Raw genomic sequence first — 66227 nt, 5'->3', positions numbered from 1 at the left:
AGCCAAATCTGAGGTCCGCTTAGTAAATGTTCTCCGGGGGTGCCTTTAGCAGTTTTTCGAGCCGATTCTTCCAAAAACGTTTATTTTCCAAAAATATCTACAAACACACAAAATACCAAAATAAGTACAAAATCGAGTACCAACATAGAGAAAATTGAGGACAATTTAGACACAAAAATGTGTTTATCACCTTGGACGGCTAAGATATGCATCTTAGATGGAAAGGTGGTCGTTGATCGTCGCAAGCCTTCGCTTTGGAAGCTGTAAAGGGAAGGCCGGCATGGTATGGTTTAGGCGTGGAAAGGTGGATGGCATGCCATTGGCACATGTGGCATGGCCGGGATGCCTTGGCGCGGCTTAGGCGTGGCCAAAACTAAAGTTTTGGCGTTGGGCCAAAGGTTACCATGTGTTGGTTGGTGACCTTGGACGGCTAAGATTTGCATCTTAGATGGAAAGATGGCCGTTGATCGTCGCAAGCCTTTGTTTTGGCAGCCGCAAAGGGAAGGCCGACATGGTATGGTTTAGGCGCGGCAAGGTGGATGGCATGCCATTGGCACATGTGGCATGGCCGGCATGCCTTGGCGCGGCTTAGGCGTGGCCAAAACTAGAGTTTTGGCGTTGGGCCAAAGATTACCATGTGTTGGTTGGTGACCTTGGACGACTAAGATTTGCATCTTAGATGGAAAGATGGTCGTTGATCTTCGTTAGCCTTTGTTTTGGCAGCCGCAAAGGGAAGACCGGCATGGTATGGCGCGACAAGGTGGATGGCATGCCATCGGCACATGTGGCATGGCCGGCATGCCTTGGCGCGGTTTAGGCGTGGCCAAACTTAGGGTTTTGGCGTTGGGCCAAAGGTTACCATATGTACGTTGGTGACCTTGGACGGCTAAGATTTGCATCTTAGATGGAAAGATGGTCGTTGATCGTCGCAAGCCTTTGTTTTGGCAGCCGCAAAGGGAATGCCGACATGGTATGGCGCGACAAGGTGGCTGGCATGCCGTTGGCACATTTGGCGTGGCCGGCATGCCTTGGCGCGGTTCAGGCGTGGCCAAAATTAGGGTTTTGGCGTTGAGCCAAAGGTTACCATGCGTTGGTTGGTGACCTTGGACGGCTAAGATTTGCATCTAAGATGGAAGGGTGGTCGTTAATTGTCGCACGCCTTTTAGCAGCCGTGAAGGGAAGGCTGGCATGGCATGGCTTAGGCGCGGCAAGGTGGCTGGCGCGGCATTCCATTGGCACATGTGGCATGGTATACATGCCTTAGCGCGGTTTAGGCGCCACCAAACTAGGGTTTTGGGCCAAAGGTTGCCATGCGTTGGTTGGTGACCTTGGACGGATAAGATTTGCATCCAAGATGGAAGGGTGGCCGTTGATTGTCGCACGCCTTCATTTTAGCAGCCGTGAAGGGAAGGCCGGCATGGCATGGCTTAGGCACGGCAAGGTGGCTGGCGCGGCATGCCATTGGCACATGTGCCATGGTAGTCATGCCTTGGCGCGGTTTAGGCGCGGCCAAACTAGGGTTTTGGGCGAAAGGTTACCATGCGTTGGTTGGTGACTTTGGACGACTAAGATTTGCATCTAAGATGGAAGGGTGGTCGTTGATTGGAGCACGCCTTTGGTTTAGAAGCCGTGAAGGGAAGGCCGACATGGCATGGCTTAGGCGCGACAAGGTGGCTGGCGCGGTATGCCATTGGCACAGTGGTGCGGATGGCATGGTTGGCATGCCTTGGCGCGAAGACGTGTCTGGCATGGCATGCCATTGGCACAGTGGTGCGGCTGGCATGGTTGGCATTCCTTGGCGCGGAGACATGGCTGGCATGGTTTGCCATTGGCACAACGGTGCGGCTGGCATGGTTCGCATGCCTTGGCGCGGTAGCATGAGAATTTGGGTTTGGCATAAATGATGTCAATCAATGTTAAGGGTTCTGCCGTGGAACATGACCCATTTAAAAAAAAAAAGGTACCCCGGTAATTCTTACGTAGGCATGCTGATTGATTCAATAAATGTGCTAATGGTCATAGTGCCGTCATGCCAGATGTACAATTTTACGATTTTAACCCTAAGCTAAGAACCACCATCAACATTAAGTCCCCTTCTTAGCTCGAAACAGGAGCATTGTTGCGAGGTAAGCATAAGATGGTGACAGGCAAGGACAAAAATCTAAAAGACAAGTTGTGAAAAGATGGTTAGGAAGGTCCGACTAACCTTTTTCGAGAGGTAAGGAGATTTCATGATCCTCGTGTTTGGAGGCCTTGCATAGATACTATTTGTGGTGTAGACCGTGAAGTGGTGAGATGAAGATTGTCGGCTTAGTCTGGCCATGCATCACCTTGGTTGGGTTAGGGAACATCGAGATGCTGGCCTAGCGAGTTGTTGGTGTTGGTGCGGTTTGGAAGGTGCAAGCATGGCGCGGACGGCTTGGCACGATGGTGGCTTGTCTTCGTGGCACGGTTGCCTCTTTTCCTTACTTGACTCAGATAAGAAGTCCTTTTCCTTATTCAAAACTCCGAAAGTGTTATGCCCGTAGAAAGGGGGCGTTATTCCTTTTCTTCATGTCACCTTGTCGTTTTTTTTAAGTCTCGGTGTTGGCGGCAGAGAAGTAACAACGCGGGCAAGCGTGTCTTAAACATGTACTTTCACGTTTTCTCATCAAACCCTAATTTATCTCACGTGGCCAGGTATTTCCTTATATTTTCTAGTAGAAAACGGTTCCATTATAATCTGATGTTACGCCTCAATCCGCGCCTAGTAGGAGGCTTTCCTTTTCGGGATCTCATCGCTCTGGTGGATATAAGAGATGATCTTGAATCCTTTATTCGCACAGGTTGTCCTGAAATCGTGCATATCCTCTATATTTTCTCTTGTTTTGTAGCGCATAATGGGATCTTCCAGTGATAGACGTGCCTCCAACTCATTGGGGAGAAACTTTGGAATCGGCGAAAACCAGTTTTCTTCTCATGTGGAGGCATTGAATAGAATTGAATCTCTGTTCCGTGAAGCTGGCGAAATTATTTGGGACATACCTTTGGAGGAAGAACGGGAAGGCGGCGAAGCATCCCAGTGCATTGAGAGGCTTTGGTGCAATAAAACCTCTTCACGGCCCACTGTTAGGGCGGGACAGTTTGCTTCTCAGTTGAAACGGAAGGACACCGAGTTTGTGAAATTTTTAGGGGAAAATCAACGTAGCTCCCCTGTCCAGGACGGTGTCATAACCCTTGGTTCTAATGTAAATGAGTCGGGAAATTCTCCTCGAAGGGTCGCTGAGAAGACTTCCAAGGAAGATGATGATGTTGCGGTTGATGAAACTGAAACAACTTTCGGAGTATACGACGAAACTGTTGTCGGTGACATTGGGGAATCCGTGGTGGCATATGCTGGGTCGGTTGTTGAGGCAGATGTCGGTAAAGAGGCGGATGTTGTTGTTGTTGAGACGACTTACGGGTGGGTTGTTGAGGATGCCATTGCTGATGTGGCTTCCAGATAGAATCTTTGCTGCCCGAAAGATTGTTGGGGAAAGTGTTTGAAAGAGCTCTGACCGAGGCGTTGGAAATTCATGCATTAGCTTCCAATGACTAGCTTCTCCTTTTTCATCGTTTTTATTCGTCGCTTAGTTGTCCTGATGCTTTGCAGCCTTATTTTTTTACCTTCCTTGTATTCGTGGCAGAGTTACGGTTTCTCCAATTAGCATCCGCTTGCGGTTTATATTTTTTGAATAAAACTTCTCATTTTGAAAGACCCAAGTCTCCTATTAGAATGGGTTGGTGTTTCTGGTTGTGATCTAATGGTTAATGGTTTCTCAATGATTTGAGATTTATGTGGTATATGTTTTTTTTTTTTTCTGAGATTCGGAAAGCTCATTCAGAAAGAAAGGTATGCTTTTAAATAAATAAAAAAAACGAAACCCTAATAAAGAATGCAAGCGGTGCATTCATCTCGGGGGATACAAATATCAAGTGGAAGGAGAAATTGCTGAAGAAACACTAAAGGGAGAGTTCTGGAAGAGAAAGTAGTACAACGTTTTAGGGACTGAAAGGCTTGAGACATCGCGAGTGAACTATCACACCTCCCAGCTTGTCTGTGTTGATGAGCTTGCATTAACCCCCCAGAAGGACGTCTGCCACCAAATATGGCTCGTCTTCTTTTTCCTTGGGTGAATCGGTCTGAACAGCTATCTCCACCATCATCTTGAAACGAGTTCGCTTTGACCACTATTTCTCTGATTTGAAACGAGTTCGGGTGTTTGTGTGACCGCTTGAATCTTGGTCTCGTCGGTTTCGATTGCAACTTCTAAATTATTTGCAAAGCGTTTGAATGGCCCAGCGCCCCACTCACATCTCTTGACAGCGCGCGCGCCGGTAATCCCGTTGAGTCCCCATGACGGAATAGGAGAAGAAATGACTGGTTGTAGAGAAGATCGTTCGGCCAAACTTACTTGTGTTTGGAATCTATGAGTTAGCTCCAACGAGTCTTCTCCAGGTGACCGAGTTCCATCGGTAACTCGTCGATACGGCAGCAGGTGGGTCAGTTTGTTGGAGATTCTTTCGGGCGTTGACATCGGTAGAGGGGATGTTCCAAATTTCTCCTTGTTGTCGAGTACCCACAAGTGCCCCAATATCATGTCGTAACCTAGTTCTTTGACAATGTGAAATTTTTTATGCATTATAGTGTCTCCCATCCTGATCTCGAGGTTAATGTAGACGTACACGTTCAAGGCTTCCCCTTCCGGGTACTCAATTACGAATGGGGAATGGGTAGACTCTTGTTTCGTAAATCCCGTAGCTTTCAGAGTCTTGAAGGTAACAATGTTGAAGTAAGAGGCCGCGTAGATTAGCGTGTTGACGAATTCAATACCTCTTAAATAGGACGTGGTCAGCATTCCCCGGTTGTCCTTTTCGATTCCGCTTCCTGAGAGAGCTTGGGCTCTTGGCGTGGCTTCCGTAGTGGGAAAAAGTTGTTTACCCGACACGACACGATTGAGAGCCGTGAAGATATCTTGGCACTGCACCTTGGAAAGGTAGAGAATTTTGCATACGTGCTGCATCATGGATAGTACAATCTCGTGCACGGAGTCCCCAGAGACTCCAGAATTCCTCACCGGAAGTGGGTCTCGATGTACTCCCTCGTTTCCTAGCTGAAGTTCCCCTGCTTCTATCTTTTCTTTGAAGATATGTTTTAGTCTATTGCAATCACTGGTTGGGTGATGAACAAATCTGTGGTAGTGGTAGTATTTGGGGTTTGCCATCTCGGCCTCAATCGTTGGTCCTCTGGGAGATGGTAGTCTGATAACATCATCTTGAATCCATGCTTCTAAGAGATCGGGAACCTCCTCAATGGGAAACGGGAAATCCAGGGCATTTCCTTCAGCTTCGTGATGACGCGTGGGAGCTTTAGCGGCGACCTTTGGTGGCGGAGTTGCTCGTCGTGCTGGTGCTTCGCGTTTAGGCTACTGGTCTGTAGCTGGGGCCTTCCTTTTTCCTCCCTCGTTTACTACGCTCACAGAGGAGGGACCAGCATTGTACTGCTTGTTTATGAGACGTCTATTGCCGCGAGTTTCGCGCACGTCTTCGGCTCTGGTTGGTCTAGCTCTTTCTAATAATCCTGGTGTTGTCATTACTGATCGCCTGGCAGCTTCATGGAGCTCAGAGAATGTCTGGAAACGCAGGTTCTCTAGCAAGGCGCGGTAAATGAGAGCATATCGTTGATGCATGAATTCACCAGTTGTTACTCGGTCACGTTTGGGTCATGACAGTCTAGTGCTTGAACCCTGAATCTCTTGACAAAATTATTTGGATGTTCGTTGTCCCGTTGGTACATCCTTCCTAAGTCCGAGAAGGTAACTTGTTCAGACACAAAGAAGTACTTCTTGTAAAATGCGGTAACCATGCCACCCCAGTTGGGGATGATGTTTGGACCGATGTTTTTGTACCATGTGTATGCTCTTCCGATAAGCGATTTCGAAAACTCCTTCATACGAAGAACGTGATTGTATTCATGTTCGCCTAGGGACTCCAAGAATCGAGAGACATGCTCACGTGCATTTTCGGCGCCATCATACAGGGTGAATTGAGGAGAGGAGTATCCTCTTGGAAGAGGAATTATTTGTATTTCAGGTGGGTAAGGAGGTTGATGCTGATGCATGTCTATTTCATCATTCTTGATTCGATTCCGGAGAAGTTGCTCCAGATCCTCTCGTGTGACAAAATTGGACGGATGATTTCTTTTCAATAGGGCTCTGGCACGAATCTCCTCGTCCTCGGAGATGCGTTCCGCCGAGGTGCTGGCGCCGGGGGTGTTGGAGGCGTTTCTCATCGGCTCTGGAGGGCGTGACTCCTGCGGCAAACACTCAGTCAGAGCTTTGAGAAAGACGAGTACTTCTTTCTGTGTCGAGACCATGTCCGTCTGGGCTATAGCGAGAACCTCCTGTCGTTCCATCAAATCAGCGATGGTGATATAGGGTCGGCTTCCTCTGGTTCCTCCGGTTTCTCGTCCCGTTGGTGGGGTAATTGGAGTCTTAGTGGCGGTTGGAGGCGCCATGCTTGACGAAGCGTTAGGAGCGGTAGCGGCAGCTCTGGCCCTGGTGATAGGCGGCGTAATGCCTGAAGGAGCGCTTTCAGTATTGTATGGATTAGCAAGTTGCGCATGAACATTAGAGGCGGCAGAGGCTATGGCCCTGGTGATTGGTGGTGTTACACCTGAATGAGTGCTTTCGGTGCTGCTGGGGTCAGTAGGCGGCGCAGTGATGCCGTTGGAAGTAGCGTTAACACCAGGGACAAATTATGCATTGATGTTTTCGGCATCTGATCCGGATCTGAGTTGTACCATGTTGGAGTTGGAAGCGAAAGGTGATATCGGAAATTTGGAAATTGATATTGCAACCGAGAGATTGATCTCCCACTGTGGTCGCCGATTGTTTGAGGGTGAAAACGGTTACTGCTGATTTTGGTAATTTCGGGTGTGTGGGTGAGAAACGAGTTTAAACCCTAAACAATGTACTGCAAGGGAGTACTTTAGATTCGAGAGATCAATCTGTACAAATCCGGCCAAAACCAAGAAATGTCCGTTCCAGACTTGCTTCGGTCACAAAGTGAAGGAGAAGGGTTGGTTTTGGGGAGGGAAGCGAAGAGAGTGTTGAGACCAGAATGGTTGATTCTGGAAGAGTAGTTGTTTCACGACTTGTATCAGAAAGTGGGAAGCTAACATATGGAAAGCTAGCAAATATTTTCTGAGTGTTGTGTGATCCTGACCTGAACTTGTTGTTCGGTGGAAATAGGTAAGACCTACTTATACAAGTCGAAGTGAAACGTACTCTGGTCTCATAAGGAATGGAAACGGATGAGTAAATGGGAGGAGGTGGTAACTGGTAACGCCTGGAATTGATGTTCCATAATGAAGGAAAGCGTTTCACCATTACTCCCTGTATTTACTAACCGCCTCATCCTTATGACACTGTCCTGTAACGGGCGTAGTGTACGCCGCACGCCGCCAAATCAATACCCAATGAGCATCCCCCAGTTTGTGACATGTGTTGATGTCTCGAATGTTTTCGTGGAAAACATATAACATGTTGTTGTTGTTTGGAAAGTTGAGTTTGGGAGACTTGCCGGCTCGGTGGTGACCTTCGACGGTCGAGATTTTGCATCTTGAGAGGAAAGGTACCCGTCGATTATTGCAACCCTACGTTTGGTAGCCAGTGGCATGAAAGCATTGCCGGCATGGCTTTAATATGGCATAGTTTAGGCGCGGCCAAAGTTAGGGTTTTTGGCATTGTTTGGGTGCGAGAAAAACTATGGCTTGGTGTTGGGCCAAAAGTTGCCATGCGTTGGTTAGTAACCTTGGACGGCTAAGATATGCATCTTAGGTGGAAAGGTGGCCGTTGATTGTCGCAAGCCTTCGTTTTGGCAACTGTAAAGGGAAGGCCGGCATGGTATGGTTAAGGCGCGACAAGGTGGCTGCCATGTCATTGGCACATGTGGCATGGCCCGCATGCCTTGGCGCGGCTTAGGCGTGGCCAAAACTAGAGTTTTGGCGTTGGGCCAAAGGTTACCAAGTGTTGGTTGGTGACCTAGGACGGCTAAGATTTGCATCTTAGATGGAAAGATGGTCGTTGATCGTCGCAAGCCTTTGTTTTGGCAGCCGCAAAGGGAAGGCCGACATGGTATGATTTAGGCGCGACAAGGTGGGTGGCATGCCATTGGCATATGAAGCATGGCCGACATGCCTTGGCGCGGCTTAGGCGTGGCCAAAACGAGAGTTTTGGCGTTGGGCCAAAGGTTACAATATGTTGGTTGGTGACCTTGGACGGCTAAGATTTGCATCTTAGATGGAAAGATGGTCGTTGATCGTCGCAAGCCTTTGTTTTGGCAGCCGCAAAGGGAAGGCCGGTATGGTATGGCGCGACAAGGTGGCTGGAAATGCCATTGACACATGTGGCATGGCCGGCATGCCTTGGCGCGGTTTAGGCGTGGCCAAAATTAGGGTTTTGGCGTTGGGACAAAGGTTACCATGTGTTACTTGGTGACCTTGGACGGCTAAGATTTGCATCTTAGATGGAAAGATGGTCGTTGATCGCCGCAAGCCTTTGTTTTAGCAGCCGCAAAGGGAAGGCCGGCATGGTATGGCGCGACAAGGTGGCTGGTATGCCATTGGCACATGTGGCGTGGCCGGCATGCCTTGGCGCGGTTCAGGCGTGGCCAAAATTAGGGTTTTGGCGTTGGGCCAAAGGTTACCATGCATTGGTTGGTGACCTTGGACGGCTAAGTTTTGCATCTAAGATGGAAGGGTGGCCGTTGATTGTCGCACGCCTTCGTTTTAGCAGCCGTGAAGGGAAGGCTGACATGGCATGGCTTAGGCACGACAAGGTGGCTGGCGCGGCATGCCATTGACACATGTGGCATGGTCGGCATGCCTTGGCGCGGTTTAGGCGCGGCCAAACTAGGGTTTTTGGCCAAAGGTTTCCATGCTTTGGTTGGTGACCTTGGACGTCTAAGATTTGCATCTAAGATGGAAGGGTGGTCGTTGATTGTCGCACGCCTTCGTTTTAGCATCCGTGAAGGGAAGGCCGACATGGCATGGCTTAGGCGCGGCAAGGTGGATGGTGCGGCATGCCATTGGCACATGTGGCATGGGCGGCATGCCTTGGCGCGGTTTAGGCGCGGGCAAACTAGGTTTTTGAGCCAAAGGTTACCATGCGTTGGTTGGTGACCTTGGACGGATAAGATTTGCATCTAAGATGGAAGGGTGGCCGTTGATTGTTGCAGCCTTCGTTTTAGCAGCCGTGAAGGGAAGGACGGCATGGCATGGCTTAGGCGCGGCAAGGTGGCTGGCGCGGTATGCCATTGGCACATGTGGCTTGGTCGGCATGCCTTTGGCACAGTGGTACGGATGGCATGGTTGGCATGCCTTGGCGAAGAGACGTGGATGGCATGGCATGCCATTGACACAGTGGTGCGGATGGCATGGTTGGCATGCCTTGGCACGGAGACGTGGCTGGCATGGTTTGCCATTGGCACAGTGGTGCGGCTGGAATGGTTGGCATGGCTTGGCGCGGAGACGTGGCTGGCATGGTTTGTCGTTGGCATAGTGGTGCGGCTGGCATGGTTGGCATGCCTTGGCGCGGAGACGTGTCTGGCATGGTTTGTCATTGGCACAGTGGTGGGGCTGGCATGCCTTGGCGCGGAGACGTGGCTGACATAGTTTTCCATTGGCACAGTGGTGTGGCTGGCATGGTTGGCATTCCTTGGCGTGGAGACGTGGATGGCATGGTTTTCCATTGGCACAGCGGAGCGGCTGGCATGGTTGGCATGCCTTGGCACGGTAGCATGAGAATTAGGGTTTGGCATAGATGATGTCAATCAATGTTAAGGGTTCTGCCGTGGAACATGACCCATGTAAAAAAAAGTACCCCTGTAATTCCTACGTAGGCATGTTGATTGATTCAATAAATGTGCTAATGGTCATAGTGACGTCATGCCAGATGTACAGTTATACGATTTAAACCCTAAGCTAAGAACCACCATCAAAACCTCCACACCATGGTACCAAGAGAGAGTTTCTTTCCAACAACTCTTACATCTTACAGTATTGAGAGAAATTCATTGAACTGTTTTTATAATCTTTTCAAAGAACTTCTAGAGCGCACAAAAAAATTTGTGTTTCTGATTTCTGATTTCTTATTTTGCTCCTTATAAGGAACAATTTCTGCATATAATCTTTAGTATTGCATAGGGAAACTCTTTTGACAAAATGAGACATCCTAGTTTCTTCATAAGAAGGAAGAATACTATTATCTTGGTAAGATGTATAAGGAATTGACCAATGAATGATTCATGCTTAGAGATGATGCATACATAGGGCTTAGACATAAACTCTTCATGTAAATCCTTTAGTTTGCTACAACTAGTTGGATTACACAGATGAGGAGCATTGCTCTCACTGATCAGTAAATCAATGTCAACCTCAACATGAATACTATTCATCATGACTAAATTTAGCTCATCAAGAGATAAGCTTTCTAGTTTCTTTTCAAGACCTGAAAATACTTCAAGGGATTTTAAACCTGGTGGCGGTTTAGATAGAATTTCTTCTACAAATTTTATTAAATTAGTTATGGAAGAGAATTCTGGAATCCCTGGATCTGGTGGTGCATTTATTGAGATACCACTTTTGTCCATATAGTCAGATCGCTACAAACACAGACTTATGAGGTCTTAAACGTGTTTGCCTGCTCTAATACCAATTGAAAAAGTAGGGGTCTAACAACCTCACCCAGTATTTCGCTAACACTAGTGGAAAATGGGCTATCTGAGACATAATGAAACGACACAAGCTAAATATCGCGATGTAACTACATACCGAAAGTGTCGTTGACTAAAGTCAAATTGTCATTGTGCTAAGACTTTTGTTGACTTAGACAACAATACTTACTTGTTGTGCCCTTGACTTCTAGAACGACTCACAAGTCGAATTGTTTCACTGGTAGGATCAAATAGCATCTTCCTTATCTATCCCAAAGGAGAGAGAAACCTAATAACTTTTTTTCTCCGCCTCTCTCACAGACTCTCTTTCTCCTCCCTCACCTTTTCCGGTCTCTCTCTTTCGTCTTCTCATTCTCCATCTCCTTCACAGATAAAGAAAAATATTTCTCTTCACCACGACTAAACTACCACCAGGTCCACCACTAGCAGCACCTTATTCTTCTTTCTTTCTCACCGAGAGTTGAATCTCTAATTAATTTCTTTCTCTTCACCTTATTCATCTCACCATCACTGTGAGAAAGAAAAACCTAGCAGTCTCTTACAAACTTAACAACAAATCGAAGAAAACACATCAGTTTGTTGAATCTGTAACCAATTTCTTCGATCAACAAACCTTAATTTGATCATGTCTAAGATTTAGGTCGGGATTAGGTATTCAGTGTTAGAATTTTTCAAGTTATTTTTTTTCAAATATCTATTTCCCTATTTTCGTATTTGTTTTTTGATTGAAACTAAAATCCCTTTTGATTTTTTTTTATTTGCAAAAGATCAGATTGGATGTTTATAGACAGGAGAAGAAGAAAAGGTGGGTTTTGATGGTGTTAGCGATGATTGCATCTTACCATCTATCTCGTCTTTGTTTTTTGAGATACCACTTTTGTCCATATAGTCAGATCGCTACAAACACAGACTTATGAGGTCTTAAACGTGTTTGCCTGCTCTGATACCAATTGAAAAAGTGGGGGTCTAACAACCTCACCCAATATTTCGCTTAATTAGAAATCTGTATGGACTAACTCCAATATACTTTCAAGAGAATCGACTAGACAGTCAGACTCAATCTTAATAAAAAGTATATCAAAGAGTTATATATCAATCTCTCAATTCAATCCGCTATCAAACAAATAATAATTTGCGAGCCTGATTTAATATAAGAGAGATAACTTGAACGGTACCAAATACCAATGTTCAAGGATCAATCAATTTCAATCAACAACCAAAGGTTGGATTTACCAATTAATCGATTCAACGCACAACCTGTGATATTTCAATTATATAACAAAATATAATGCGGAAAAGAAATAACACAGACACCGGAAGTTTTGTTAACGAGGAAACCGCAAATGCAGAAAAACCCTGGGACCTAGTCCAGATTTGGACACCACACTGTATTAAGCCGCTACAGACACTAGCCTACTACAAAGCTAACTTCGGTCTGGAATATAGTTGAACCCTAATCAATCTCACACTGATTCAAGGTACAGTCGTGTTCCTTACGTCTCTGATCCCAGCATGATACTACGCACTTGATTCCCTTAGCTGACCTCACCCACAACTAAGAGTTGCTACGACCCAAAGTCGAAGACTTTATAAACAAATTTGTATCACACAGAAAAGTCTATAGGAATAGATAAATTTGTCTCCCACAGATATACCTACGAGTTTTTGTTCCGTCTTTTGATAAATCAAGGTGAACAGGAACCAATTGATAACCCGGACTTATATTCCCGAAGAACATCCTAGAATTATCAATCACCTCACAATAATCTTAATCGATTAACGAAACAAGATATTGTGGAATCACAAACGATGAGACGAAGGTGTTTGTGACTACTTTTTTATCTTGCCTAACGGAGATATAAATCTCAAGTCAATCTTACGATTGTACTCAATCACGATAGAAACAACAAGATCATATCACACAACCACAGAGAAAATAGTTGGGCATGGCTTCACAATCCCAATGAAGTCTTTAAGTCGTTAACCTACAGGGTTTCCTGAAAAACCTAAGGTTAAAGGAGAATCGACTCTAGCTTATACAACTAGTATCACACAGGAGGTGTAGGTATTAGGTTTCCAAGTTGCTAGAGTTCTCCTTTATATAAATTTCAAATCGGGGTTTGCAATCTTAGTTACCTTGGTAACAAAGCATTCAATATACACCGTTAGATGAAAACCTGATTAGATTCAAGCTAATATCTTTCAACCGTTAGATCGAACTTAGCTTGTTATACACAAATGAAATGTAACTTCATTTAGGTTTGAGTAACCGTACCTAAACGTGTTCACTTAGTTGGTTCAACAATAGTTAACCAATGGTTAGCCATATGAGCACTTTCATATCAACCTTATTCATCTTCACCATAACTAGTTCAAATAACTCAAATGAAATAGTTAGAGAGTTGTTCAATTACTTAGATCTTATAGAAGTATACAAGACGCAATTGAAGCAAAACCGGTTTGATTCACTTGAATTAATTCATGAACATTATAGCCACGGTTTGCAAATATTGCATTCCTTATTATTAAAATGTTTTAGTTCATGAACAATTTGATTTTAGAAAGTAACCTACTTAAGTATGCAAACGGGTACGCGTACTTAAGTAACCGGATTGAGTTTGTCTTTTACTTTCAACTTCCAGCAGAAATTCATGGACGTGAACCTTTCGCCATTATGCGTACGGGTACGCATACTTACCCCGGATTTCCAACAACCGCCGGTACGCGTATGGGTACACATACTTTGGGTTTCCGGTTTTGGACTTTTACACAAATGTGATAACACACTATGTTTATATCCAAACATGGTTACTTGTTCTAAACTCTCATTTCAATCATTGAAACTTTCTTAGAGGATGTTAAAATAGTTGTTATTCACAAACTATTTTCATCAAAGCGATTTTCAAGTTATTGAAATAATCAACATGACTTTCGTCACGAGTAAAGATGAACTTGTCTAAAGTGAAAGCTTACCAACACATATTTTGAGAAATAGATAAGTGAGATAAACTCGGCTCGAAATAGCAAATGTGTATAATTGAAGTCTATATAGCAATACGACTTTTGTCTAAAATAGGAGATAGAGTAGATAGACTTTTGAGTGATAGATAAGTTCAAGTTTCCACATACCTTTTGTTGATGAAGTTCCACAAGTTCCCTTGATTAGTTCTTCGTCTTCAATTGATGAACGCCGTGGAGTCTAAGGCTCAACTACACTTACTATCCTAATCCGAGACTTAGTTATAAGTAGACTAGAAATCAAGACTTATAGTTTTGGCAACTAAACTTGAAAAAGAAGCTTGAGATAGCAACGCTTGCGAGTTCGACTGAGCAATGCTCTAACAGTACTTTTCTACACAAACTGTTTGAAGGAGGAGATTCTGAAAATGAGAAGAAGACGAGCAACAGGGAAGCACTAAAGGCCTCTCCATTCTGGGACTTCTTCAACCCATTCTACACAGATGACATCAACAAGATAACGACTGATAAGTGGTTAAACAAAATCAAACTTGCAATGCAGATACTTGTTAGTGCATTCGATAAGCAAACGAAGAAGTTCAAATTTGGAAAATCTGCAGCTGCTTGTGAGTGCTCTCTAGAAGCAAGAGATTTTGTTGTCATATTTAAGATGGGGAGGGTTGTCGAAAGTGAAGCTTTGAAGAAGTTACTGAAAGAAAAGAATGGAGTTCTCCTCGTTACATTCTTAAAGAAGTTCAGACCAGAGATAGATGCAAATTTGGGCGACAAAATAACGAAGGTTGAGCTTGAACGTAACTAAAAGATGTGGCAAAAGATGAGTCGGACCCACAACACTTTGTGATACTTTTTGATATGTGGCTATGTACAATATTTTTCTTCACAGATTCTGGTGCAACATGCTTATCAAGGAAATGGTTGCCTCATGTTTTAAACACGGACAAAGTCTCATGGCCAGATCACATTTTAGAATATCTGCTTTCAAACATTGGAAAGCAGAAAGGAATGAAAGGAAGTGTTGTTGGCTGCGCAACTCTCCTACCGGTAAGAAAAGAAGTTCATTTTATAAAAAGTAAAAAATGTTTGTTTTTGTAGAGAATAAAATGCATATTGTATGTCGAACTAACCTCATTGATTCTCTGTATGCAGTATTGGATCTACGAACATACAAGAAACTATATCACCAAGAGGGAAGGTTTTGAAGGTTCAACTCCGAGATCCTTGAGATGGATCCATCACACATTGTGCCATAAACTTGTAAAGACTTTGGGAACAAAGTTAAAAAGGGAAGAGACATGTCTTGGTTTAAACACCAGGTAAAAAAAGTTCATTTTAATCTCTTTATATTTCAAAAACATTCTAGTTTTTATTGTGTCAACAAAGAAAGTTGATCCCATTTTATGGAGTTAACAACCAAAGCTTGTGTATCAACAATGGAAGTTGATCCAATTATATGGAGTCAACAACCAAAGTTGACACAATATCTGAAATGTACTCTAGATTTTGTATGTCAACAATGGAAGGTGATCCCTAATGAATGGAGTCAACAACCAAAGTTGACACAAATAACTGAAAAATATTTCAGCTTTTGTGTATCAATAATTAAAGTTGATACAAATTATATGGAGTCAAAAAATAAGTTGACACCGTAACAAAATCAATTTCACTCCAAACAAAAAAGAAATCAACCTAACATAGCGTTTTAGCTGCAAATTCATATACGTCGCACCTTACTCGGGGGTTGTGCCCCCTCATGAAAGATATATTAAGGATAGAATGTGAGAAAAAAATAGAATAAAAAGTTATTTTATTGTCCAGAAAATACTTTTCTCACTGTATTGTACACCGGTTTGCAGGTTCATGAAGATTTTGTTGATCCAGTTTAACAAGAAGAGATGTATTTGATTGACCTATCAACACCAACACAGGAATTGGAAGAAGAGAGGCAGAAGAACGAGCAGTTAGCAGAAGACAACTCGTATCTTAAATGTGACAAGCAAGAAATAACTTATCAAAGAAGGGGTCAAACTATAACATTTATGAGCAACATGATCTTCATGAGAAAGATTATTGACAAGAACAAAGATATAATTTAGTTGGAACCTGGAGAGTGGGAGATGCTTTATTACATATATAAAAAAGTGAAGGAATGACAGAAAAAGGAAAGGATTGTCCAGAAAGCAAGATCACCGAGTACTCAAAAGGAATACTATGCAACAGCCACGAATTTCTTATAAACTGAGTTCACTCAGAATACAAACAGAGAATCATCTGGAAAGGACAATGAAGATGACTTGAACGATGCAAGTAACAAACCACAAACAGATGAAATGAATGTGGATGAAGAAGCAGAAGCAAGTCAACTCAGCTTGTCGTTGTCAGATGCAAGTCCAAGTAATTTGGAAAGGTACTTCGCGAAAGGGTTTTGAAAGGAGACTAAGGTACCAGGTAAACCCTATAATGAAGGAGCGCTTGGCGAACTGGAAGGTGGGATTCGAGGCAGGAAGAGAACAAATAAGAAGACAAGAAGCAGATCTTCAAATACGTTTTGTGATCGCAGACATTAGTAATTCAGTTCCACTATTAGAAGAGGAGAATGAAGTTCAGCACGTAGAGAAGAGTACAAACATGGAGACAGTGGATAAGGTGGGAGATTTTATTATTTATTCAACTCCTCCAACTAAATCTATACATCTAGAAGAATCGGATTATGTCTCTACCGGTACTACCCCAAACTTCAACGCAATAACTGCCGGATTATATGATACTCCGACACAGCAAATGGAAGAGGAAACGGAAGATGATGTAACATAAGGGATGAGAGTGATATACAAATTAGATACATTTGAAGGGCCAACTGAACAAGAATAATGGGACATCCACGCCGATGATTCTGAAGCGACGCAGAGCCAGAAAAATCAGTGTGACACTAATGAAAGAAGAGTGAAGGATAAAAAAAGGTCAAGGAAGGGGCGAACTGATATGGACGATTTCACACCTGAAGGTAAAGATACAATGAAGGAGGCAAAGAAGGGGAAGAAAAGGGGAAAAGGAAAGGGAAAGAAGAAGGGGAGGAGGTGTTGAAATAGTCAACCTCGACGATTACATTGATGTGACGCCACCTGAACCAATATAGCTGAAGAAGCCGGAAAAACTAAAACTCTGTAAATCCTGCACCGAGGAAGAATAAAAGCTCCTTCGTCCATTCTTTGAGAATACGAAAGAATGGTATGAAACTCTGTAACAACTTACCAATTTATTTATAGGTGCCAACAATCAAAGTTGATCTCATGAAACATCTGAAATAAAATGATTTTATTTCAACTTTCAGTTAAAATTTATAATATGTCATGTCATGATAATAGTACTTTCATTTGGTTATTTTTAGAAAATGCATTGACAGAGATTATAGTTATTATTTCGGTAATGACGTGGAAGAAATCTTCCTTGGAAAGCATATCCAAGCTCTAATTGATAACTCCAACATTCACAGCGAGATTGTTGATTTTGCTGCAATAAAAGATGGAAAATCCAAGTAAGCCGAGCTACTACGGCAAGAAGCACTTGATTCTGTCTACAAATGCTTATGTAAGTAACAAAAACTCTTAATTTGTGTTTTCAATAACTTGTTACATCCACTTAATTAGGTCTATATATTGTATTTGACATCTTATTTAGGTGCGATGAAACAATTTGGTATGCTAGGGATGGTACAAGTATACATGAATGAATGAAGTATTGTTAGTTTGTTATAGCACAAATATATTACAGGTATGTCTACAAAAGATAAAATTATACGAGTGTCAACAACCAAAGTTAATACAAAATAACCGAAAACATACTCCAGTTTTGTGTGTCAACAATGGGAGTTGTTCCTAGTAAATGGAGTCAACAACCAAAGTTGACACAAATAACTGAACAATACTACAACTTTTTTGTATCAACAATAGCAGTTGACCCTCAAAAATCTGGAATCTGAGAATACCAATTTTCAGATTATAGTATCAACAACCAAATTTGGCAAACATTTATGATATACTTGTTGTTATCTAATATGACAAACAAACTAATGTCGACAATATGATGCATCAACTGTTGAAGAACGCAATAGCCAGCAAAGATGTCACGTAAATGGATAAATGTGGGATTGCAGATAAGATAACACAGAATTACACAGTGAATGGCGAAGACACGTACCTGCTCATACCAATCTGTCGGCTTGACAAAAAAAAATAGACCATTCCATTGGGTGTTGCTTGCGTTACTAAGGGGAAGATGGCTAGTATTCAACACCTTATATCACAATCCAGGGTACAACAAACAGTATATTGTCATGATAAAACCATTGACTGATGTGCTGAACGAAATGGGAAAAAGAGATGCCGAAACAGGTGAACCAATAAGTTCGGAATTTGGGCACTGCTATGTACCAGCACAAAAGGGGTTGGATTGGGCAATGCGCATTTGCTTATTCATAAGTGTTTAGTGAAGCGTGGACACTGCGAGGATTTAGATGGGAAAAACAAAAGATACCTTGACAAGCTGAACATAAAGAGAGTGAAGATGACAGCAAGATTTTTGGGGGGAATTTGATACATGGAAACCGGTTTTAGAAATTACTGACTCTCCTGCAAAAGTTAAAGAAGATCAACGACTTACCGACTTCGTTTAAGAAATCAAGGAAAACCAACAACTAACTGACGCAGTTGATAAAGTAATCAATTTACAAGACTCGGTTGAAACATTGGATTAGTGTGTAACTCTGCAAGTGGTAGTTAACCATACTCTTTTCATGGTCTGACAAGAAACGTCTTAGTATAGTTTTAACAGATCCTAGTAAGTAAAATATAGGTCTAGCTCATTGGTAATTAGTTTAAAAGACATATTAGTTACTGTCAGAAATGTACGCAAGGATGTTTATCTTCTGAAATAATTTGAATGGTTTATTAGTAATGGTTTGTTATGAGTTAATGTTAGTATTAATTTGATTTACTGATTTCTATCCATCCATCATGAATGAATGAATGATTGGTTTGTTATCAAGTGAATGAATGTTATTATTAAAGATTGCAAATATTTACAACTAATGGAGTTAACTTGTATATACAGATAAAACCATGCAATTTTTTTTATTAAGTGTCAACAATGGAAGTTGATCCAATAACGTGGGGTCAACAATGAAAGTTGATCCCATGAATAACATCAACAATGGGATTTGATCCCACAAAGCAATGGGTCAAAAATAATGAGTGAATGAATGATTGGTTTGTTATCAAGTGAATCAATGTTAGTATTAAAGATTTCAGGTATGTAAAGCTAATGGAGTTTACTTTTGCATATAGATAAAACCATGCAATTTTTTGGATTTTATTAAGTGTCAACAATGGAAGTTGATCGAATAATGTGTGTTGATCCCATGAATAGCATCAACAATGAAATTTTGATACTATTTACATAAGCATGTTTCCTGTCAAAACCAGTAAACCTGGAACCTATAAACGGACATACCCTTTAAAAATGTATGCCATTAAAAACATAACAAAGCCAACAAGCAAAAAAAAAGAAAAGAACTAACATCCAAGGTGACATAAACATAATGTATGTAATAAAAAAAGTTGTTCAGAAAAATAGGAAAGCATCACAAAAGTTCTGAACAACATCCTCCTCAAAAAGTTGATCATCCTGGAACTAGACTCCTTGCTGAACATTGGTGCACGATGAGCCAAAGGAGCTCTGCGAAATGCATCTACGACTATTATGTAAGGTAAGAATCCCACAATTACCACACTTCCTGTTCTTGTGCACTTTCTCTCGAGAACCCCTGTACCTTGCAGCAGTTGGCCTTCCATCTGATGCTCGACCACCATTGGGAGGCAAGACATAACCATCCTCAGAAGTTTTTGGAGGCCTCTCATGTCCGGAATAGGATAGATAGGATGAGTATACAAACCTCTATATTACTCGGTCGTATAATACATAATGATGTACTTGTAAGGTTCATCTTCCCCAATCTGAAACATCACTTTCATCGAGTGGGTGTAAGGGAAAATATGTTTCTGCCACCAATTGCAAGTGCATGTTCTAGCATCCAAGTCAACTGTATGCTTTCTAGTAAGAGAAATGATCTCAAAAAATTTCTCACTTGATCTTCTAAACTTGTAAAAACGACACTCAGTTACCCTCTTGTTGAGCCTAGCATGCATCCGAGGAGTAAGCTTTGTAGTCCACTTACTAGACTCCACCAACCTTTTTTAGTTATGCTCCATTACCCTGGCACGAATAACATCGATAAGCTCAAGTGCTGGAAGCCGCTTATCATGCTTAATCACTCTATTAATACTCTCAGCAATATTAGTTGTGTTCTCAACAAATCTTTGTCCTAGAAATGCATGAGCATCCCAGTTATGGAATGAAATCTTTACCATCCAATCAATAACTGAATCCAACTTCAAATTGCTTATACTCAATGCAGTGTATCACTCTGCAAACAACTTCACAGCAGTTTGCCTACTCTTGCCCTTTGGAACAGGAATATTTCCTTTCATATGGTACAAAAAGTATGAATGGTGAGCATTTGGGAAGATCTCAGGGACATGCTTCAAAAGGCCAGTTCCACGGTCTATGGTCAGTGGACGATTGTCACGGATAATACCATTCAAATTGGTTAAGAACCATTCCTAACTCTCACAATTTTCACAAGGAACAATTCCAAATGCGACTGGATAGATCTTTATAAAAACCAAAAACACCAAAAATCCAAAAAGTGACCCATAAAACTGAAATCCATGAACAAGTTATGGTATCGACAACAAAAGTTGATACAAAAATTTGGGATCAACAATAAAAGTTGATCATAGACAATTGAAATCCATGACAAGTTGTGGGATCGACAACAAAAGTTATGGGATCAACAAAAGTTATGGGATCCATAGAAGTGAAATCCAGAGACATATCAGACTATACAATGGTATCAACACCTCAAGTTGACACAAAATACTAGTATCAACAACCAAAGTTGAAACACTTAAAAAAGAAATGGAGGAACAAGTGAGTTTCCAAAAAAACTGAAATCTAGAGACACATGAATCCTACATTGCTAACTCTTTCAGAGTAAAAAAATTCATGCATTGGCTTTCAATTAATAATTAAAAAATAGAAAAATAAAAATCATAACTTGGTTACCAGTTTTCCTGCAAGCAACCATAAGACCGCCCTTGAACTTCCCAGTGAAAAAAGTAGCATCAGTAAATAACATCGGACGACAGTAATTATTGAAACCAGGTGATGGAAGCTTCGAAGGTGACAAAAAACCTTTTGAACTACTTCGTTACACTATCATACTCAAACTTGACGACACTTCCAGGATTGTAACGTTCAATGGAATCTTTATACCAAACAAAGTCTGATAGGACTTGATGTCATCACCCCAAAGACACTCTTTAGTGAATTGTAAACCATGGTATGCTTGACTATACATGAGATCAACTCCATAATCCAGCTGGAGCAGATCTTTGACATCCGTTGCGGTCTTCTTCTTCTTTGATGCTCGAAAATCATCTATTAAGATATCCTTCAGAATAGATTTTGTCATTCTGACTTTTGATGGATCGGAACAAGCTAAATTACATGAATTCTCTCCATGATACGTCTTGCACTTAAACACGCCATCAATACTGGAAAGGAGAGGGGCATGAAACCTCCAGTGACAATTTTGACTTTCCTTGTGCGTACACTCCACAGTGTATCGTGTCTGGTCACTCTTACGTAAGTAATCTTTGTAACCACTTTGAACTTCATACTTTTAAACAGTTTTACGAACATCATCAACACTTTAAAACAACTGCCTTACTCCAGTTAAGATGTTCTCCCAAGCATCAGACTTTTTGGGAACCCTTTTGATCAAAGACGAATCATCGGTCAAGTCTTCTACAACAACTACCTTGTTGTTTGAAACACAACTTGATGATGACGAAAAAGGAGCAACATAAGAAGAAGGAGCAATAGAGTCAACTCAAACCCTTAACTGGATGTTAAACTTCAACATATCAATCCCTTTCGTGATGTAATAGTGAATGAAAAATCTCAAATCCAAATGGTGATGAATGACATTTGAGATCCCATCCATAATATAACCAAACAGTATGAGGTCTTCAGGGACATAAGGCCGGTTTTGTTTCACCACACTAATCATCTCGCTGGCAATAGCTGATTCCGAAAAAAAATGCGAGACCGTCAAATTACAAAATGTGAACTATGCAACAACCATATTTTGACTTCAACAACCATAACAGATCAATAAACTCATAAACTCATAAAACATAAAAATAAATAAATAAATTATGTTCATAATTTGGGATCAACAAACTATTATTGACATCATAATCTGAAAACTATCCAGGTTCTTTGTATCAACAATGAAAGTTGATCCAATAAACCTGTGCCAACAACCAATATTGATACCATAATCTGAATATTATACAAATTTTATGTGTCAATAATGATAGTTGATCCAGTAAAACCTGTGTGAACAACCAAAGTTGTCGGATCAACAACACAAATTTCACAGAACAATCTAAAAATTATCACAGATTTTTGTGTAAAAAAATGAAAGATAATACAATAAAACTTGTGCCAACAACCAAATAATCATGAATATGTTACTCTCAGCCGGATTAGTATGCAGTCGGCGACAATATCAACTGCTACATCAATACCTCATGACAAATACATACTCTATGCTAAATCAACTGCTACGTCAATACCTCATGAAAAATACATACTCTATGCTAAATATTCACTGCAAACAATAAGAGAAAACAAGATAAACTAACCTAAGCTACAAATTACAACCATATTTGACCTGCGAGACAGTCAAATTACAAAATATGAACTCTGCAACAATCATAACAGATTAACAAACTCATACTCCCTCCGTACCTATTATAAAGGCGGAGAAGTAAAAAATTGTAGTCCCTATATATAGGCAGAAAACTATTTTCAATGTGTTTTCTTCCCTATATACCCTTAGTTAAGCTTACGGGTATCAACAAAGATATTTATTACTACAATAATTTTCTAGGATAATTACTAATATAAAACTTTCCCATCCATACAGTTTACTCCAATATTTATTGTTTAGCTAATTTCTCTCACCAGATTCTCTTATACTTTCGTTGTTTAGTGGAATACAAATTCATTGAAATCAGGATATTCATTAACTATCAAAATCTTTATTATGGATAAATAAGGTAGTTTTAGGGAAATATATGCAAACCAAAACTCTTCTTATTCTACGAGATTTCTCCTTCTCCGCCTTTATAATAGAGACGGAGGGAGTAAAATATATTAAAAAAAGACAATGTTGTGTTCAGAATTTAGGATCAACAAACCAATGTTGACACCGTAATTTAAAAACTATACCAGTTGATCCAACCAATCATGTGTCAACAACCAATGTTGACACCATAATCTGAAAATTTTGTATCAACAATGAAAGTTGATCCAATAAACCTGTGCCAACAACCAATGTTGATACCATAATCTGGATAATTCGGTGACGTCGCTTACATCATGACTACCAAAATTATCCCAGTTATATTCAACAACAAAAGTGTCAACATTCATCAACAGAGTTGATCACAAAAACTAATTCAATTAAATGTAGAAAGATACATCATGGCTACCTACATTCTACCGGTTATACTCAACAACAAGAGGATCAACATTCATTAACAGAACCGATTCATCAAAAAAGATTCATATAACATAAATCAAAGCTAAAATTCCTGAATTATAAACATAAATTTGTTTCATGAGCTGTTCTAAGCAAAAACACATTAAAAACCAGAAAAAAATCAAAAATCAAAAATCGCAAAATGAAAAATTAAAAAGTACTTGTTTAAAATATGATTCACGATCTCGAGTTTAAATCAACGAATCTAGTAGAATCAACATAAATTAACGATCTATAGAACCAAAAATCAAACTCAAAATCTGTTGAATCAAACATGCAAATCAAAAATCAGATCTCGTCAAATTAAGAATCAAAATTCGAACATGCAAATCAAACATACATATCTACGAATCTTCAATTAGGAATCAACATTACCAATTTGTTGAAACAAATCTAGTAAAATGTGTTGCTAAACTCAGATGAAGAAACTCAGAAATATCTCGTTCAAATCTGATGATTTTGTTGTTGATGAAGAAACGACAGATCTGAAATTTACAAGTTCCGTTGAGTCAGTTGATTAATACGGATGAAGTAGAAGACAGAGAAGATTAAGAAATTCTCTTGATTCAAACCTAAAATTTTCATAAAAAATTTCGAATTTTTTTAAAGAAATTTTAGCAGTTGCATGACTTCTCTCTCTTTTTGTTTTTCTTTTCGTTAGTTTAATATATATATGAGGGTAATTTTGTAATGTTACAAAATCCTTAATGTACCCCTAATGGGATTTAGATTAAGAGGGGTATATTTTTTGTATCATAAGAGTATTTGTGAAGCCCATCAAAACAAGGGACAATTATATAATTACCACTTCTTCTACGGTGAAACTAGTAATTGAATCTGAACTGGAAAAACTAGGACTCTTTTTACGTTTTTCTACACTAGGCATCGGTTTGATCGAACTGATCAGAAACACCTAATCGATAATTCAACGGATGTGATCAATTATGGATTGGTTAATAGGCCGGTCACCGACGAGATAAATATAATCGACAGGTATATCTACGATTAATCCTAACCGTTGATGCAGGATTAATCCTCCTTCGTTGGTAATATGAAAATATCCTCTCTTTTTTCAGGGAAACACCAGCAGCCACTAGGGGCGGAACTGTGTAGTTACTTGGGCTGGCTTAAGCAAGCTCAAAGTCTAAAAAAACTTACACTTTTACAGTGTATTTGTGTTTGGCTATAAAAAATCAAGCCTAAACAATAGTCTTAAGCCAGCCCAAGCCAAACCAAGTTGTTTTCAAGCCACCCCATCATTTATTTTCTAGTTCCGCCACTGCCAGCACCACCCTTCTCCTCTTCTTCTAACCCCACGCCACTGACGCGGCCATCCCCACTACCAGCATTATCTTCTTTTTCTTCTAGAAAGTCACAATTACAACAACTACAAGACATTTATGTTAGGAGAATTTTCATCAAATTTGGGCAAAATCAGGGAACTTTTCGCTCCAATTAGGTATATTTTATGTCTCATATACGAAGAACACCCCACGTTCGGCTGATAACTTGTCAGCCGAACCTAGGTATATTTTCTGAAAACATAGGTTCGGCTGACATGTTATCATCCATCTGGTCAGCTGATCTAGGTTTTAAAATTTTAATTTTTTGACGAATGTAACTTATAAAAAGGACATTAAACCTCGTTTAGAAGTCTAACTTTGTATTAACAAATCTCAGCCGATCCCAAAAACCTAATATCTTCTTCTTTAACAAACCCTAACCATCTCTAAAAAAAAAAGAAAAAAAAAATATTTTTGAAACTAACATTATAATCATTCATTAATATTAGATTCTAATTATTATTATTAACACTAATGAAGGAAGATATTAATGTCATGATAAAAACATAATGGATTAGGGGTTATTGATTTTAGTCTCTATTTTGTCATTACCTTGTATGCGTCGAAAGTTTTGAGGTTGGCTCAAAGTGGGATTGAAAAATTTTGTTGCATAGAACAGATCAGTAAGTTCGACAAACAATTTCGTCGGGCCAATTCGTTTTGGTTAGAGCGTCGTGCTAATAACGCGAAGGTCGCAGGTTCGAGACTTGCATGGGCCAAAGAGTTTGTTTTCCCTTGTGTGTCTCTCCGTCGTCCGGTATCTTCTTCTTTTTTTTTTTTCTTTTTTTTTTCCTCGTCAAATTTGTGTTTCTTTTTGTACAAAATTTCCTTCCGTTTCCTCTGAATAAAATTCCCCCCTCTATCCTGATCTAATCCAAATTTGGAGTATTCTCGAAGGTATGTCTTTTTAATGGTGTTCTTATTTTAGAAGGTATTTCTGCTGGTTGATTTTTGTTCTGCCAATTGAAAAGGACTCGAAAATCTTAAATTAGGGTTATAACGCTAGGGTCAATTGTTCTTGATTGTTGTTATGTTAGCTACTTGCTGCTGTGGAGTCCACTATGTATTCAATTGAGTGTTGAAAATATAGGTGTGGAAATCATATTTACACTTTCGAAATTGTATATAAACGATGCCTTCGGATGCATAGCAAGTCGTATCGACTTCGTTCTATTTGCCTTTGTACTTAAACAAAGTAGTCAGAAATTTCAGAATGTTGACCCTAAGTATGGTTCCTCGTCGATGTACACTGATGCTTGCTTATCAATTGATCATCTTAGTTGATCTACAGGCAGATAGTTAGAGGCTACGAGTTTTGTTAACTGGGCTTAATTGGTGAACTTTTTTTTTAGTTTTAGTTTTCACGGAACTTTGTATGAACATTGAGTGTCTCCAGTTTTCACCAACATTACAAACATAAATAAATTGACATTTAGATACTCTGTGCGTTTATTTTGCGTCTGTAATTTTCTGAGTATGATTCAAGTGTGATGGGTTAATACAAATTTTGAGCCAAACTACGTGGTGTATTTTGCAGGTAGTACAAGAGATAAGGTCCAAAGCTCAATACCAGAGTGATTTGATTTCTCAACCGGTAATCTTCTTTGTTTCTATCATTTATTTCTTTCAGAATTTCAGTTACTGGAATGCTCAGCTTAGAATGTTGATGACGATTCAGAATTTCAATCACTGGAATGCCTAGCTTAGAGTTTTAAGTTTCTTCTTTCAATTTTATGGGTTTGTGTGTAAGAAATTTGTGAGTAGTTTTAACTTTTATCAAGTATTGTGGGTTCAACATAATTTTTGAATTGGTTGATGAGCTGCTTGTTCCTACATAATTGCTTAGTGCGTTGAGGGTAGTATGGAATTGCTTAGTGTGTAGAGGGTAGTATGGAAGTCGGATCAGTATTAAATGTATAAAGATTTGATCGTTTGACCTACTTGATCAGTGTCGAAATACTGCTAGTTCTATCTGGACGAAGATTAGTATATAGTTTACTTTGCCAACACCTTTCAGTTCTATCTATGAAAAGTAGCTTTGATGTGAGATAACTTGGAGGAACGAGAGTATTCTTGATAGTTGAATTTTCTTTTGAAAATAACACGACTGCGGTGAAACTCTTGATAGTCAATTTAGTTGTTTCATGATTTGATATGGATATCATCATCATCTATTTTGTGCTTTGTTTATTTGAAATGCATTTATCAATTCCTCATGTTTCGTATTTGTTGGCATATGATTCTTTTATCAATAAAAGAATTCAGATCTTGGATGAGTCAGCTCGTATTTCGGTAAGCATAATATAATAAGTATTTGTTGGCATTAGAGACATTAGTTTCCCCCTTAAAATCAAATTCGCTAAGGCAGCTAGCTGTGTCAATCTCATATGTTTGTGCCCTAGTGCATTTTGTTTTATTTCTTTCTTTCAACCCTTGCATTTTGTTAGTGTTTGTCTATTGGGTTTCTGCCTACTCAATACTAGTAGACTACCTTACAAGAGAAAAACGGATATCTAGCAATGTGATCTCCGTTCTTTTCATTTTGATCCGATTACCAAATATTGGTGTTTTTAATAGGAGGGAATTGAAAAAATACCCTCCATTTTTCAGGATTATCAAATTTCAAGGGAGTTCTCAAACTCTGGGTAGAGACAGAAAGATGCACATTCAATTGTCATAACCCATAATTGTGAGGAGCACACGGTGTACTGTAGATACACATGATTGCATTGTTCTGTAGAAGGAGTATGTCGATGCAGATAGATTGTTTCGCGAGGAAGCTCTTTTGTTCGTCATCATCACCTTTGGTTTCTGTACCACTTCCTTCTCGAAGGGAAACCCATCTTTGGTACGTTATACCTGATGAAGTAAAGGATGCATCCCTCCAAAATCAGTATATGAAGCTATTATCACCATGTGAGAAGAAAACTGTTTTACAGATGCAAGGAGACAGACTTCAGAAAGGAGCCTTGCTAGCTCGTGCTCTGGTGCGCACTACTCTTGCAAGATATACAGACACACAAGTCAGTCCAAATTTGTTGAAGTTCCAGAAGAATAATTTTGGGAAACCAGAGGTAGAATGGAAGCATGATGTACAGTGGAACCCACCATCCTTGCATTTTAACATCTCACATTCATCATCTTTGATAGCCTGTGGTGTAACTGTAGATATGCCTATAGGAATTGATGTCGAAGAGAAGCAAAGGAAGGCAAAGACTAGTACCATGGCTTTTGCTCGACGTTATTTCTCACCTCATGAAGTGGAACGCTTGCAAGCAATTGCGGATCCCGAGGTTCAACGGCATGAGTTTATCAAATTGTGGACACTTAAGGAAGCATATGTCAAAGCACTGGGCAGGGGTTTCTCGGCTTCACCTTTCAAGACTTTTGCCATCCAATTCAGACGGAAACCTAAATCCCGCTTACATGTTACCCTGGATTCTCACTCCGAGGATTTTAAAATAGTTGTTGAACCTCTCAATGCTTCTGAGGATGTCAAAACTAATTGGCAGTTTGGACTATTTGAACTGGCAAGATCACATTATGCAGCCATTTGCATAGGAAACAACAAGACAACGGAAGGCGAAGAGAATCACCCACTAAAATTGAAGGTCTGGAGGACCATCCCGTTCGTAGAAGATGAATGTGTTTCTGGATCTGATTCGGTTGTAGCTCTCAGTGGACTGACCTAGAGCTAGAGGTTTATGAACATCGAAAAACATTTACCTAGCTTCATATGGCCCTAGATCCCCACTGTCTGGCCCTAGAACCCCACTATCTGACAAGAACGTCCTAAGATGCAATAAATTGAGTCGGAAGGTACAGTGCGCTGGTTGTTTGGGCGGGGCTTCTGCTGGTTTGTCGAAGGCAGAGAAAACAACATTCGATGTGAAGCTTTAGAAATTTGATGCGGCCTCCAAGATCAAGGTTTTGGACGAGGCTAAAGCATTTACTGGTCTAGGATCGAAGGAGGTTGAGGAACTAGGGGAGAAGTCGCTGGTTATAATGAAGCAAGGAGCAGGCAGGCGTAATTCTAGGGAAACTGAAAGCTATTGGTGGTGGAACTCAGCGATGGAGTGAAGTGATTGACTGTTGCGACTTACGTGAGTTTTTTATGGGTTTTGTGCAGGCATGCACATATTTTTGGGAATTTTATGGAATTGAGAAATCCCATAATGCACAAATATTCCATTGGATGAGTTCTAACCCACTAAGGCAGACGTCGAAGAAGATTCAGGCATACAGTTTATACATTTTTAGTTTTTTTAATGTTCTCTTGATTATGATGTCAAATAATAGCTTGGGGGGTTCAGCTTGATATCTAGTTATTCTTTCTGTGCCAGATCGTTTTACAGTTACGTTTTTTATTTCTCTGGTTGACAACAAAAACCTTTAGATCACGGGATCAAATAACTTATATAACTTGAAAATCAGATACATAATCAAGCTCATTGATCTAAAGACTCCAAAGAATCTCGGTCGAAACAGTTCTTGGTTTCATACAAGCTGATGACCAACTAACACCTTGTTGGGGATAATGCATATGTTTGTGCCTTTGGAACCATTAACATTTGGTTGGTTAGAAACTTGAAAAGATTTCATCTCTCAAATGCACCAAATTTCATTCGAGGAGAAGAAAAAGAAAACATTTTACTGCACATGAAGTCGAACTTTTGACCTGCTCAACCGCAGTATATTAACTGGTGGCCTTATCTCCCTCCCGCCAAATCATGTTCTTCCTTTCAAATTCCGCGCTAGTCAGAAACTCACCGCCCCCACCATGTATTTCCCAAGCAGAAATAAAATCATGCAAAACCATGAGAGATTTGATTCAAATTCACGGGAAAAAGATCAAAACTGGTCGAATAAGAGACCCATTTGCTGCTGCTGAGATCTTACAGTTTTCTGCTTTAACAAGTAATGGAGATTTACAGTATGCTCGTTTACTTTTTGATCGTATGGAGGAACCTAATTGTTTCTCTTTTAACACTATCATCAGAGCTTTTTCTGAAACAAACAATCAATCTGTAGAATCTCTTATCATTTTCAGCCAAATGCTGTATAATGAATTCGTCGAACCAAATCGATTTACGTTTCCATCAATTTTAAAAGCGTGTGCGAAGATGAGAAGAATTGAAGAAGGAAAACAAGTTCATTGTCAGGTTATTAAACGCGGGTTGGGTTTAGACATAGACGAGTTTATTGTTAGTAATCTTGTTCGAATGTATGCGGTTTGTGGGCTCATGAAGGATGCAAGGAAACTGTTTGATAAAAGTGGTGTAACAAGAAAGGAGTCAATTAGTGATGGAAATGTAGTTCTTTGGAATGTAATGATTGATGGGTACATAAGAATTGAGGATTTTGATTGAGCGAGGCAGTTATTTGATTTAATGCCTCAAAGAAGCGTGGTTTCGTGGAATGGAATGATTGCAGGTTATGCACAAAATGGTTACTTCAAAGAGGCTCTGGAGATATTCCAAAAGATGCAGTTGGAAAATGTTTGTCCGAATTATGTGACGCTGGTTAGTGTTCTCCGTGCAATTTCTCGTCTTGGTGCACTTGAATTGGGGAAATGGGTTCATTTGTATTGTCAGAGGAATGAGATTGAGGTGGATGATGTACTTGGATCTGCTTTGATTGATATGTACTCGAAATGTGGGAGCATTGAAAAGGCTATTCAGGTATTTGAGAGGGTTCCACGAAGAAATCCTGTTACTTGGAATGCCATCATTGGAGGGTTATCTGTGCATGGCCGAGCAAGAGATGCGCTTGATTATTTCAATAAGATGGAAATGGAAGGAGTGAAACCGACTGATGTTTGTTATATTAGCGTGCTGAGTGCGTGTAGTCATGCAGGGTTGGTTGATGAAGGAAGATTGTATTTTGACCAAATGGTAAGAATAGCTGGGTTAGATCCCAGAATTGAACACTATGGATGTATGGTAGATTTGTTCGGTCGTGCAGGATTATTTGAAGAAGCCGAGGAGTTCATATCTAAAATGCCAATCAAGCCAGACGGTGTAATCTGGAAAGCCTTGTTAGGTGCTTGCAAGATGCATGGTAATGTTGAGATGGGACAACGTGTGGCGAAAAAACTTATGGATTTAGCTCCAAGTGATAGTGGGTCATATGTAGCTCTTTCAAATATTTATGCGTCTTTGGGAGATTGGGAAGGTGTTTCAGCAGTGAGACTGATGATGAAAGAGAAGGATATAAGGAAAAACCCAGGTTGTAGCTGGATCGAACTCGATGGAACAATTCATGAATTCCTTGTGGAAGATGAATCTCATCCTAGAGCACGAGAGATACGTTTAATGTTGGAGGAGATGAGTGAGAAATTGAGATTAAATGGGTATAAACCTGATACTAAGCAACTGCTGCTGAACATGGATGAGGAAGAGAGGGAAAGTCTGGTTTTTCATCACAGTGAAAAGATTGCAGTGGCGTTTGGGTTAATTAGTACCAAGAGAAATGCACCATTACAGATAGTCAAGAACTTGAGGATCTGTGGGGATTGCCATTCTTCAATGAAATTCATTTCAAGAATTTATACTCGGAGGATAATCGTAAGGGATAGAAATCGATTCCACCATTTCGAAAATGGAGCGTGTTCATGTATGGATTATTGGTGACTGTTAAAAATTCATGTAGACAGTACTTGGTCTGTCTATAAATTAGTAAATCTAAGACAACAATGATCATGTAGACTGCCAACATTCATTAAAGGCGCGCGATCTCGAGACTCGGGACAAGTCTGTAGAAGTTCATATATTAAAGTAGATTCTGAGGAGAATTCATTTTATGCGAAATCTTACCTGTTACACAAGATAGGTTGTGACTTTAGGCCCGCTTGACCAAAAATTTTCCCTATAAACCGAATTGAGACCAAAATTTTAGGTCGTGGTCCAAATATTCCAAACTTTTCCCAGGACGAAATGACCTGATAGCGGTATCCCAATACAATATTTGCTCGACACCCACCCATCCGTTTGCTTTGTAACTCAGAATCTGTCATCGTGACCGAAAATTTTACCCGTGACTCAATGGTTAATGATCTTGGCTCCTTGTTTAGGCCGGCAATGTCCACAGGTTCCTTTATATATAGGATCACCAGTTTCTTAACAACAATTGAGACAGTTTGGCCGAGTGGTCTAAGGCCTCAGAATCAGGCTCTGGTCCGAATGGGCGTGGGTTCAAATCCCACAGCTGTCCCAAACTTCGTTTTCTTTTCATTCCGCACAAGGGCATGGGTTCCAATTTAACTTTCTTTATCTTTTTAGTCGGTTTAATTTTTTATTCAGTCAGGTCAACCGTCACACTGGTCTTTCTTTTTTACCAAAGCATTATCCAGTGGGTCACTGGCATTGCCACCACCATTTCACACACTCTTGAGGTCTTACCCTTACCTCCTTACATAAGAATGCACACTCCAATAGGGGCAATGTTGGATACTGATATCCAGTGGACATAAGTTCCTGAACAACTTTAAATTGAAAATGGACATTGTACTCAAACAAATTCCTTGTCTAAAATACTTCCAAATAGATAAGACTTTTGAGGATTTTTTACATGAAAACAAAATAACTTCATCACTAGCAACCCAATGATCTAACATGCACATTGGGGAAAAACAAAAAAAAAAAAGATCAAAATCTGTCTTGCAGGAATATCTTAAATCCTAAACATCCAAGGAAAACCCCTCGGCAAATATGTTCAGAGACATCATTTGCATAAGAGGAAAAAACAAAAAAAAAGAAAAAAAAGAAATAGGATACAATTTCAATCAACTACAGAAGCAATTAGGAAGCAGGGTGGCCTAACATGATGCTGATGATACAATTCGTCCAGTATCTAGTTGGTATGGTTGAGTACAGTGGTTGTCGGAAACATGGGAATTAGACAATCGTGGTAGGTTACAGTGTAATAAACATCAGTTACTTAACCTTCTTGACAAGTTCTGAAGTCCTGAACTCCGCATCATCCTTGATGAAGCTCCACCAAAGGTAGGTGAGGGGTATTGTGGTTAAGTGCCAGAGAGCATGAGCGTCAACAAATCCCATGTATGGAGGGAAATCATAGATCTCCAAAAGCATTGCAAGTCCACCTCCCACAACAACCACCCACAACTTCCACCTTGAAGGGTGACGAGTTACGCCTGCCCAGACAGCCCATAAGAGAAGCTGTGTCACTCCCATTACAACACACACTTTCATGTTCCAACCTGCATCCCCATGTTTTCAGAATTTGCATTAGCCCATCAACTCATTACATACTCCACAGGAAATAAAGATGACATCTATATGATGTTTTTACATTAAGTAATAGATACCCGCAAACAAGTTTATCTTTTGTCTTTCCCTCTAAAATGCTTTTAAATACAACAAGCAACCACCACCTATGTCTTGTTTTCTTTTCTGGAATTGCGGAGAATACAATGCCTCGGCATATTTTATTTGAGCCTAATTGCCATAGACTCATAAGAGAAAAGCAAGGTGTGCGTCATGAACACACATGTTGGGCAGTAGTCACTCACACTCAGCTAACCATATGCAGATTAAACATAATTCTGGAGTAATGAGATATAAACCAGATAGGAGTGGGGAACCTATCACCATGGAACAAGATGCCACTGCTATCATATGGAAATGTTAATGGTACTTGAACTTGTAATATGAAAACGTTAAGCGAAAAGATGAAGACTTACCATAATCAAGTTGGTAAAAGTTGAGGTATAAAATATGGGTGGTAATAAATGCCAGTAATGGAGCAGAAATCATGACTCTAGATGCTTCATGCCTCACATTGAAAGTACGTAAAAATGCCAGAATGAGGCTGAATCCAAGTAATGCTACAGCCGCGGAGTAGTCAATCTTTTCTGTAAGATCCACGTCTCTGAAAGGAAAACAAATTCAGATGATGACTACTGCAGAAACAAAATGTTTAGGCAATAGACATTATATAAGACATATGGAGCAGCTTATTTTGACAAGATTGATTATAACATCGGTGAGGCGCCTAGAAAGCACTAAGTGACTAAATCAATCTCCGAGGATGCAATAGATTTTCGAATAGGCACTCAAATAAAAGCACAATCATTAAGCAACCAGCTACAAGTCTGCCTCGAAGCATAAGTGGTAGGATAAACCATATTTGTTAAATGCTTCTTTTCTTTCACCAAAAAAATAACACAATCATTTAGGGAGAAGAAAAAGTTAATCAGCTTACCGACTGTGAAAAACAGCACTCCAGAACCAGGAATTCATCGCTAGGAGGCCATAAATATGCCATAAGCCACTGAATTCGTAGTAAGGTTTTCTAGTTTCAGGTCGTAGAGGCAACTTGTAGCACAGAAGAAGGAAGAAAGATAACCATCCATGGAATTGCATGGCTAGGTTAAAAGCAGAAAATGCCACAGATACGGGCTCCTGAGTACACGGAGGACAGTTTTATTGTTTCTGAGTTTTCTCTTAGGAGCAGGAATGCCTAACAAGAAATCAAGAACCACAGGTAGATAATAAGATGACAAATGTTACAAACCTGAATCCCGAAGACTCGCTTGAAGGGCCATTTACCATGGTACTTGACTGGAGCTTTGCCAAGATTCTCTCTCTCTTGCTCTCTATCAAGCATGCAGTGGTAGCGGCAGTCACTCTGGCAGTCCCATTGCTTCCACCTTAGATAAAGTGGTTCCTGCATGTACCACTTACCATCGGCAGACACGCCATCAGAGGAGAATCTAAAGTGTTGAAAACAGTTTTCTCCTACACACCCTGTATTCTTGCACTGCTCTACACAAGTCCTGTGATCGAAATAAATAACATTAAGATCGAATCAAAAAATTGTCCTTTTAAATACTCATGCATGGTTAAATCATAACACGCAAAGATTTAAAAAAAAATCATATTAATGATACTATGTATTAATTTATTTGCTAGCAATGTCTCGTTAGATGTGTACATGAATTTAATTACATATCTTAGTAGCTGACATGCTTGGCCAATAGCAAAACTGCTGTTCCTATCTTTGTCCATCTGTTTTCTGAACGTCAGATTTCGGTTAAATAGTACTTGGATGGTGTGACGTATACAGTCAGCTTTGAACTTTAAACATCAGGAGGTGAGCAGAAATGTAGAGTGACTGATGAAACAAGACATTCTAGGGAGTCGGTGTTTAATGGTGTTCTTTGAACATATCCATGTCAGTTCATTTCACTGTCATAGTATCTCGGAGCTTCCAAAACAGTAGTAGTTTAAGTTGGTCCAAACACTATGGGCCAGTTAAACCAGCTTTTAACACCAAACAGAAACATTACATACGTAAAGCTGCAATGTATCACTTAAAGAACAAGGAAAATTAATGAATAGTCCATTTAGCATCAATTTCTGTCTAAATTATGTCATTATACATTGTACAAAATTTTGATAGTTTGAACCTACTTGGATACCAAGTTACCAACCACCTATATATATTAATTTTTGAACTACGCAATTTTTTACGAAAGTGAGAGCAGACTGTATCTAATAATGCATCTCTGATTCAATATCAAATTCTCCATTTGATCTTATATGCTTCTGCCATAGGTCCTGAAATTGCCAGTAGAAGAGTGACTTTGTATCTAGTTTCAGCTCTAGGGTTCTCGAGCTAGATGAAAATATGACTCGTGACAGCTGAATAGTGAATAAACCAAAAGAGATATCTAGTTCTGATATATATTTCACTTTTTCATGAACAGGTAAAAGTAAACATATCTGCAATCAAAGACCAGACAGAATCATATCCTAAATTTTATAAGGAGTGTAAACATGACTATCAAGCTCCCCCAGCAACAGTACAATCCGTTGAAGCAATCGAACCTTTCAACATCTTCACTGGAATGCCATTTCTTTGGTTAGACTCCGGTTTCAGCAGACCATGAAATGCTTGGCTCAATCACAATTTAAATCTCTTAATTGCGCCAATGTAGATCTACATCCTAGTGTCACTAGCATCAACTTAAAATCACTTACCTTTTAAAATTCTCCCCAACTATAGTTTGCTTAATTCATACATTCAATTGAGCTCCATCCATATATTTCTACTCTCAGTTCCCATAAAACAATAACTACGGAACTAAATTTTTAATAAAATACTGGATGAATAAGAGAGATGAACACTATATGCTCATAAATTTCAGCCAAACAGATCCAAGGAGACAAAATAAAATTCTTACTAATAAACAGATCAAAATAGATAGAGGAAGAGAGGAGACATACTTGTAGAGAGAATCAGAATCACCAGGGCTAGAATCAACAACTTGAATGAAACAACACGAAACTCCCAATAAAACAACAGCAACAACCCAGTAACTGTTCTTCATATCGATCCAGCAATCAGGAAAACAATCTGTAGTAGCTAGGAGGAAGTAAAATCAACGAGATCTTATCAACTACATATAAACAATAAATTCATTCAATTTGACTGAATTTCTTTTATTTAAATACTAATATTTTATTAGTTCTCCTGTTGTGCTCCAATAAGCTGCTGCAGTTCCAGCTGTGGACAAGGTTTAGGGCTGAAACAAAATAGTGAAATGAATGAAGTGAGAGCTTGAAGTTTCTAGAAAGAGAGAGAGAGAGTAATGACTAATGAGCTTTCAGAAGTTTTTTTATTTTTCAGCCTATAACGAGTAACCACGTGGAAAGACTACATCTAGCTGAGTGAAGATTGGCATCTATCATTTTTTTTTTATTTTTTTTATTTTCTATTTCCATCCAACGAAAACACCATGTAAATGTACTTTGGACTTTGGATTCTGTACTTTGGAAGGTCATCTTTCCATCTAGGTGAGCTTTCAGAAGTTCATCTTTAAGGTCTGTACTTTGGACTTTGGATTCTAAAATTTGAAGAGTCTTCACGGGACTTTGGGAGAGCGGTAGAAATTAACAAAAATTCTCAATCAACTGCTTGAACAAATATACACGGTTGGATTGGAGTATACCCAGGTTGATTGGGGTATACCTAAAGAGACAAAACCTGGGTCATTTTGAAGTAAACAGGACACCTCTTAACCATGTATTTTGTAAATCGCTAATATATCCTTATTTAATTAACACTAAAAAAATCTGATTAACTTAATTAATTAAGTTTAGATTGACTAATTGAGTTTAGATTGATTAAAAGTAGATTAAAACTTCTCAAACTATGAATTTAAGTTATGAAATTTTGTTTTTTATTGAACTTATTTGGGAAGATTTTTGATGAAAAAAAATTGTTTTGAGAAAATCTTTAGCAAAGGAAATGAAAGCACACTACCCAAACACTTCTAAAAAGGGCATTGCAAAGCTGTTGTATGAAATCATATTCAAAATTAAAGAAGAAATCAACACTTGCAGTTCTGAAAGTATCAAAAGTCGGCAATGAAAAAGCGGGGTACAACAACCACACCCAATATTTCGCTTAGCAATCTGTATGGACAAACTCCAATATACTTTCCAGAGAATCAACTAGACAGTAAGACTCAATCTAGAGAAAAGTATATTGAGGAGTTAATATCTCTCTCACTTGATTTGATCTTTACTCAAGTAAATAAGAATTTGCGAGTCTTTATCAAATACAAGGATAATAAACTTGGATGGTACCAAATACCAATATCCAAGGATCAATCAATTTCCAATCAACAACCAAGGTTGGATTTAACAATTGATCGATACAACGCACAACCTGTGATATTTAAATTATATAATAAAATATAATGCGGAATAGAAATAACACAGACACCAGAAATTTTGTTAACGAGGAAACCGCAAATGCAGAAAAACCCCGAGACCTAGTCCAGATTGAACACCACACTGTATTAAGCCGTTACAGACACTAGCCTACTACAAACTAACTTCGGTCTGGACTGTAGTTGAACCCAAAGTAGTTAATATCGTGTATCGGTATCGTATAGACTCGGTCCGATACACCTATACAAAAGATTATATCGGTTTTTATAGGTGATACATCATTAAGACCAAGAATTTTAAATATTTATAAATTTTTCAATCTAAAATTTTTGGTGTCATATGATACATTAATTCTCAAGATTAAAAGCTTCACTGAACAAATTCAATCATATTCCAACATCATTACTGAATCAGATTGAGTTTTCAAGGGTATAGAGGAAGGATATAATTATGAGGAAAGGTTCTCTTTATAAATTTTAATATATAAATAATTTATTCTACCAAATTACTCTTGTTGATATTATCAATGTACAAGTGAACCCGATATATTGGTTTGTATCGGCCGATACGAGCGTTTTTATCGTTCCATCCTTGTATCGCCGATATTTTAGATATAGTACAGTTTTTTTACGATACTTAACAAAAACCTATAATATCAGGCGGTACAACCGATATTGACTACCTTGGTTTGAACCCCGATCAATCTCACACTGATTCAAGGTACAGTTGTGCTCCTTACGTCTCTGATCCCAGTAGGATACTACGTACTTGATTCCCTTAGCTGATCTCACCCACAACTAAGAGTTTCTACGACCCAAAGTCGAAGACTTTAATAAAAAAATTGTATCACACAGAAAAGTCTACATAATAGATAAATCTGTCTCCCACAGAAATACCTACGAGTTTTGTTCCGTCTTTTGATAAATCAAGGTGAACAGGAACCAATTGATAACCCGGACTTATATTCCCGAAGAACAGCCTAGTATTATCAATCACCTCACAATAATCTTAATCGACGCGACGAAAGAAGATATTGTGGAATCACAAACGATGAGACGAAGATGTTTGTGACTACTTTTCTATCTTGCCTATCGGAGAAATAAATCTCAAGCCAATCTTTACGATTGTACTCAAAACGATAGAATCAGCAAGATCAGATCACACAACTACGAGAAAGTAGTATCGGTCTGGCTTCACAATCCCAATGAAGTCTTTAAGTCGTTAACTTGGTTTTCAAGAAGAAACCTAAGGTTAAAGGAGAATCGACTCTAGATAATACAACTAGTATCACACAGGAGGTGTGGGGATTAGGTTTCCCAGTTGCTAGAGTTCTCCCTTATATAGTCTTTCAAATCAGGGTTTGCAATCAATGTTAACTTGGTAACAAAGCATTCAATATTCACCGTTAGATGAAAACCTGATTAGATTCAAGTTAATATCTTCCAACCGTTAGATCGAAAACTTAGTTTGTTACACACAAATGAAATGAACTATTTTAGGTTTATGTAACCGTAACCAAACATGAACATTTGTTGGTTCAACAATAGTTAACCAATGGTTAGTCATATGAGCACTTTCATATCAACCATGTTCTTCTTCACCATAACTAGTTCAAATGACTCAAATGAACTAGTTAGAGAGTTGTTCAATTGCAAGGAAATCTTATGTAACTACACAAGACACAATCGAAGCAAAAACGATTTGATTCACTCGAATCGGTTCATGAACTATATAGCCACGGTTTGCATTTAGCATTCCTTAGTTAATATAAATAAGTTCACAAACAATCGTCTTTAGATATAACCAGCTTAAGTTCGCATACTTAGTTCGCGGATTTAAGTTCCCGGAAGGAGTTCTCAAACTCCAGCAGATTTTATCGGGTCGAGAACGTCCGCCAGTTCGCGGACTGAGTTCACGGATCTTGTTCCGGTTTTCTTGATCAACAAAGTTCGCAAACTTTGGTTCAAGGAAAAATGACTTATACATATATGTGTTGCCACACAATGCTTATATCCATCATTGGTTATTTAATCTAAACTCTCATTTCAACCAAACATTCTTAGAGGACATTTCGTCAAAGTAAGCAATTTTCAAGGTGATTGAAACGTGTCATTACTTTCGTCACTAGGTAAAGATGAACTTGTCCAAAGCAAAATCTTACCAACACATATTTCGAGAAATAGATAGGCGAGATAAACTCGGCTCGAAATAGCAAATGTGTATAACCAAAGTCTATATAGCAAACCGACTTTTGTCTCAAAATAGGAGATAGAGTAGATAGACTTTTGAGTGATAGATAAGTTCAAGTCTCCACATACCTTTTAGTCGATGAAGATCCACAAGTTCCTTGAATAGTCATTCGTCTTGTATGATGATTTCCATGGAGTTCTTGAGCTCAACTACACTTTCTATCCTAGTCCGAGACCTTTAGCTATGTAGGCTAGAAATCAAGACTTATAGTTTTGATCACTAACATTGACAAACATGCTTGAGATAGCAACACATGCGAGTTCGACCGAGAAATGCTCTAACAGGCAAGATCGACGAATGAAGAATATGTCGACTAACATTGGTCGGCATGCTTGACAGTACCGACTTTTTTATTTTGGCACACATGAGACTGTGGTAAATGCTTCAGTAGTCGGCATCTTATTGATTTCTTACTATGTCGGCTAACTTAGAGTCGGCATGTATTTATTCATGCAATTTTTGTCACTACATTGATTAAAACACAAAATCTAACTCCTTGTCGCAGGAATAACAGATGCACTTCGCACATGCATTAATCCTTTGAACCCCTAGGCGACCCTAGTAGACGAGTTATAGTCTCGTGAGGGTTTACATAGAGATCTACCCACAAAACCTACACAAAAACTTCTAAAACCATCAATCCTCGTCGGAGGAATCCGAGTCCGATTCACCCACCATCATCTCCGTGGCACACTCCGGAATTTTAGAAACGATGAAGTGATAGCTTGCATCGAATGCGAATGCTTCCCCCTTTTCCTCCAAGTAGCGCGCTTTCACGACTTCATGCTACAAAAACACAACACAACACAAACTTACTTAGTTAGTGGTGTTTCATTGGGAGATAAAACAACATGGATCACGTAAAATAAACCACAAAAACACTTACAAATTGTTCAATGGACAAGCTAAAGTGGCTAGCGTTCAAAATCCGATGTTGGAGTAGATAAATAAGCAAGTATCGCACTTTTGATGACTTAGTATCTATCATGGATTTGTTGAACACTTCTTCCATTCGGATTCCCAAACTCTTGCCTATATTTGTTGTATACCTTTTCTCAAAAGGTTTCGGCATCTACCCTTACGGAGGACTGATTTCTAACTCGAGTTTCCGCGTACCATGCTTTGGTGATGGATAGATCTTCATTCGAATCAAATGATGACATTGTTGTATGTAGAGGTATTGGGAGAGTTAGAAAGATTAGATTATGATATGAGCTTTGGAGAGTATATGCAAATAGGTGTGTGTTGTTTAGTAGAGAAAACTAGTGTATTTATAGGATGGTTCCCAAATTTGGCCGTTAGGGTAGTCAATCAATGCAGTTGTACTTACAAAAATTTGAATTTTGAAACCGCCGGCTAGGTCACTGTTTCCACAGTATGCCGACTAACACACCGTCGGCAGTGTCATAACTTTCTTACCCTGCCGGCTATAAAAATTTTCATACACAGGAAAGGTCATATTCTGTTGCATATGGTCGGCAATGTATTTTTTTAAAACAATGTCGGCTAAAACATAGTCAGCAGGGAAATAATTTTATTACCCTGCCGATGTTATGATTTTTGAACCACAGGAGAATGTCATTTTCTGGTGTTTTAAGCCGGCAAGAAATTTTTTTCATTACATTGCCGACTAACACACCGTCGGCAGTGTCTTAACTTTCTTACCCTGTCGGCTATAAAAATTTTCATACACAGGAGAAGGTCATTTTCTGCTGTTTTAAGCCGGCACGGAATTTGTTCATTACATTACTGACTAACATATAGTTGGCAGTGTATTTATTTTATTACCTTTCCGAACCTGGTAACTGCACCATTCCTGCTTTCAGGGCCGGCAGTCTGCCAATTCACAACCTTGATGACCCTTGTTTAGTCGGCATAGTAACTTAACAGAACATTCACTCAAAACCATGCCGACGGAATGACATATCTAAGCAAACCATTCATTCAACAACTAGAAATCCAACATTTATCCAAAATAAGAAAACATGTGTCTCATAAACCTTAAAAAAACATTTGTCCAACCATTAACCTTAACATTTGTCTAACACATAAAGATATAAACTAGAAATGCTTTCATTCACGACCACGACCCCATTTAGCATTTTCACGACCACTACCACCACCACCACCACGAGTACGAGACCTCTTTTGTTCAGTATTCCTCTTGGCTTGTGCTCCCCTCTTTAGTTCAACATTAGCTTGATGGAACATTTCGGTGGCATCTTCATTATCAACATTGCTAGCATAGTCAATGTGCTTAGTTTGCTCTTCAATCGACGAAGGTTTTCCTCTTTCTCTCGCGCAACACATCATCTTCACAAGGGTCTTCAAATGCTCCTTCTATTTTCAATTAAAAAACAAACAATTAATAGAATGATTCGATAATGTAATCTTAAAGCAACTCTAAAATACTTACAAAGTTCTTAAGACTTGTTGTAGGGTCTTTCAGTGGCATCTTCCTCTTACGACCCGATTGTTCAGCATTCTCTTCCCTAATCACAGTAAGACGAGCAAAACCCAAGTACCACGTCATGTAATTCTCATGAGCTTCATGACGTTTAGTCACCTCGTCCAAAAGACTCGTATCAATTTTATGGTCACGTCTTTCGTCCCAACGAGAAATCTCTGACGCTGGAGCGTAATGGACGTCAATACTTTTTTGGGACGTTCTGCACTCCTTCCTTACCACTTTAAAGTGAGGTTTATCACTGGGATGAGGTTCTTCTTGGACGTAACCCACTTGTCGCATTACCAGAGTTGTATCGTACATTGAAAATCCTTGGGGGTAAAACAAGGGACCGTAGTACAATGCAACATCATCTCTCCTTACGATTTTCTTATCTTTTTTATCATCTCGATACGGATCAAAATATTACCTCATCCGCGGTCATTTTGTCCAAGGCGACTCGCATGTTGATAAGTTGTTGTGGCATATCCTTATCCTGAGCACCAGTAAAACTATATCGTTGTCCTCTTGGCAGGTGACTCGCAAGTTTAGTGTTTACTTTGACGTGGGGGTTGGCTTTCACCAAAGAAGGGAAGTGCCCATATACCCAAACCTATGCAAACACAAAGTTTAATAAGAATCTTATCATATAAGCATTTTGCAAGTATAAATGATTTATATAATTGAATTACCTGGAAGAGACATAGATTTTCGTTAACTTGTTTAGTCAGTGCCCTTGAACCCTTTGTCAACTTTGCATTCAATAAGGCAACCACCACGGTAACCCAAGAATACTTATGCATCTCATGAAAGGGATGCAATAGTTTAAGATACTTGGCGTCAACCAAGCTTCCGGAACTGTCAGGGAAGATACAATTGCCCAAGATGTATAGAAAATAAGCTGACGCGGTGAAATTGATTTGCACCATGGACACACTTCCTTCCTTATTAAAGGTTTTTGGGTCTCGGAGTATTATCCCTCAACATCTTCAGACTTAACTTGTTGTTTAAATAACCATCCTTCATCACAAACAAAGAATCTGACTGCTTCTCATCCAAACCGAACAAGATTTTGGTCAATTTGAAGATCTTCTCCCAAGAAATGTCATCTTCGTAGCCATCACTGATTGCTTTTCTCTCAACCTCGAGGCCTAAAATTTGATAAGCATCATCGAGAGTTACCGCCATCTCACCGACTGAGAATAACATTGTATCAGTCTCTCCGTAGAACCTCTCACAGAATGCAAATATGGTAACTCTGTCATACTTAACAGTCGAACTCTCCACCGCAGGCCACAACCCGAAGTTCTTGACAATCGCTTGCACCTCGGCATATTCTCATTCAAGTGGCCATTTCTTCATCATAGTGTTTGAAGCTTGGCGCCTTAAAAGACGGATGTCACGCTTGTGATCCTAAATACCAAAAACACAAAATTAAAAGAAATACAAACACTTGAAGAAAATTTAAGATAGATAGATGCACTTAAATAAAAACAGAGTTTCATTGAGATTACTTACGATAGCATTATGGATTTCACATGCCCATGTTTCTTTGTACCCAAAAAGAACATGTCCACCATCTACTGGGGTCCCTAATGGAGGCTGACCTGGTTTAAGTGTGACCTTCAAGTGAGGGGGAAGCATGTGGGAATCAGCCGGTTTAGTGATAACCCTCTTCGGTCTCCCGTTAGCGGTTGTAGTTGCAGTTGTAGTTGTAGCTTCAGTTTGTTGATCATCACTTGCTTCTTCTCCACCTTCTTCTTCTTCCTCTTCTTTATCCTCTTCCTCTTCAACAATTTCATCATGTCTATCTTTATCTTTATCTCCATCATTGTTATCACCATCACCATTACCTCATCCAATAGGTGGCATGTCTTGATCATCATCATCATGCTCATCATCTCCTCTAGCAGCCGGAGTTCTTTCACACCATCATGATCATTACCTCTTCTGCCAGATGGATTTGATTGGTCTTCATCTGGAGTTTCATCTGAATCACTGGGTTCTGGTGGTGGTTGAGAATCATTTTTTTCACGGATCTTGAGCGTTCCCGGCTCAACTAATGTCCTTCGATGTGTTGTAGTCAAGAGTTTTTCACCAACACGAGGAGGTCTTGAAGGAGGAGTAACATTTTTATTCTTTCCCTTTTGCAACCTAAACAAGAACAATTTAAAAAAAAATCAACAGTCGGCGGGATCGAAAACTATAACGCATGCCGGCTAAACAATAGTCGGCAGGGTCATATTCAACTAACGTGCCGGCTTATAACAACTCTGAACACAATAGATACAAGAATTTTCCACACAATTAGTTGGCAGGGTCTATAAATCATACAATGCTGGCTAAAATGCAGCCGGCGGGGTAGTGTTCAAATACCATGCTGACCTTATGACTTTAGGCATCAAGAGACACTAACATTTTTCAAAACACATCGTCGGCAGGGTAAAAAATTATAACCCAACGACAATACAAAACATATATCGCCGACAAGGTATTAAGGTTGAATACATTGTCGATCCTGTAAAAGCAGTTACAGATATTAAACATCCGGCATGATAATTAACCTAAGAGCTTGCCGACTAACCTTAACTATGAAAAGTCGGCAGGGTCGTGAATCAGAGACCATGTCGGCTGAATAACTGCAGATTCACAATTTTGATTTTTCTAACCTAATTTAACATGCAAACATAAAATTGAAGTACTGGAGTGAGTTTAAGTAGGCCCTTATTTTCTCAATCGCGTCATTTCTTCGGTTTGAGCGACGTTGATTTCTTCTTCTTCAAAGGTTTTTTTTACTCAGTTTTTGTTGAACTAAATTTTCAATTCTAGGGTTATATTGATTGGGTTTTATATTTGTTCTTTTCATACGACTATCCTAGGCGGCGGTCCCATGTTTGAAGATTAATCGGAATTTTCGAATCGACGGGTTTTCGATGGTGGAGTGATGGAGAAGCCGGTATGGTATGGTGGAGGAGGAGAAGAAGGGAAGAAGATGAAATGAAAAAAATAAAATTTGATTAGGGTAATAAGAATTATAATGCATAAGGGTATTTTTGTAACTTTGTCCATTTTAATACACCCCCTTCCACACACACACAAATGAACCCCTTTAAAATTGGGTATACCCCAATTAATCTGGGTATACCCCAATCTAGCTAGACAAACTTACCTGTTTTATTTTATTTATTTTTTATATTTTTTTTAAGAAATACAACTAAGATCGGCATACAACCTTGGTTGGTAAACTAGCAACAAGCTGAGATTTTTTTTTAATGTTTATTTGAAATTATTACATATTTAACTAATTGGAAGCCTAACAAGTTAAGCTCCAAGCAGCGTACTACTACAATAGTTGAACAGGTTGTCGTACTAGCCTACCAGCGAGCCTCATGAGGAACCAACCGAGGGATCCGAAGCGGATAGTGTGGCTATGGGTCGTCACAAAGAGGGCAAGCTCTACCGTCCATGTCAAACTCTGTAATATTGCGCCATCTAAGACTCGAACCTGGGACCTCCTGGAGCGCATGAAACCTCTGTGAAGCGGATGAAGGTTACTATTTTCATTTTGAGTATGTAATTTTTTGATGACTGAATTAAAATTTTCATAGATGCAAGATTGAAGTACCCGAAGTATATTCTCTAAACTAAAAGAATCAAGAAAGAAAAGGGAGAAACATGATGCAACCCCCAAACACAAACTAAAGCTTGAAAGCTAATGGTTACAAGAAAAAACACCAAAAAAGCTCCCTCTGCTTCACTGACAAGAACAAATCAAGGAGGTTGAAAAATCACTTCTTCCCGGCTAATTGTAAATTGCGGGATGGTGGTACTAGTGAAGACACCCCGGCTATGCAGCCATTTAGCCACTGTTATCTTCACTTGCTTGATAATCCCCTTCACCTCCTTACTCTTGTCTTGAAAGGCTTTCAAGTTACGTTCCTTCCAAATAGACCAAGCAATTGCAACTGGCAAAACTTTAAGAACAAGAGCTTGACGCAAAGAATTTTAATCATACGCCAAGAACTCACCAAAATAATTAGATCTAGAGGCGCTGCCCATATCAGTGAATTGTAACTAACCAGAAAGGTTGTTGATATATGCAACATTAATGGCAAAATGGTGCATGTCCTAGAATCCAGAGTTGCACAATTTATAAAGGCTGATACCAACATTACTAAGGGATGATACCATCTCAAGATCTTAAGCGATCCTGGCCGTTGGATCGGCTAAATGGTATCAGCCCCCAGTAATGTTGGTATCAGCCTTTATAAATCATGCAGAGTTGGCCCAACTCAAGCAATGAATTAAGAATGCAAGATAAGTCATGAGATGGCCAATGCATTGGTCAAAAGCTCTGACCAAAAGCTCTGACCAAATCCTGGAAAATGCGTGCAAGCTAGTGATACAGGTTGTGCATCATTATTGTCTATTACTCGGCTAAGAAAAAGTTTGTGATACATGGAGCATATGATGCATTAAGAAGTATTGGCATCAATAGAGAATCATTTTGTCACGAGTTTGTTGTATCTTAAGCGTCCAAGAAAGTGCAGCTCAATTCCAAGGCATGAAGGTGCACAATGATGCAACATTGGCTCAAGTATGGTGGTTACCAGGTCGTCATTGGCTTTACACTAGTCATTGGATTTACACGTATGCCAGAGTTGGGATACAAGAGAGAACAAACATAAAGTGAGTTTATAACCTAATTAGAGTGCCCAAAAACGTTTGGCACAAATGTGGCATGACTTGTGCGATTAGAAAAAGCTGGTCAGTTTTGCATCGCTTTATTTGATTCGAAATTACCCGTTGGCCACTTGGCTACACAAGGATTGTGCATCTAGTTGTGCACGGTTTTGGTCATGTAACTACTATGCAAATAGTATGACAGATATTGTAAATAGGTAGGCTAAGTTAGGATAGCATATGCTAGGCCTTGAGAGAGTTGGGCATCACTAAGAGAGTGATGGCATATGTTCTGTTTATCTTCCTTTGATGTAGTAAATGAGAATGCTGAATTATTGGTTATGTTGTTGTTTTTGTGGGATTGATGCATTGTAAACCTCAAATGCGGTATGGGATGTATTGAGAGATTGAAAGGAATGAAAGAAAGACTTTTGTTGCTAAAGGCCTAAGGATGTAAGGGCTTAATACTTGTGGGCGAAAATAATTCACTAAATTATAATATTTTCGATCATGACCCAAAAAATAAAAACCGTAAATTGGTGGTGTGAAACCTAGTATGGTGATTCGGTAAAGTATAACCGTCCAACAAATCAGGATTAAATCGATTCGGCTTCTAAAGGATGTGGAAACATAGTTTTTACTTGAAACCAATATTGTTTCTTTTATGTCAAACTTCTTGATCGAGTTTTACGCTACTGTAAGTTGAAAAAGTTATCAGTTTGTTACTATAATATAACAGACATAACATATTTTAAATACCAATTGAAAAAATTCAACTACATTTTGCATACCTAATTGTTCATGTCTTTGTTGATTTCACTAAAATGACTTAACAACCCTAAAGCATCACGAAATTTGGGATCAAGAGTTTCTGCCTAAGATGTTACTGTTGAACACCGTTGATAGGATCAATTCTAAAGCTACATAGTTTTTTTTGCAGATAGCAGCATCTTCTTCCCGTCTAAACTTAGGACTGCAAACTCTTGTTCAAACATTTTTTTGGTTAACCTGTCATTTTTTTTCTGTTTTTTTTTTCCTTCAGATTTAGGCTAATTACAGAAAAAATTTCAATGAAGCCAAAAAAAATTGAAATTAGAAGAGATTTGCTGGAGCTTATGAGAGTGGAAGGTATGCTTTTGAAAAGGGGAAGAATGGTATATACAGGGGCGGGTCTATGGTCATTGGCTCAACTACCCGTTAGCGGCGTAGGCTCGACAGAACAACAAAGGATTAGACGCTCAGCGCCTAAAGCTTGCTCGGTCAAGTTTGATCGCACGGATGCGATGCGCAAATGCTTGTCCATTGTGGAGAGGGAATGGGTAAATTTGCCCATTTGCCCTCTCCCAGTCTCTCTTAGCCATTGGCATGTTCCTTCTAAAGGAAAATGGCCACTACCGGTCCTCCAAAATTGGGCTTGTAAAAATCCGCAACGGAAGTCTTTTAGTTCATCCAAAAGAAGGTGGAATGTGGATTCTCCGGTGCATGCAATTTCTAGCATCATTTGATATTGCCTCGCATACATTCTTGTGATGCATTTCAAAATAACTGATTTCACGTCTCATCACCTGAAATCTAATCCCCCGCTATGATATGATATCTATTGTAGAATACATTGACACGGCCTTCCTTCCACATACTAAAAGGAATCAGCTGAGCACTTGGCAAATACATGACTTCCCATGAAATCAAGGAAATTGAGCTAGTTTTATTTCACATTACCCGCAAAAATAGAAATACTTAGAAATGAAGGGAAACAGAAAAAGAGTGGATGAAAAGAGATAACTGCGGGCAAGAGAGACTGAAGAAGGGAAAGATAAATTGAGAATACGATTAGGTCATGTTGACAAAAATGAATCAGTAGAGAGAATTGTAGGTGTAAAGGGTGGCAACAATGGAACCGCAACATATAATAAGTGACGGAAGCAGGGTTATATTCAAGAGACTACTCTGACCTAAGTAGCCAGCCAGTGTTATTGTCACATCTGCAATCACCCTAGCCAAAGTTCCAGCTTCTGTTGACAGCAATCCACCATTGTAAGTTCCACGAGCTAGCCTTGATGACATCACTCGAGATAGAAGTGCTAGATTGACACCTGCATGAGCGCAGAACAAGCAGAAACATTGAGAAGCCAATCGAAAGCAAAAAGTATCACTTTTCCTAAAAAGACAGCAGGAATATGACTTACCTTCAAGAACTTCAGCAAATACGAATGTGATAAATGCTGAGCAGACGTATTGAGGCACAGAATATGGGCTTATGATATGGAAACTTGAGAGTATTCCAATGCATACCATAATTTCAGATGCCAATAAAATTTGCCTGAAAGAATACATTGATAGGCAGCGGTGGTAAACCATTGTCAAGCCATATTAAACCACTAACAGAGAATGATGTTCACAACCAGATTAAGAAAATAAAAGAGATTTTATGAGTTCTGAAGGCACACCTGTCTTCGAACATGTTGCTGATGTAGCTTCCTACGAAAATGTTTACGGGGAGAACAGTTATCCCCAGGCAAGCAAGAAAAATTGCTACTGAACTAGTGGACCAACTGAAGTAGTATGTAGTGACTACACTAGATTCAGAAAGTAAAATTTCCATTGCATATTTGAGCATAAAATAAATCAACAACTGGACCTGAAAGTTTGACAAAACAAAAGTGAGGAACCATAATGGCGGAACTATGAACCATAATATAAAGAAACATAATAAATGTGCAGAAACTCATCTGGCATTTTTAATAAACTAAAGCAATCTTGATAGGATTTGGAAAACTAGATTAGAAATTGTTTCCTTGTTAAAGTTATAGAAGTTGAACCAATTGGGAAAGTTCCGCTAGTAAGTAAATATAAGCCACCAGGTTTCAACTAAACGCTCTAACTGCGGAAAGAAGGAGACACCCCAAAAGAAGCATTCAGAATTCCGACAAAAGCAATATAACCTGTGTTCGACCATTCTCACACGACAAAAGAAAACTTGGAGCACAACATGGTTTCTTACATGAGAATGGGTGTTTGAATTGGCCAAAGGTTAGGTCAACTTGACAGCCTAGAAAAATCAGAACCAAATATTTATCCTACTGGAACTAACCATCTAAAAGCTATCATTTACTTTTTTTTAGAAAGTAGATATTTGACTGCTAACGCTTATGTAAATAAAAATCAAACCTTGACAGACGGTGTAAGCAATCTATAGGCTTCTCGAATTGAACTAGCTGGCTTCCGAGATTCCTCAGAAGCTTCTTCACTATCATCATCATCTTCATCTTGTTGCTTATCTTCTGAAGTTAAGAGTAAGCGTTCTGTCAGTCGGCTTTCTAGCTCGCCATTTCCTACTCCTGCAAATGAACAAAACTATTTAACAGCCTCTATTTTAATATAATGCTGTTTTACTTTACAAAATCCCCCCAAATTTCAGTAATAAAAAAACAGGATGCAAGAATACGAATATTAGCATCTCTTTCACAACTTTGTTTTAACTTTTTCTGTATCATTTCCTTTGAGAACGACATTCTAATCTCACTCTTTCCGGAAGTACAACATTATTTTGCTAGACTCTGCTCTTCGGTTTTTTTAGAAAGAACAAAACAAAATTTTAAAAAAAAAAAGAAAACTGCTTCTGAAATATTAGGCATATAACCAATATGTGTAATAATCGGAAGAAACTTTACCAGGATTAGCTTCCTCAGCAGTATCATTTCCTTCATTTTGACGAATAGGCTCCTTAAATGAAATCCACAACCACACAAGATAGACTAGCCACGCCAGAGCCATAACCCAGCCTGGTAATGTGTTTGCATTAAATGTGATCCTGTAAATCTTGAAGTTTGTCTGAAGTAAGCCAGCAAGAGCAGGACCGCATGCCATCCCTAAAGCACTAGCACTAACAAATCCTGCAGAAGCTTGCATTCTTATCTTTAGAGGCACACAATCACTGATATAACGCCTGTTAACAGCTCTTGCAGATCCAAATCTGAAACATTGATAAACTTCCTCAAGTCAGAAGATATAAAGTAACATAGTTACGATTTACGATCTCTCAATGAAAAGGTCTGTATGTGCAAATGAGCAATCTTTTAGAACAATTCTAAGACAAACTAAGAACTCTGCCAATAGTTAATTAACTTCAATTAATTGTGGTAATTCAACTAATTATATAGCTCCTCAATGTTATATTCACTGGATAAGACTAGTCTGAACAACTCATAGCTAATTCCTTGTTCAGTGTCAAAAAGGTATTGAGGCTATGTATCCCAAAATGGGGAAGACAATTAGAAGTCTGAGTCTAACTCGTGGATGCAAAAGTCAAATTACTCACCCACATAATAGACGACCGATTAGAAGGACTGCTATGGAGTCGAGATCAAATGCCAACGCATACATGGCATTCCCGAAAAACAGAACAATACTGCTAAATATAAGAGGTCTGAAGTATGATTTGTTTGACCATGCGCTAAAGTAAACTGAAGAAAACACTTGAGCAACAGCCATCGCCCCAATCACAACCCCACAGACTGTTGGTGCGGCTCCAAGGCTTGTAGAGTAGTCGTCTGCTGTGGGTACAATGATATAGGTGTTGACCATATAGAGAAATGTGTTCACCAAGTTCAATAGAAGCGACATAAAAGCATAGTTCTCCTCATCAGCGTGATCATCAACTGCAGATGGTAACTCTTCTTCTTGCACAATCAGTGCATGCTGACCTAGAAAGTTGAGGAAGTTTGTTGAGCGAGATAACCTGTCTATAGCTGTTTTAATTGAATCGATAACAGGCTCCTGCACAAGAAACCATTTTTTACACTGAATCCCTTGACATAAAACCAAATGATCGAAAAATCCGGACCTTATTAAGTAGTAACAAGGAGCAAGAAATTAAATAGTGAACATAGCTAAAATTAATAAATCAGTATAACCATAACAGAAATAAATGTAAACCTGTATTGGAAGAGATGGCTGATCATAAATGGACAAGTAGCTCCCCTGGCGATCCTGAAGATCCGCAAGATTGCGAGAAATGGCTCCTACTACGGCCCAGATCCCCTGAAGGTGTCAAATGGTCAGCCACAACATCCATCAACATATTACGCAGGACCTTTTCAGAAACATACAACATATGTTCCAGCACTGTAGAGTTTTTATTCTTTAACCAAACTAGGATATTAGAAAAGGAACTGCTAGATGCCTAACATTTTCTTTGATAAATTTCCGTAAAGACTCGATGTTGGTTTGGAAATATACCACATGCTTGAACACTTGTCGTAGCTGGGAATATGGGTGATTTGCACGTGTTGTGACATAGTAATCGGTGAATTTGTAGTGAAAGCGCTTATCAAACTTCTTCAGTATCTTTCGCAGGCCAATTGCATTGACCTCAACAAAAAAGAGCAGCTTCAAGAGATCTTGTCCTGCTGCTCTATACGCCTCGCGTAGTGCAGATATTTGGGATATCTCTTGTTGATGTACAAGATATTCATGCTGCTCTCCAAGCTTCGCTATCCTGCTTGCAAGTAAGCCTTGTTGTTCCAAAAGAAACAAGACAATTTTTTCAATCTGAAAATAAACAGGAAAACGAGGCCATTCATTTTATAATCAATACAAAGAAGTAACAGACCACTGTGGACAACACTTGATAACATATTCTTTCCAGAAAAGGCAGAGACATTATTTTCTTGATCAATAACTAAAGAGCGCAAAGGACCTACATATTCACAAATACATTCTGTTAGGATCTTCACGGATCGCCGGACCCTACTTCTGGGCCCGACCACAGCACCGATATTGTCCCCACTTGACCACCTGTTGGAGCAGGTGTGGGGTTTTAATCTAAAAGGCCTCGGTGCTATGTAAGGAGATGCCCAAGCTTATTAAGCGCCACATGTACTCCTCTTATTCCATGTGGGACTATCCTAGCTATACATATGTGGTGTTTATCGAGCCACATACTCCAACACATTCATGTGTCGTTTTATCGTCCATTATCTTGTTTTCTGCTATGCTCACCATGGTAAAACTCCAATTATCCTCAACTAAATGAAGAATGGTAACAGACATCAAAATCAACCTGCTAAAAATACTGCATCAGATTCTTCTTTTTTCTTCAAAACCTTTTGACGAACAATTCCATGAGATTATTATTTCTACTCTCACATACTTGTACCATGTTGCGTGTAGTATACAGTCGACAATCTAATATGATGGCTTTGAATTTACGTTAACCATTACGGACAGCTGTTCACAATTAGTGGAATTCCTGATATCCTTTGACACATGATACATAGATCTGACCAACCCAATCCCAAAATGTTCAGCAATTAGGTTGGGGTGCCTATGTGCAGAAAGCCACAGAAATATTTTATATACCTGTTTATCCAGCATCCTTGAAAATTCCTTGAGAATATGACGACGATCTTGCGCTCCAACCTCAATTTGTTGAGCATACTGTCTAACTTTCTTTTTCATTAACTTATAGTTAATGTAATATCTAAAGACATCAAAACAACAACCATTTATATAAGCTTAGATAAGATATATACAAAGAAGCAAGAATTTGTAAAAACTGAAATAACAGATTCTCGCCAAAGTCTAACAATTGAAAATTGCTCACTAAGATCTATCCAAATTAATACTTAAATCATTGCACCAGTAAGTAGCATAAGTATCGCTTCGCATAACACAAACTTGACATACCCCTGCCATTCTTGAATTTGTCTGTCCTTTAACTTCTTCCCAAACGCAACCATCCTTTCCTGAACTCGGTGAGCCTAACACCAAAGACAGAAAAAACAAAATTGAAGGACAGTCAGGTATTGAGAGATAGGCTATGAAAAAAAAGAAAAAACAGAATGTTGAACATACATCACAAAATGAATTCAAGAGAAAGTGTAAAACTAATAACACACAGGTGATAGTCATGCAGTGGTGAAATCGTGCACAATTAGAATCAAGGTTTTATCCAAGCTCATGGATGAAGTAGTTGCACTGGATAATACTAGTGATCTCAGCGTGATTTCAGAGCCTGTGTCTATTAGACTCAGTTCAGCAAATTCTCAAGGGAATTCCATCCAAAATGTCTGGGGTAGTACAATTGTAAGAGCTAGGTATCTAGTGAAAGTTTCTCCCAACTTCCAAGCACTCCTGAAGTTCATAATCTGTTAGTTCATTTCCATGTTAATGAATTCCTTTAACCACAAAGTTCTTAGCTATCAATCTTGGATTTTCAAAGCACACAGTAAATTATAACCCTAAGAAACTTGATAATACATAAACATGAATTCAAAAATCATATTTGAACCCTAAACTCTCTTCTTTTTCACTTTATCCAACTCATAAGTAACAGAAATTCAAAATTTTCAGATTACAATAACAAGGAATAAGCAATTCTGTATACAATCAACAATTGGCAATTTTTCAAGCAAATAGTAGTAGATTCAAAACCTAACCTTTGACAATTATGAAGATAATCCAATGAAACAGAAATGATTCTGAAAAAAAAACACTATCTGAGATGTTTGAAGTATTGTTGTGAGTTGTGAGTATCTTGAGTAGGAAATAAGTTGACTGAAGTGAAAAGTCAGAGGAATCTTCAACTGAAAATGATGTTGTTTTTCTTAATTAAGGGAAGCAAAACTTATCTTTAAGACTAGAGTCGTATAAAAGTAGGATTAACCTACTTTGCACCCAATTAGAAAAAGCCAGATTGCAACACTCCACTACGGTGCAGACAGTGAAAGATCAAAATAATCTGTGTGATGATTCGTGGGTTCATGACAAAAAAGAAGTTAACATATAGCGGAAAAGTGCATGTGAATTGTGAAACAACTTTATCAACAATGAGCCTACTTATTAACGAGTTTAACGCATTATTGCATTTTACATCTTTTGAGAAATCGACAGAAGATCGTCTACGGATATTGTAAAACTAGAGCAGTAGAAGATAATAATCCCCACGGTAAAAGCTGCGAGTATCTTTGATTTGTTTGTCCATTTTACAACTATTACTATTATATTCATAAATTGACCAATAATTCAACAGATTGTGGTCGGATTCGACAAGCTGTGACATAGCACAAAGAACTATTCTTCATTTAGTTATTGTGGCTGAACAACTGAAAGAAAGAGCCACGACAGAAGAGGAATATGAAGAACACTGCAGAGTTAAAAGTAATAGACAATAATGATGCACAACCTGTATCACTAGCTTGCACGCATTTTCCCGGATTTCGTCCGAGCTTTTGACCAATGCATTGGCCATCTCATGACTTATCTTGCATCCTTAATTCATTGTTTGAGTTGGGCCAACTCTGCATGATTTATAAAGGCTGATACCAGCATTAATGGGGGCTGATACATTCTGAGGAATAATGGGTTGTGCATCATTATTGTCTATGAATCTGCATACATTCTGAGGAACAGTGGGTTAAAGCATTACAGTCCAAATATTTTCCAGGTACCAGTCTCCTTCATGCATCTCTCAAAAGCAATTGTTCATGGGCATGGAGAGGCATTCAAAAACAACTCAGTTTCATAAAGCAGCATAACATGTGGAGATTAGGGAAGGGTACAACAATAAAAATATGGCTAGATGTGTGGATCACTGGCTTGAACATTCCACCAGTACCAAAACACGATGCAATGGATAGTGAACAGTACATATGGGTGAAAGATCTTTTTACTCAAGATAGCAAGGACTGGAATCGTGAATTATTGCATCACTGTGGAGCTAATTACGAGAATGCGGATACCAACAGTGGCTGAAGATAAGCTAATCTGGAGCTTAACACACAACGGGGTTTTCTCACTGAAATCGGCGTACAACAAGTTACATGAGATAAGTCTAGGCAATCTACAAGTATCAGATAGAATACAGAACACCAATCTAAGATGGAAAAGATTTTGGGAGATAAAGACTTGGCCAAGAGTGAAGCATTTTTGGTGGAAATGTCTCTCAGACTCACTCCCAACCAAAGTCAGGCTCTCAAGAAACGTTTCTTACATCAATTGCATGTGTCCTCTGTGCAATCAGGTTGATGAATCTCTTATGCATATATTATTTAACTGCCCTTTCTCTGGGGCAGTTGGATGCAAATCCCGGGTGGAGCTAGCGTTCTGACAGGGAATCATACACGCATTGCTGCCTTATTCGAGAGTTGGCTGGACAAACCTCAGCATCAGCCAAACAACACAGTGGATCTCAACACTGCCACGATCGTTGCCTGGACCATCTGGAATGAGAGATGCGATGTCCATTTTCAGAAAAAGACGGCAGATCCTATTGTGACTGCTAATAAGGCCCTTTCTTTTGCTACTTATATAGGAAAACTTCATGCTAGTATCTCAGTACCTATTAGAACAGACATGCCACTTAGGGGAATAACACCAAAGTGGAAACCACCAGTTTATCCATTCTATGTTATAAACTGTGATGCTTCATACGATGCAAAAACTGGGCTAACTGGCATTTCTATTATTTTGCGTGATTTTACAGGTAGATGGCGCGGCTCCAAATGCAAATGCTATGCAGGAGTAAGGGGATCGGAACAAGCAGAATGCCTGGCTTTTCTTGATGCGACAAGATGGGGAGTTCAGTTACGGTATACACACATCGAATTCCAAACAGATCTGCAAGGAATAGACAAGTATATCAACTGCTCCACACCAGTTATCTCATGGGAAGACGAAGACATCCTGCTAGATGCCATTGATACATTAAGAAACATCCCACTGTAAGTTTGTGTCCAGAGTCTGTAATAAACCAGCTGACAAACTAGCTAAGTTCAGCAGGAAGAATAGTATTACTAAAGAGTGGCATACTTAGCCACCTAGAGTCATAGAGAGTTATCTGTTATCTGACATTGAATCGCTTTCTTAGTTCAATAAAATTTCTTTGGCATCAAAAAATAAAATAAAATTAACAAATAGTTCTTTCACCTCGACAGTTATTACTTCTTTCACCTCAACAGTTATTACAATAGATACAATACTATATACACTTTACTATACTACATAGACGAATAGTACATTATACAACTTGAATAAAGTTCTATACAGCAGCATGCCTCCGTAGACAACTAAGACAAAGAGTGCTCAATAGCAACTTCTCTTTTCAGCCATGAAGTGCTATAGCTAGATATGGATGCAGATACAACCTAATGGTTTGAATTATGATGTATCAACTATCAAGTAAAGGAATGCAATTTAGGAACAATAAGCTTCTTAAATGCATGATTGCATTCACAAAGTTGACAGTACCTATCTTGTGATTCAAAACAGAAGACGTATGAGTCAGAAATGTAGAATCTATTTGCCACGAGTTGATGAATGGTGTCCATAGTTGGCGCGAAACTGCTTCTTCGTCATGCACCAAGCCTCACTAAAAGTACTCACCTGTACAAACACAAACATATTTGGACAGAAACACAATCAGATGGTGTGGGAGTTTTCCACTCTTAGTGTGTACAACAAACCCACAAAATATTGCTTGCTCCGAATTGCTTTCTTCAAATGAACTGGGGAACAACTAACAAAGGTTACTGAGTCCATTGCAATAGGAGTAAAAAGAAAAAGTGAATTCGAGATTCAGGCGTCTAGTGTTATTATCACATCAGTTTCCAGTGTATATCTTAATAAGACTTCAATCAAGAACAGAAATCAGGTTTAGCTTATGATTAATATTATTTTGTAGGTATTAAATTCATGTCAACTAGCGAATTATAGGTTTGTTACTGAAGTTGAAGCAGGGATGTAAAAGCAAAGTCAAGACAAAAAAAGATGATATTATCAGATTCGTATCAAAAGGTACCTATATTTGATATAAAAATAGAGCACTTTGTTTATTACTAATTAGCCTCGCAAAACAATTTGTTTGGATCGCAAATGAATTGATTTCTGATGCAGAAAGAAAAAAGTCAAAAACAGGTAACAAAAACACTAGGGCCAACAACAAAAATGAGTGTGTGAAATATAAGCAAAAATATGTTGTTTTTCGGTTTTTTGCATCTAAATATAAGCAACTTCTGAGAAGTGCATCAACTTACATTACTGACAAGCTTTGCCCCAAACCATGCAGAGTTTGCACCATGAGGAGGGGGTAAAACTTCGACATCATTGAACATTGATGCAGAAACAAGTCCACTTAGCTCCTTAGCTAATCTCTCTGTAGATGAAATTCATATTAAAGTCAGGGCTTCTACCAAAAATAAATGCTTTTTCATTCTACTCCCCCTATTTACTTGTGAGTTTTGACAAGGACTAAATCATGTGACTAATCCCACCCTACTTACTTTTATCTTTTCCTTCTCATTTTTCAATGGACGATGATCCTTAATTAAAATTCTAACCGTTCCTTATGGTCTACCCTCCCACTTGTTGGACATGCAGGAAAAAAGAAACAATACGAGTAAAATGTTAGAAGCACGGATGAGAAGTTTTAATGTATGAGAAGTACCTGGTAGGCCAGGTAAGCATGCAGTCCCACCAGCTAAAACTACAGTCTTGAACCATCTGTCATTTTCTTCTGTTTCTTTTGCAGCTTGACAATGGTCCATGCAAAGTGCGACGGCCTGATGCAAACCCATCATGCGCCTGTACAAATTAAACTAAATCAAATGATATATTTCATCCATCTATCTGTACACGACATTATAGAGAAGCAACCAGTGGTGGAAGGCCTGACCTAAAATGAATATCTTAAGCATGTTGAATTAATAATTATGTGGGTAGGACTTCATCATTTCTGTGGCGCACTATGTCAAACTAGCTTTTACTGATAGGTTATCAGTCACAGCATGCATCTTCTCTGGCCAATATATTTGTAGTGAACTAATTGACAAGTCCAATCTTGATTGCAACCTTGAATAACGGTTTCTCACTTTCTAATGATAGCATGGACTGGACAACAGAGAACCATAAAGAAACATGTGACCGCATAAAGACCGCAGAACGTACAGGATATCTATATTGATGAAAAAAAGTATATCCTCTTGTAGACAAGAAGAGATTAAGTGTGCAACTATAATATCCTTGCAAAGATTGTGCAAGACCAGGGACAGGGATGTTCGACTTAGAGGATCAGTATGGAATTTTGAGTGGTTTAAGTTTTGGCAGGATGTAACAGACTATCACTGCTGAAGCAGAGATGAACAGATGCACATAGGAGGACTTTAGCATGGTTTACCATTAATAAGATAATGTTAAAGACAATCTTGAAAAGATACAGAGAAACAGCATCAAAAACACGAGTATAAAATAAAATAACGCATTTAGTCAACAGAAAATGAGAGGATAAGGAATTACAATCCACCCAATCGTGGTCGGAATAGGATCTCTCCTGTCTGAAACCGCTCTTCCGAGAGAGTAAACTGACCTTCTCCTGTGACTTCATATGATGCATTTGTATCTTTAGATAGCTCACTTCCATAATCAGAAGCAACATAGCAGAGATTCTGTAAAACAATTAGGCTGTGATAATGTTAGGCAATCTGGGAGTAGGATAGGGTAACTGATGGTCACTCATGATGCTTAGTGTTGTTTGCGTATGGTAGGAAAATATGAGTTATAACCTAACCAATGTGTACCATAATCAGGACTATGCTAACCTCTTTCAGTGTGCGGATCGTGTAGAGCGATCCAGCGAGCATATTCTTCTTTCCATCAGCTCTTTTAGAAACATGGTAAGTGTTAGAGCTCCCTGGCCAACAACTTCAATACCTACTTGGTGCATCACTTTACCTTGTAAAACTATCAACAGAACAAGAGAAAGCCTGAGTGAATTTTTACAACGGGGATTTGTAATTATCTGTCCTAGTTTGCAAGAAAATTAAAATCAGTAATCATAAATTGTCACATCTGCCAGAAGGATAAAATATGGCAGCGCTTGAGAGTATTTTGTTGTTCTTCACTTTGAGGGGAGATGGATAGTATATAGATAAAATATATTATTAGAAATATCATTAATAGGGTCCATCTCTACCTTGAGCTTGCCCTTGCTAATTAAAGAGATCTATACTCATGACACGCATAATATTGAAGCCGGAAACGTAAAAACTAAACCTAAATGTTCACATAAAATCAATCAGTACTAAAATCACCAATTGAAAATAAAATAAAATAGAAAGAAACCAAATGACTTACTGGGCACAATGGAAGTGACACGAAAGCCAATATTTACAACAATCCCAGAAGTTCTCCTTGCTGCATATAAAGCTAAAATTGCCTACATTATTTTTCAGTGAACTATATTAGTAGGATATGGGAAAACAAAATTATTTCATGTACTAGAGAAACTGGTCAATTTCATTCAGGTCTAAAACTTGTGGCTCTACTTCTACTCAATGAATACCGACAGAAGCTTTGCCAGTATAGAGAGGCTTGCCAGTGCCGCCCACGAATTTAGCAGTGAATCATTGTGTAAAAGAAGACCGTAAACTCATTTCATGGTTGTAATCTTTTAAGCAACACAAAAATCAACTAACTCAAATCTGCTGAAGACCAAGCCTAAGTGCCTATTTTTGAAAGAATATGGTATTCAAACTTTTAATAGTATAGTTAACCAAGAAATTCCAAGGGGTGACTTATCATACTTGATTAATGGAACAAACAGCAGGAACATTCATGTCAAACAAGACTCTGTAGATGGCCTCTTCCAATTGTCTCCTAGCTGCTCTAGAAGATTCGGTATCTGAAATTAAGTAACATCAGTTTAATTGAGATCCATAGGACTTGCTACCCAGGCTGTCTTCATAACTTACATTAAAATTTAAGGAAATGGAGCAAACAAAGACACTCAAGTCAACCTTAACTTTCCCCTAATTATAGTCAAAAGTCAGGGTGTGCCTCCTACTACAGTGAAGCACTAGAGACAGCTATGTCCCATGGTGATATTGTTCTTTGATAAGGATACGGTAGTTTCTGTACACATGATGAACTACACACACTTTCACTCAGGTGGTCTAAAAAAAATGTGACAAACTCGTATTTTATAAATATGATTTCATTTCTTACTATTCTATAACCCTATTTTCCAGGTAATGAGTGGATCATATGAAACAGCTGGAAACCCAATCTTGTTAGTTCTGATTTTTTATAATACAGCGCAAAAAATATTGACTATATGTTCATAAACAAAGTAACTCTAGGGAAAAACTAGCTAACCAAATGTAAGCATTCTCTTAAAAGCACTGATAAATGAAATAGAAAGCTAGCCATAATAATGGCAAATCGGAAAGGCCACAACAACTGGCTGGGTAGAGGGTTTCCTCTTCATCCTGCAAGAATGTTTGCAGTAAGTGTCTTGAATCAAAAATGTACGCCAACAACAACAACAAAAAAATGCCTATAATCACAGTTCCATCATCTATGTATCTGCCGGAACAAATCTCTCAATGAATCAAGTCAATTAAGCATACATGTTTAGTGTACATGTAAAGAAAAACAAAAACAGACAAACCTGTCGTATATTGTTACGAAAAAATGACGAAGCCTGGAGTACATAGGAGATTCCAAGTCCCCAAATTCCTGCATCCTCAAATATACAGAATTAAGAAACTATGCATACTATTTCAAAAACACAAGACGTCATTCAAGACCAAATAGAAGCTGCCAACAAATAAAGCAGCTCACCATAAATGTTGCAGAATACCCAGATGGACTAGAATCTTTGCTCCATCCAAACTTGGAATAGCCCGAACCCCCTTTGAACATTATAAACATATATGTAGGTGAGCACAAGGTTCATAGTTAATTATTGATCATTTGATCGTTTGATCCAGCCTCAGATAGATAAATAGCATGTTTTGGTTCAACTAAATCCAATTCCAAACAATTGAATTATGGACTCCGTTAGTTTACTTAAGAAATGAAATTTGTACTTTCCGCCATTAATCCATCCATGGAAATAATCTTATCCTGTAATTTGATTATGTGGAATTCAGTTACTTGAACCAAACATGCTATAAAGTAAGTTGAAATGAAGTTGCAAACCCTTACCGTCAATAAGAACAGCACCCCTGTGCTGTGCACGTTGGCCATAGATATGCATGTAAGGTAATAAGGTTGATTGATCAGATAATGACCTGCAATCACAATTCATTTAACATATAAATAAACATAAGAAAATAGAAAATTACAATTGAAAATCAATATTATTCTTTTAAACTAAGAACAAACCGAAGAAGAGGGTGGCCTATTCCTGATCTTAAACAAGACTCAGAAAAATCAATATTTTCCCAAGATTCCTCCTGTAAGTTATGAAGGAACAGTATCCATAGTCGATTATCAGAAACCACAAATTTCCACGACTTACAAACCACGCTTAACCTAGCAGCTTCTTTAGGTCCAAGAAATATCAGAATTTGGAAAAACACAAAAAATGGTATTCTATCAAATGCTCCTGTTGATGATGATAATTGATTAAAATTTTGACTTTTCAATTTTGATTTTGATTTAGTTAATACTAATCCTAATACCCTTCTCCATATCATCGCCATTCACGAAAATCGTTCGAAATCAGGGTTTTTTATTTATTTTTTTCTTTTTTTAAGTGAGGTTTCCATGTGTCATCATCAAAGTGAAGTGAAGAGGTAAATGAAGAACTGGTAGCCGGTTAACGCGTGTATGACGAAGATTTTGCGGTAGAGGACGTGATGGATACTGTCGTCAATTTCATTGACCATGGGATAGATAGACCGAAGAATTGAGACCGTGGATTATTTTGCTGTGGCTGTACCGTGTTCTCCCCTGATCCCCCGCAGAGGAGGGTGGTGATGTTGCCATTTTATGGGGATAGACTTTTGCAAGCAAGGGCGGTCAATCCCTTGTTGGCGGGTCAGCTTGTCCCCAACGAAGAACACGACTAGTCGGTTACCGTTGGTGGTCGGGCCCGAACAGTCGTTCGTTGGATTTAACCGGGGCGGCTGTCCCGGATTGGACATCATCGGTCGGGCGGGATATACATGACAGAGATGCATTGGGAAGCAGATTAAACCTAATAAGCGGAGAAACGAGACGGATGCCGAAAGGCTACGCCACCAAGGTGGCTACCAACGGTAGCGTTGGTTGAGTGAAGAGTGTCCCCCTTGGTCCGCCTTGGGCGCTACGGCGGTCTGGCCACGTCCGGCGGGACTTCGGTCTGCGGCACTCACGGTCTTACCATGGCGGCTTAACTCACCGCCCACCTACGGCTAATCACCGCCCGATAAAACCCAAACCCAATAGCATTACGGGAAAAACGGGTCATTTACATTTGGGTCAGATAGACCGAAGATTAAGACTTTGTTTTGACAACATAAGCTAGGTTAAGGGAACCCAACCCTAAACAAAAAGAAACAATAAAATAAATAACGCGCGCGTTAGAACCCCAGGCCTGTCACTGTCGGTGTAAAATAGGACCAACAAAACAAATTAGTTAAATAAACCCCAAAATACTAGAACTGTCCAAAATAACCTTTCCTTTTTCAGTTAAAAAACTGACAAAGCCTCGATCTCATCGTTTCCCCTTTTATTTTTTTCTCTTTACTCTGCTACTCAGAAACCAAATCAAAAGATCTGTGAAATCAAGTGATAGACAAGTGAAACCAAATCAAAATTGACACAAATAATGACCTAAAATCAAAAGAGTGGAAACCAAATCAGAAAAACTAGTAAAAATGGTGAAGGAAAATGAAGAACAAGAGAAGAAGAAAGATGAATTGCTCCGTAAAACAATCAAAAATATTCCAAAAGGTAAATTAAATCTTTTGTTTCATGTTCTTCTTAATTTATTAAACGTTTGAATTGAAATGGATCGAAGTTTTATTTGTTTCGTTTCATCCTTTTTGTATTTGTTCTTCGTAAACTAGATTAGAATGGGTTTGCAATTTCTTGAACTCATGTGTATAGAAAGTTTGTAATAACTCTAGTAGAATTTGGTTGCAGTATGCTCAGATTTTATTTTGACAGATTTGGTTACACCAAAATTATGTTGATGTGTAGTTTGTTTTTGCTTATTTTGATGAAACCATTGTTGGTTCCATTGTTTTCAATTTTGACAAATTTGGTTCCAAAATTCTGTTGATGTGTAGATTAAATTGTTAGGTTTCATAAGTTAGTTTGAATTATGTTGTTGCTAATTTCTGATCATTTTGATGAAACCAAAAATGGTTTCTCAATTCTTCACTATGTCATATATGGTTGCATCAGTATTGTGTTGGTGGTGTTGGTGAAATCTGGTCATTTTGATGAAACCATTTTGGGTTTCATCATTCTTCCCTTTGTCGAATTCTACCAGTATAGGTTTGGTGGTGTTGATTTATTATGTGGTGTTGATTAATTTTGGTTCTCCTGATGAAACCAAAAAAAGTTTCATCATTTCTCACTTTGTCGAATTTGGTTCCACCAATACTGGTTTGGTGGTGTTTATTGTATTTTTGGTTAATTTCAGTTTCGTTTTGCAAGAAAAAAACGTGACGATACATTTAGGTGTTCATTGACACATTTGTGTGTGGAGAGTCCTAAGATAAAGGCTTTGATAGAGAATAAAAGAGAGCACATGAAGGCCCTTAGAGCATGCCCATTTTGGAATTTCTACAGACTATTCTTTGACGGTGTGATGAAGGAAGAGGAATTGAAGAAGAAAATGGAAGTCGTGAAGATTGTCTTAAGAACATTTGATAAGCAAACTCCACGTTTAGTACCAGATTGTTTCAAGCTGAAAAGAATGAAGAAGCTGACATTGCAGACCATTCCCGAGCACTTTTCTGTAACTTTTATAGTGACCTGTAAACAATGTTTATCATGGTGTATCATGGTGTATGAATGGTTTCAATTAGACTTACTCTCAACTACCTGTAAACAATGTTTTTAATGGTTTCAATTATGTTTAAGCGAAACCATATTGGCGCAGAATGTTATGCAAGTCTGTTTCATATTGGCGCAGAATGTTATGGAAAGTCTGTTTTTTGATGAAACCAAAAAGGGTTCCAACATATTTTGGTTCCATTGTAGCAGTAAAATGATGAAACCAAAAAGGGTCCACCATACTAAAGGTGAAACCAAAAGGAAAAAGGGTCGTATAACGGCTTGGTTTATAAGCCAATTTTTAATATTTTTAATACCAATGGAAGAAGTCTAATTACATCGAAGTATTAAACTATAACAGAGAACACACCAAGGATAGCTTAGCGTCCGACAATTGACATAATGGTAACAAGTCATGGCAATAATTCATAACACATCAAAGTTAAAAGGAAAAAATCCAAGCCAATTCCAACATACTTGGAAAACTCAACAATGCACAGTTACAAATCAACAATACACAGTTCCAAAAGCATTGATCTATTTTGGTTACAAAATAAGAGAAGAAATGATGAAACCAAAAAGGGTTTCAACATATTGCAGGTGAAACCTAAAAGGAAAAATAGTAGAAATGATGAAACCAAAAAGGGTTTCAACATATTGCAGGTGAAACATAAAACGAAGAATTAATCTAAATGAAACACCAGCATGAAATAAACATGTTTAACCGTAACAAAATGTAGACAAGAAGATAAATGAACAATAATAGTAAAAAAAATACAAAGAAGTGAATTTTATGTTCTAAAAATGTAGACTAAAGCATATTGTAGTCTAAACTAAAGCTAATACTCAAAGTTGACGAAAAGTAAATCAGTCTATTAGAATAGAAAAAGTCTGATTATGAACTAAATTTAAAGTGAATCAGTCTCAAAAGAGTTCACATCTTCTTCGTAGGGCATGTCCTTCGATTATGAGTAGTCAATTCATTGCAGCCACCGCAAGTTCTCATCTTCTTTTTGGGAATTGAACCTATATTGGGAATCCTTTTCCCATTACTTGGACGACCTGACTGTGGCAAAACCTTAGGTCCATGAACAACAGACTTGGGTGAAATTGTCGCAGGCTTTTCAACTGTGGAACTTATGAAACAGAGAAAAAACAGTCGCTGATTGGAGATCATAATCAGACTGAAGAACCTTTTGTTGCTCACCAGATTTGTAAATGATATCAATAGAGAATGGTGATAATTGAACCCAGTTTAAACAGATGTTATCCTTTAAATCCATAAGAGTTGATCGCAAACCAATACCAAAGGACAATGAAGCTCCATTGTGGCATACAGCTGCAATAACAGAGTCCATATCTGCAAGCAAAGTATGAAACCAAAAAAGGTTTCACTCAATTTAAACGTGGAAACAAAAAAATCACATTCATGTCGACTCAATTCAATATGAAGAGCAGCAGCAACAAAATAATCACACATGAGCAAATGATTTCAATACGAACAGCAAAGAAAAAGTGTAACATTATTGTAGCTTCTCTAATGAAATCAACTAGAAAATTCAAAAAGA

At 38.8% G+C, this 66227-nt stretch overlaps 3 protein-coding genes and 2 pseudogenes across 7 annotated transcripts; 2 read left to right on the top strand and 3 right to left on the bottom strand.

The window, feature by feature from the left end:
- Positions 1–24881: 24881 nt before the first annotated feature.
- On the top strand, positions 24882–29149 carry LOC113297093 (4'-phosphopantetheinyl transferase HetI-like). Of its 3 annotated transcripts, none has more exons than XM_026545493.1 (3): positions 24882–24923; positions 26345–26401; positions 27385–29149. In XM_026545493.1, the coding sequence occupies exon 3, from the start codon at positions 27528–27530 to the stop codon at positions 28497–28499; it is 972 nt and encodes a 323-aa protein (XP_026401278.1). In that variant the 5' UTR covers positions 24882–24923; positions 26345–26401; positions 27385–27527; the 3' UTR covers positions 28500–29149. The 3 variants fall into 3 exon arrangements, with proteins under 3 accessions (XP_026401278.1, XP_026401277.1, XP_026401279.1); XM_026545492.1 differs by lacking the exon at positions 24882–24923 and adding an exon at positions 25573–25704; XM_026545494.1 differs by lacking the exon at positions 24882–24923 and adding an exon at positions 25587–25704 and having other exon boundaries at positions 27418–29149.
- A 388-nt stretch (positions 29150–29537) lies between these two features.
- On the top strand, positions 29538–31561 carry LOC113294566 (annotated as a pseudogene).
- Positions 31562–32325: 764 nt separating this feature from the next.
- On the bottom strand, positions 32326–36513 carry LOC113297092 (post-GPI attachment to proteins factor 3-like). The gene is made up of 5 exons (XM_026545491.1): positions 36060–36513; positions 34345–34606; positions 34033–34232; positions 33512–33699; positions 32326–33028 (listed from the first exon to the last, which is right to left on the bottom strand). The coding sequence occupies exons 1-5, from the start codon at positions 36161–36163 to the stop codon at positions 32742–32744; spliced, it is 1041 nt and encodes a 346-aa protein (XP_026401276.1). The 5' UTR covers positions 36164–36513; the 3' UTR covers positions 32326–32741.
- Positions 36514–48541: 12028 nt separating this feature from the next.
- Positions 48542–54638, bottom strand: LOC113297090 (SPX domain-containing membrane protein At4g22990-like). 3 transcript variants are annotated; one of them, XM_026545489.1, is made up of 11 exons: positions 54330–54638; positions 53578–53651; positions 53251–53371; positions 52129–52440; positions 51826–51930; positions 51209–51666; positions 50562–50863; positions 50059–50228; positions 49338–49528; positions 49077–49210; positions 48745–48983 (listed from the first exon to the last, which is right to left on the bottom strand). In XM_026545489.1, exons 2-11 carry the CDS (start codon positions 53628–53630, stop codon positions 48745–48747), a joined length of 2085 nt encoding a protein of 694 aa, XP_026401274.1. In that variant the 5' UTR covers positions 53631–53651; positions 54330–54638. The 3 variants fall into 3 exon arrangements, with proteins under 3 accessions (XP_026401273.1, XP_026401274.1, XP_026401275.1); XM_026545490.1 differs by lacking the exon at positions 54330–54638 and adding an exon at positions 53790–54038; XM_026545488.1 differs by lacking the exon at positions 54330–54638 and having other exon boundaries at positions 48542–48983; positions 53578–53630.
- A 2123-nt stretch (positions 54639–56761) lies between these two features.
- On the bottom strand, positions 56762–62452 carry LOC113297089 (annotated as a pseudogene).
- Positions 62453–66227: the final 3775 nt, after the last annotated feature.

Source organism: Papaver somniferum, chromosome 7 (genome assembly GCF_003573695.1).
Source record: "Papaver somniferum cultivar HN1 chromosome 7, ASM357369v1, whole genome shotgun sequence".
Classification (NCBI taxonomy): domain Eukaryota; kingdom Viridiplantae; phylum Streptophyta; class Magnoliopsida; order Ranunculales; family Papaveraceae; genus Papaver; species Papaver somniferum.
The sequence above is the reverse complement of the archived record's forward strand: the minus strand, read 5'-3'. Positions and strand labels throughout refer to the sequence as shown.

What these genes read in the sequence shown, in the direction of transcription:
- LOC113297093 (XM_026545493.1), top strand. Translation starts at nt 27,528, where the DNA reads ATGATTGCATTGTTCTGTAGAAGGAGTATGTCGATGCAGATAGATTGT.
- LOC113297090 (XM_026545489.1), bottom strand. Translation starts at nt 53,630, where the DNA reads ATGGTTGCGTTTGGGAAGAAGTTAAAGGACAGACAAATTCAAGAATGG. An exon ending in TGCTGAGGAAGCTAATCCTG is followed by an intron (nt 50,229 to 50,561) that starts GTAAAGTTTCTT and finishes GTTCATTTGCAG; the next exon opens with GAGTAGGAAATGGCGAGCTA. An exon ending in AGCAACATGTTCGAAGACAG is followed by an intron (nt 49,211 to 49,337) that starts GTGTGCCTTCAG and finishes GTATTCTTTCAG; the next exon opens with GCAAATTTTATTGGCATCTG.
- LOC113297092 (XM_026545491.1), bottom strand. Translation starts at nt 36,163, where the DNA reads ATGAAGAACAGTTACTGGGTTGTTGCTGTTGTTTTATTGGGAGTTTCG. An exon ending in GATTCTGATTCTCTCTACAA is followed by an intron (nt 34,607 to 36,059) that starts GTATGTCTCCTC and finishes TTTCGATCACAG; the next exon opens with GACTTGTGTAGAGCAGTGCA. An exon ending in AGTGCTGTTTTTCACAGTCG is followed by an intron (nt 33,700 to 34,032) that starts GTAAGCTGATTA and finishes TTTTCCTTTCAG; the next exon opens with AGACGTGGATCTTACAGAAA.